Source organism: Dasypus novemcinctus, chromosome 20 (genome assembly GCF_030445035.2).
Source record: "Dasypus novemcinctus isolate mDasNov1 chromosome 20, mDasNov1.1.hap2, whole genome shotgun sequence".
Classification (NCBI taxonomy): domain Eukaryota; kingdom Metazoa; phylum Chordata; class Mammalia; order Cingulata; family Dasypodidae; genus Dasypus; species Dasypus novemcinctus.
The window spans coordinates 38,230,306-38,302,394 of record NC_080692.1 but is presented as its reverse complement, the minus strand read 5'-3'; the positions used below and the strand labels follow the sequence as shown (position 1 = coordinate 38,302,394).

The 72,089-nt window shown below is 39.0% G+C and overlaps 1 protein-coding gene across 3 annotated transcripts; it reads right to left on the bottom strand.

Annotated features, from left to right (window-relative positions):
• Window positions 1–39,411: 39,411 nt before the first annotated feature.
• On the bottom strand, window positions 39,412–58,679 carry MGST1 (microsomal glutathione S-transferase 1). 3 transcript variants are annotated; one of them, XM_058282847.2, is made up of 5 exons: window positions 58,599–58,679; window positions 58,103–58,145; window positions 53,045–53,187; window positions 50,171–50,265; window positions 39,412–40,469 (listed from the first exon to the last, which is right to left on the bottom strand). In XM_058282847.2, the coding sequence occupies exons 3-5, from the start codon at window positions 53,168–53,170 to the stop codon at window positions 40,223–40,225; spliced, it is 468 nt and encodes a 155-aa protein (XP_058138830.1). In that variant the 5' UTR covers window positions 53,171–53,187; window positions 58,103–58,145; window positions 58,599–58,679; the 3' UTR covers window positions 39,412–40,222. The 3 variants fall into 3 exon arrangements, with proteins under 3 accessions (XP_058138830.1, XP_012381310.1, XP_004460357.1); XM_012525856.4 differs by lacking the exon at window positions 58,599–58,679 and adding an exon at window positions 58,295–58,371; XM_004460300.5 differs by lacking the exons at window positions 58,103–58,145; window positions 58,599–58,679 and adding an exon at window positions 58,295–58,380.
• Between the last annotated feature and the right edge of the window lie 13,410 nt (window positions 58,680–72,089).

The window sequence follows — 72,089 nt, the reverse complement described above, 5'->3', positions numbered from 1 at the left end:
TCAGTCATCAAAAATCTTCCAACAAAGAAAAGTCCAGGACCAGATGGCTTTACAGGTGAATTCTACCGAATATTTCATGAAAAATAATACCAATCCTGTTCAAACTCTTCCAAAATATTAAAAGGTAGGGAAAATTACCTAATACATTTTATGAACATCACTCTAATACCAAACCCAATAAAGATACTACAAGAAAAAATTACAGACCACTTTCTCAAGTTAACATAGATTTAAAAATTCTCAAGCAAATAGAAACCAACAGCATATTAAAATAATTATGCAGCACAATCAGGTGGGTTTTATTACAAGTTTGTAAGGGTGGTTCAATATAAGAAAATCAATTAATGTAATATACCACATTAACAAATCAAAGGGAAAAAAACATGATTTTCTCGATTGATGCAGAAAAGGCACTTGACAAACTCCAGCACTCATTCTTGATAAAAACACTTCAAAAGATATAGAAGGAAAGTTTCTCAACATAAAGCCCATGTATGAAAATCTAACAGTCTACATCATACTCAGTGGGGAGATGTTGAAACATTTCCCTCTAAGATTGGAAATAAGACAAAGATGCCCAATGTCACCACTGTTACTTGCCATTGTGCTAGAAGTTCTAGCTAGAGCAATTAGGCAAGAAAAGGAAATAAAACATATCCAAATTGGAAAAGAGGAAGAAAAGCTCTCAATATTCTCAGATGACATGATCCTATATTTGGAAAATCCTGAAATATCTACAACAAAGCTACTTGAACTAATAAATGAGTTCGGCAAAGTGGCAGGATCAACATACAAAAATAAGTAGCATTTCTATACACTAGTAATGAGCAAGCTGCGGAGGAAAATCAAGAAAAAAATTCCATTCACAATAGCAACAAAAAAGACTCAAATATCTAGGAGTTAATTTAACCAGGAATGTGAAGGATCTGTATTCAGAAAACTACAAAGCACAGCTAAAAATAATCAAAGAAGACCTAAACAAATGGAAGGACATTCCATATTAATGGATGGGAACACTAAATAGCATGAGGATGTAAATTCTACCCAAACTGATTCATAGATTCAATACAATAGCAATCAAAATTCCAATAGCCTACTTGACAGAAATAGAAAAGTCAGTTACCAAATTTATTTGGAAGGGAAAGGAGTACCAAATGGTCAAAACATACTAAAAAAAAAAGAGCAAAGTTAGATGATTCACACTTCCTGGACTAGAAGTATATAATAAAGCAACAGTGGTCAAAACAACATGGTATTGACATAAAGATAGACACATTGATCAATGGAATAGTATTGAGAGTTCAGAAATAGACCTTCACCTCTATGGTCAAACCCAGGACCTCATACATGGGAAGCAGTACTCCATCACTGAGCCACATCTACTCTCCCAACTGACTTTTAATAATCCTACTAAATTCTCTTTTCTGGGATAGAACCAGTTTTTCAACAAATGGCACTAGGAGAACTGGATATCCACAACCAAAAGAACGAAAGAGGACCCCTATCTCCCTCTTTAAACAGGAATCAACTCCAAATGGATCAAAGACCTAAACATAAAAGCCAGAACCATAAAATTCCTAGAAGAGAATGTAGGGAAACATCTACAGGATCTTTAAGTAGGTAGGGTTCTCTTAAACCTTACACCCAAAGCATGAGCAACAGAAGAAACAATAGATAATTGAAAACACTTCAAAAGTAAACACTTTTGCACCTCAAAGTCCTTTGTTTAGAGGGTAAAAAGGCAGCTTATTCAATGGGATACAATATTTGGAAATCATACATCTGGTAAGGGTCTAATATCCATGATATATAAAGAGATCCTATAACTCAACAACAAAAAGACAAATGACCCAATTAATAAACAGGCAAAAGACATGACTAGACATTTTTCTAAAGAAATATGAATGGGAAAAAAACACATGAAAAAATGTTCAACATCAATGAATATTAGGGAATGCAAATCAAAGTTAAATGAGATATCATTTCACACCTACTACGATGGCCACTATTTTAAAAAACCCACAAAACTACAAGTGTTGGAGAGGATGTGGAGAGATAGGAATACCTTTTCTCTGCTGGTGGGAATGTAGAATAGTATAGCCACTGTTGATGTCTGTTTGGTGGTTCCTCAGGAAGTTAGATATAGATCTACCATGTGACCCAGAGATACCACTACTAGGTGTATATCTAGAAGGACTGACAGAAGTGACACAAACAGACACCTGCATACTGATGTTCATAGCAACATTATTCATGATTGCCAAAAGATGAAAACAACCCAGGTGTCCATCAACTGATGAACAGAAAAACAAACTGTAGTATATACACATGATAGAATATTATTCAGCTGTAAGAAGAAATGTAGTTGTGAAACATATGACGGTGTAGATGAACCTGGAGGGCATTATGTTGAGTGAAGCAAGTCAGCACAAAAATGGTATGATTTCACAATTATGAACTAAATATAATGAGCAAACTCATGGAGTTAATAAGCTAGAATATAAGTCACCAGAGAAAAGAATGTGGTCAGAGAGTGGAAAGCTGAGGTTTAATCTGTACAGAATTGATTTAAAAAGTTATTTGTAAATGTTTGGAACGGAATAGAAATGGTGAAAGCACATCATAGGGGTTGTAATTAGTAGTGCTAACATATGGGTATGATAATAGAATGGATTGTGGGAAAAATAGTTTTAGTAATACTTTGACAATGCTCTTTCATAATTAGTTACAAATGTTTCACAACACTGCAAGGTATTTGTGCTGGGGTGATGTATGGAGGATCTGTATGATGTTACATGTGCTTGTTTCATAAGTTCACAACTTTTACTATACACTTATTGTTTATGTATATCATGTATGAATGATATATTTCAATAAATTGTTTTTTAAAATGAAAAAAAGTACTTGTGCACAGGCTAGCATACTACAAAAGTGGCATGCTTATTTGCAAAACAGCGGTCTTTCCATACTATCCCACTATTTGTAGAGTTATATAATTGGGAGCAGTTACGTAAGTAGATAATCTGATCTCCCCTACAATATCCATGTCAGCAATAGAGAAAGTAACATCAATAATAAAGGATGTAGGAACCCCATCAGAAGATGCCAGGTATACTGATGGATGGCTTCTGCAGAAGACAATCCCCTCTTCCCCCAATGGTAAGCTTTAGCAGTTCATGTAACTACAGATACCAGGTAAAAGAAAACACCAGAGCAGTCAATGGGCTAGCTATGAGTTTCTAAATGGTTATGGTCCATGAATTTAATGCGTTTCCATATGCATCAACAGCTGGGCCATGTATTGTGACCTGACTCTCTAGCTGGGACAGTGGCAACAGGAGAAATGGACCATAGCTAGGAAGGACATATGGGGTAAAACCCTGTGGGAAGATATCTGGGTTCAAGCACAAAGCCCCAATGCCAAAATAACAATCTGGTATGTTCCAGCCCATATTTCGTGCAGGCTTCTGGGAAATCTAGAAGCCTACATATTAGGTAAAATAGACCGGCTAATAAAAACCATGACCAAGCAGATTGGCTACACCATAATTTGGGACACAAAGGATCTCAAACTTCTGGGAATTATGTCTCCCTTTGAAATATTGTGAAGTGCTTACAGCCTGTGAGCCTCCCCAGCATGTGCTCAACAGAAGTGCCCCCTTCTCCATAATATAGGACAGATACCATGGGGAATTAGGCTGGACAGTGCTTGAAAAGAGACTCTATGGACCCCTTCCTCTGTGAGATGGATAAAAGTATGCACCCATGTAGATGCTGCTTCAGGTGTTCCGCAGACTTTTAGATGTCAATGGGTGAATCAAGTGATATCAACAGTACAAGGACTCAAGAAACTTTCCTATATATATGTGTAGCCACAACACACTGATAGTGACCAAAGCACCCATTTTACATCACTAAACCCAGGACTGGACACAAGAAAAATAAATTGCCTGGTATTTTCATCTGCCGTACAACCTCCAGGATGCTGGCCTGCTGGAAAGGATGGATAGTATTTTTAAACAACGGCTACAACACTAATCTCCTAACCACTCAGTGCACCGTTGGCACCTAGTTTATAGGAAGCAATTAGGCTAATAAATAGTGCACCAGCGACTGGTCAAACATCAGCATTTGAGCATTTCAGAGCCCTGATGTCTACCCCATCAGCAATAAAAATAGAAGTAACATCAGAACAAGATATTTGTCCAATTAGAACAGAGACTTGGACTGAAATTGCCACAGGCCATTGCCAAAGGTACCCACCAAATTTGGTGGGATAATCTTGGAAAATGCCACCCAAGTGGATGGGTATTCTTATTCCTTGGGAGCAGGGAAAGGAATTAGCAACGACTGACTCCTATCATATAGGTAGAGGGTCCCTTCCACTTTAGATTACAGACAACCCCTCTACAGAAGCTGGGGCAGAAGTTGCACCCCTATTACGGCTTAATACACAGGCTCCTTTATATAATGTCCCTACCTGATATCACAGAGCCCTTGGGGGCAAAAGTTTGGTATACCTCCCAGGGGAAGAAACTAATGTTGGGTACTCTTTTGTCAGGATTGGTCCTGTACTTGCACATTATCAAATGGCCACTACCTCCCTATATTAGTTCCTACCAAATATCTTGTAGGCTGTCCTTAGATTAATTTTTCTAATTTTTTATAACTGAAGGAAATGAATTTCTGAAATGGGCAACCAAGTAGCTGCAATCCACAACCAGACCGGCGCTGGGTGTGTGAACAGTTGAGACTTCCACCGGAAATGGAATGGACTTGGGCAGTATTGCCTGTTAACCTAACAAGAGTAGGGTTTGGGGATCTGCTTTACTAATTTTCCTCTTGCCATTAGCAGGCATAGGTATTAATATACATGTCTTATATTGCTGTGGATTCTGCTTCCAGATGTGCCCCTCAATTACGACTTGAAGATATTTGCAGAAAAGGAGCATCTAGAATATAAGAAGTGGGTTTTTTGAGGGTAAAGTGGGAAGTCATAAACCAGAGGAGCCATATGTTTCTATATAAGACACCGCCACCCCTGTAAGTGCATCTTAAAGTGCATGTGCACATTCCTAAACACGATATCGTTATGTGTACTTGAACCACTCCTACTACATACCAGTAACTTAAAGGGACAGGTTTACAATCTTGCAAATCCCAATTTGGGTCTGTGTCTTCCTTGTTCTTGCCCTATATAGCTCCTTGTTCCCCACTGTGCAGCACAACACACTTCTCTCAACATCCTGCAGCCGCCCAGGACCAGCTTCCAGTTTGTAAGTTTCCTGTTAAACGGTTACTCTTTTGCTACATGGAGGCGTTTGCTTCATTTTTTGGTGTTAAGGATCCATTGAACTTTGGCAGAACCTATTCTGTTGGTTTACAGCCAGAGAGTAAATAAATGAACAACGGAGTAATAAGAAATAAGAACGAACTTTGTCTCAATAGTATAGTCCCCTGGCTTTTAAAAACTCAATATTTTTAATTTAAAGAAAAAGAAAAATGATGTGATTTTAAAGGAATACCCAAATGCTTTTAAATACTTTTACTCTCAACAAAGTACTGGGATGAAACTAGGTTAAACTTAAAATTCACTCAAAATTTGTGTTGAAATTTGAAGCTCACAATCCACTTCTGTACCAGCTTCCTCACACCCTGGCTAGTGATTATGACTTTCATGAGTTTGAATCCTGGCATTCTTCAATATTTAAAATGTTGGTACAGTAGAAATTCAGGTGCCGCAAAGGTGGGAATGAAAAGTGTTTGGTAGAAATGAGGTCTCTAGAGACAGAACAAAAGATACACCATATAGGAAATCACTTATATTATTTATATAAGACCATATGGTCATAGCTCTTACCAGGCAAATAACATAACACTTAGCTATTAATCCTACACTTTTCAGGAAACTTAAATACACTCTGGGAAAGTAGATGTAGCTTAATTGATAGAGCTTCCACCTACTATACGGGAGGAGCTGGCTTCAATTCCTGGGGCCTCCTGGTGAAAAAGAAGAGAAAGCATGCCCGCAAAGCAAGCCAGTGCCCATGTGGTAAGCCAGTGCCTGCGCAAGGGCCCACATGGTGAGCCAGTGCCCTGCAGAAGTGAGTCACACAGCAAGATGATGTTGCATCAAAAGAGAGACAAGTGGGGAGTCGAGGTGAAGCACAGAAGAAACCAGGAACTGAGGTGGCACAATTGACAGGGAACCTCTTTCCCCATCAGGGGTCTCCAGGATCGAATTCCAGTGAATCCTGGAGGAGAGAAAATGAGAAGACAACATAGACAGTAAAAATAGCAGGGGAGGAGGAAGGGAAGGGGGGGGATAAATAAATAAATCTTTTAAAAATAAATAAATACACTGTAATTCTTTAAAAAATGCTCCAGAGAGTAAGCCTTACTATTTTGCTTACATGAAGAGAATATACATACATTCAATCATTTGCAATTATTAACATTTATGTACCAGGAATTATATGTTGGAAATGCCAAGGCTAAATAACACTATTAATTGGTAATATACTATGACAAGCTTGCTAGCATACAAGATACACTGGTTTACCTAAAAGGAGGAAGTAATCCACACTTCTGAGAAGGTGTGGAAAGAATTAACAATTGAGAAGACATTTAGGATGTTTCTATAAGGATATGCAAGAATTTACTTACCAGACCTGGGGGGGGGGGGGAATGGAGTTTTCCAGCGTAAAGGGTATTTCACCACTGTCTTTCCCATCCAGATGCTGGTACTAGGAGACTTTTCTTTCTTCAAGCGCCTTGCAACCACTAGACTGCTGTTCTCAGGTTTCTGAGCCACTTAAAAACCAGGTAGTTTGTTTACAATGGGGGTTGCTTGAATGAAAGCAAAATTTTGGGCAATGGACAGGTGTCTTTTCTGCTGAAGAATCCTTGCACCACCTGTAGGCAGTTGTGTATGGAAGGCTCTTCCTTGACAGGTACATGCAGTTAAAATGGCTCCAATATAGGTAATATATAGTGGCTGCCCATGTCACAAGAGCATCTACAGGCATCAGCTTAGCTCCCAACAGCAAATAGGGTTTGGAAAAGAACGGTGATACTTGTTCTCTTGATGCCGCTTTGCTAGCCTCTTCTACTCCTCTCTCCCTTCTTACACAAGTAACATCTAGCTGCCCCACCACTCACCACCAACTTCACCACCACTACCACCACTATCAAGGGGTAGACTGAGGTGCCCCCTATTCTCTTTTGAGCTTATCACCATGGCATACCCTCTCGTGTTCTGCTTCCTTCAGAGTCCCCTTCTTGATTCTGAAGAGCTTTTCTTCTCACCTTGAACACTGGCTCTTCCAAATTGAAAATACTGTTTTCAAAATTACTATTTTTGATGAGGGCTCTAAAAGCCTATTTCAGAAGTCAAAACTGAAGTGTTTGGTTGTTCCTTCCCCTAAATGCTTGCCACCCCCAACTCTAATCCTCCTCAAATCAAAGTATGCCTCTGAACAATTTCCAACTGGGAAGAAAACTAGATAAAAAATAATATTTCAAAACACTACCTCACTTCATTTGGCAGTATATAAAAATGGTGAAAAGGGAATGTAGACAATCTGAGTTGAGCACTTACATTAGTTCCTATATTTGGTAAAAACAATCTTTTAAAGAAGGTGTTATCATTCCCCACATTATGAATGTAGTTGTTAAGATTCAAAGTGATCACATGATCACAGTTAGCAATGTGGATTCAAGCATAAGCCTTCTGACTTCATGTCTACCGGGCTTTAAGTTTGTTCTATAAAGGAAATGAACCAAGAATAGTATCGCTTCCATTTCCACATTGCAATGTTTGATTCTGAGTTTGAAGCTGGACCTGATTTCAAAGTCCATGCTTTTAACGATTATACTGCCTTTACAGTTAATGAGAATTAAACTCCAATATGTGGCATCAGAGACTGTACATCATCAGAGACGTCATTTGCCTTCTCTAGTTCTAACCTCCATCACTTGGATTAGAAAATGACTTCATTATGATGCCATTTATATAAGGTATTGTATGATCTAAAGCACGACTGTTTGTACATCCCTTTATCATGTCAAATTAGCTCTTATTATAATAAATTGCTTACGTTAAATCATCCAAAAATTCATATATTTAAAGAAAACTAACTTTTTGAAAAATATTTTTGGGTTCTTTAACCTGTAATCTCTCACTGTCCCAAGTCTTATAGTTAACACAAAAATAACCTAGGAAATATTCTTTCTATAGTTTAAATCATTCCTTTGGCCAGCTCACAAATGTATTATGTGGTAACTCACTTTGTAGGATTTCACCATATAAGATATGAGGTCATGTAAAAGTCATTCTTTTGTATATTCAGTAAATATTTCTGAATATCTACAATGATCTAGTGTTATTAAATCTTTTTCTTTCTCTTCCCTTCCCCCCCGTTGTCTGTTCTCTGTGTCCATTTGCTGCATGTTCTTGTTTTTGTCCACTTCTATTGTTGTCAGCGGCATGGGAATCTGTGTTTCTTTTTGCTGCATCATCTTGTGTCAGCTCTCCGTGTGTGCGGTGCCATTCCTGGGCAGGCTGCACTTTCTTTCACGCTGGGCGGCTCTCCTTACAGGGTGCACTCCTTGCGCGTGGGGCTCCCCTACGCGGGGGACACCCCTGCGTGGCAGGGCACTCCTTGCGCACATCAGCACTGCACATGGGCCAGCTCCACACGGGTCAAGGAGACCTGGGGTTTGAACCTGGACCTCCCATGTGGTAGATAGGCGCCCTAACCACTGGGCCAAGTCTGCTTCCCTACATTAGATCTTGAGGACTAGATATAATCGTGAGCTAAACAGACATGTTCCTGCTCTTGAAGCAGGCTGGTAAAATAGGGAACAAATAGATGGATCTGGAACCTGTCAAGAAGTCACGTGGACATCGATACCTCCAAGATGTCTGCTGGAAGACTCTCATGAGAAATCCAATTCAGAATGAGATTTCCTCCCAAAGTCAGGAGAAGCCCTGGATATTCCCCAAGGATTTTATTACGGGGGGGGGGGGGGGGGGGGGGGGGGGCCCTCCTGGGGGATTGATGGGTAGGGTAATCAATCTAAACAGCAAACAGATGGGACTCCTCCCGCACCATTAGTAAAGGGGCAGAATAATTAATGGTTCAAAAAGCAAGCACAAAGGCCGAATCTCTCTCTCTTGTGCTCTCTTGCATTTGCCCTGTCCTCGTGACTGTCCCAGTGCTGGTCCATGTGCCTGTTCCTGCCCTCCACCCCCTGCTCTGGCCATTTTCCCCCTGTGATGGTCACCATGCAAGTAAAACCTGGGCATTTATAATCTATAATGGGTAATTGTAGTCTGTAAATCAGCCCACTTTATCACTTTTCAGCCCCTTCATCTCTACCTGGGCCCCCTGATCTGTTACTTTCTCCCATTTCTCTTCACTCCCTAGCTTAATAATTACTGGCCTAACTCACTCAATGCTCTTGAAATTCACTTCTGTAGCTAGTGACAGAACCTAGACAAAATATGTTTACATTCTCAGGAAAGGAGAAGGGCATTAAATAAAAAGAGACAAACATAAAATTACAACTGTGGTAAGTACTCAAAAGAGAAGGTATGCAATGCCTTGAGGGTCTATAACAGAAGATTTGATGAGGGGAGGGGTCTAAGAAAGCCTTCCTGAGGAAGGAACAATTGAACAGAGTAAGAGCTAAGTAGATAGGAGTGAGGCAATAAGAAGACTTGCAGCTCTGGCACATGCAAAGTTCCTCTGTCAGGAAGGAACATGGAATGAGATATACAAGAAACTGAAAATAATCAAGCCTGACTCAGAACAAAAACAAAGAGAGAGAGTGGGTCTAGAGTTACTTGAGAGAAAACAGGGCCAGATCAAATAGGATTACATCCTCTTTATCCTGTGAATAATGAGATGCTCATAAAGTGTTGGGGTGTGTGTCCATATGATCAGATTTTCATTTTAACAATTTTTGCTAGTGTCTATAGAACTGATTGTATTATGTTTACAGATTTAGAAAGCACAGAGAGGGGCCACTACAGAATTCAGGTGAGAGCTGGTGGGACTTAGACTAGAGAGATGGCAGAGAAAACAGAGAGCTAATGGTATCTGAGAAATATTTAGGAGCTATAGCAGCAGGAATGCTGGTAATATGGCAGGCTTGACCCTTCCACTAAAATAATTAAAGTGACAGGCAAAAATAACCTAAATAATCTCAAAATTTCGAAGGGCTGGCAAGACAGACTAATCTCTAAATTATAGGGAAATAGAGGGGTAGTCAGTCACCTTTATCCAGAAGATATTTACGGAATCTGACAAACTTAAACTTCATTACTCAGACTTTTGCAGATTGTGAACAGGGAAGAAAATATCCAGAGTTAAATCTGCCCCATCCAGCACTCACTTGCCACCCAGGTTCTAAGAAAATTTTCAGAGGCATTGAGAAGAGCTGAGGTGGGAGAGGAGCAATCACTGAGACGTTACAAACATCAGTTTGTTTCTCATTCGGATTTGCTATTACATCTTATCTAGGTGGTCCAAAATTCTTCAAGCTCCTGAGTTAATTAAATGAATTTTAAATGGGCCCTAGATTGCTTATGCCTTGAGGCACCTCATGGAAGCAAAGGGACATAAACTCTGGGGGGATCCTCCTGTTAGAGGACAATTTTCCATGAATATTTTTATATTTCTGCACCTTTCAGAGCAAAGGTCATTAGCAAATATGGTTAAAGGATGATTGAAAAGCAAATGTTTTAGAAATGATATAGGGGATTGTTCTGGAAAGATTTAGAGACTTACCTCTCCAGAAGCCATTTGATACCATTTGATACATTTCCAGGAAGGTGAAAACCTAAGGATCTTCCTCTCCCTTCTTCTCCCTAGAGAAGGATTTATTATATTTATATTTCAGAGTAGATCTCTCTCTCTTTCTCTCCTCTCTCTCTCTCTCACTCTCTCAGGGCAGCCGTGTCAGTCATCTTATATACGTTCCAAGTCTCTTATCATTTCAGGGATGCTTTCCTGAAATTAATTCCCATATTATATGATGCCTTGACATCTTATAAAATTGGGAAGGTCTTGGACTGCCTAACTGCAAGTTCCCTTCCACATTCTGTTCCCGTGGGTAAGGTCTTATAGCCAAACAAGCCTCCTTATTGAGGGGACCAGACATTACTCCCTAAATAGCAGTTCCCCACCAGTCAGTAGAATTCTTCAAAGAAACTAATCACAACTATCTACGGGACATCACCTCCAATCTATGCTTCAAATAATTCCCACAAAATAATATAAAATTTTCCACAAACAAATTTCTTGTAAAATACGTAGTTCACATATTTCTTTGTGAACTGCTCAAGGAAACTAGACATCATAAGAAAGAACTGAGAAAGAAAAATCATATCCACATACTTAAGATGCTTACATTACAAACATGGAATATAAAATACTAATGCCTAGTTGATTTTTTAAAATTAAGACAAACTTGGAAATATGTTCAGAGAACAGAAACCCTTTAAAAAAATATCAAAGTACATTTGCAGAAAGAAAATAATTCTAGTTCTAAAAGTGAGAAATACAATAATCACAATATAAAACTGAAGGAGTGTGTTTCAAAACTGGTTAGACAAAATAGCAAAGAGAATTTGTAAATTGGAATAGGCCAAAAGAAATTACCAGAATGCAGCATAGATTTATAAACAATTAGAAAATATGAAAAAGATGTGAAGAGATATGAGAGTAAGGATATTAAATAGACATTAAATTAGAGGTCCATAAATAGTGAAAAGATATAATGCAACAAAAACAATATTTGATAATATAATGACTAATAATTTTTCAGAACTGATAAAAGATACCAAGCCACAAATACAAAAAACTCAACAAATCCCAAGCAGGATAAAAATTCATAGTGAAAGTACAGAATATGAAAATAAAAGAGAAGATTGTAAAACCAGAAGCAAAAATAACTTTAAAGGAGGAACATTTAGAGCGATATATTTCATCCAACAGCATTAAAGAAAGTGTGAAAGTAGTAGAATGATAATTGTAATGTGCTGAAAAACATTGCAGTATAATTATATATTTATCAAAATACCTTTCATGCATAATAAAGATTTTTTTCAAAAGAACAAAACCTGAGTATGACAATAGTGTATCTACACTAAGGGCAATTATCTATCAGCAGTTAAATTAAGTATAAATGAACTAAATGCTCCTGTAAAATGACAAAGATTGTCAGATTGAATTTTAAAAGATAATCTATGCTATTTCCCAAAAAAACATATATAACACATGAGGATTCAGACATGTTGAAAGTAAAAGAATAAAAAAATAAAAGATATCATGTAAACACTAACTAAAAGGAAACTAAGATAGCTATATTAATATACAAAATAGACTTTATGGCCAAAAGAATCACTTTAGAGAGTGTCACACTATAAAGACAAAGGGTACAGTTCAAATATATATATTTGTGTATAAAACTTTGAGATCATGAATTAGAACATGCAGTATATAAAGATGTCAATTATTGCAATAGGTCTTCTACTGACTTGTAGATTCAGTGTAATCCTAATTCAAATCCTAATAGTTGTGTGTGTATGCTTTGAACTTAATAAATTGACACAAAAACATATAAAAGTAAGCCAAGAAAAGACAAGATTATCTTGAAAAGAAGTTCAAGATGGAGGTACCTGCCCTGATACACATAAAAACTTATTTTGAAATTATTTAATTAAAATACTATATTGATGCTAGAACAGAAAAATAGACCAGTGGAAGTAAATATAGAAAGACCAAAAAATGACACATGTACATATATGGCAGAGGTTATATTGTAGAAAAGTGAGAAATGATGGACTTTTCAATAAATGGTGATGAAACAATTGGGCTCCTACCTTATACAAAAAAATAAAAATTTCACCCATGATTTATGGCCTATAAGTAAAAGATAAAACTAAAAATCTTTTAGAAATTAATATGGGGTATATTGTATTAACTTTATCCAGAAAGCACCAACCATAAGAAAAAAGATATTTAGAGTCCATTACATTAAAATTAAGAACTTCTGTCTACCAAAAGACATGCCAAAAAGTGAAAATAAGGTCTGCAAATGAGAGAAACTATTTTTTATAAGTAAAATTGACAGAGGGTAGTATTCAGAATATAAAAAGAACTTCTATGGCTCAATAAGAAAAAGATAGACAGCTATGGTAGTTTGGAACTGTAAGTACCGGAGAGTATCATACTCTTAAAGCTAACCCATTCCTATGGTTGTAAACCTATTGTAAGTAGGAAGTTTTGATGAGTTTACTTTGGTTAGGGTATGGACTAGGGTGGGTCTTAATCCTCTTATTGGAGTCCTTTTTAAATGGGATGAATACAGAGAGAGAGAAAGGGAGAACATCACAGAAGCAAGAAGTTGAAAGCAAGGAAATATGGAAGAGAAGAGAGAGGCCAGCAACCACCACCGTATATCCTGCCATGTGGCAGGGGAAGAAAGCATTGCCCTGATGATTTCTTAAAACTGAGTATAAGCTAGTAAATTCCCATTGTTTAAGCCAAAACTACTTTATGGTATCTTCTTTTGGCAGCCTAGGAAACTAAAACAACAGCTCTATAGAAAAATGGGTAAAAGACCTGAGTGAGAACTCAAAAAAAACAAAATCCCAATGGCCAAAAACATGCAAAAAGATGCTTACCACAAGAGAAAAAAGTGTCCACTGTTGATAAAGCTGTAGAGCAACAGGAACTCTCATATACTGCTGTGGAAGTGTTTGTTAATACCATCACTTTGGAAAATAGTTGGTATGTACTTAGTAAAATGGAAAATGTGCATATTCTATAACTCAGTAGTTTGTCTCCTAGATAGGTTTCCCAAAGAATATATTTTACATTAACACAAGGACAAATGTATCTGTAATTTTGTAGCAGCATTATTTTAATAGCAAAAACTGGAAATAATTCAAATGTTTATAAACTGGATAAATTATAGTATGTTAATATAGTATACTACATTGACAAAAGAACTATACCACACAAAGCAGCATAGATGGCATTTACAAATATTGTTAAGGGAAATGTCACATAAAAATCCATACCACGTTTCAGTTAATATAAAGTTAAAATCAGGAAAAATAATCTATATTTTGTAGTGCTATGAAAATGGGTGACAAAACTATTTAAAAAAGCAAGATAATGATTATTGCTACAACCAATACAGTGATTATTTCTAAGTTGGAAAAGAAGAACACATAATAAGAGGCACAAAGTTTGATTTTAAAAAATCAGCATCAGGAGTTGACAATAGATTATTATAGGCAGTAAGAGAGGAGTCTAAGATGATTCCAAGGATTTTGAGTTGACTAACCAGAAGGATGGCAATGCCATCCTCAGCAAAAGGAAAGTAAAAAAAAAAAAAAAAAGAACCAGATTTGGGAGAAAGATTGTGAGTTTGGATTTGTACACATTAAGTTTTAAGTTATTTGGAAATATCCAAGTAACTGAAGTCATTGACATAGGCAAGATCGTCTAAATAGAGAGTAGATGAGAATAGAAGAGGTCTTGGCACTGAGTCTGAAAAATCTCAACATTTAATGCCCATAATATAGAGTGGTGAATTTCTGAAAATACTACATCCAATGTCTCTGTTACATAGATGCTATATCCATAAATCTGTAGAAGAAGGCATATATTTTTGTCCAGAATTCTTTCCTTTGGTAGACTATAATTCCTCCATTTGATGAGAGCTTGATAAGGTTGTCAAACAGGTACCCTACTCACCACCTCTGAATACACACATGATCTTGAATGTACAATCTTCATACTCTCTCTGTGAACAGAGTGATTAATTCAGAGATCAAATATGACCCAAGAAAAGCCAACTACAGTCTTCTCTGAAATTAAAAATATTAATCGTATTGATAAAAAGGGGGTCTTTTTTTTTTTACCAAATAGGAAGAGACTTCCTGAAAATAAAGTCAATGCACAGAAGAAACAGAACAGAGAGATGGGAAGAAGACATCCTTTACTCTCATATGTGTCCCTGCATTAATCATATCTGTTGTTGGACTTCCCATTTGGTTTGGCTTGGGTCTGAGTTGAGTGTTAACTGATACAATACCCTAGTGGTCTGAATGCACTAGTAGAGTTTAAGTGTAGCACATATTCTCTAGGCAACTAGTCTAGGGAATTAAAATCAAAAGGGTGTGGGTAACATAATAATCACAACAGGCAGAGGCCCAATGAGCATTATATCTGGAATCTCAGTGTCCTTTCTTTCCTCAAACCCATGTCCTTCAATCCTAGGTTCATGTCAAAAGGTTCACAGACTCTTGATTATGACCAATAGCCCTGTTAACTGCTGTTCTTCTAGGCCTTAAGTTTGATTTAATGATGCTCCAAACCTGTTGGTTTCCCTTGCATCTTTGCTGCTATCACCACAATGGCAGCATCCTCAAACCCATTTCTTTTGTGTGGGCAGCCTCAGCTTTCCTTGACCTGAAAGGAAAAGAGATTGACTATTCCTACAGTAACTCTCCCCCAATATTTTTCTCATTTGGGGTTGAGGAAGGAAACTGCATGAAGCTAATGATGCCTCCCTTCTTGGGAGGCATGACAGGGAAGATTTCTCTTTATCGCTAACATTTTTAGCGAAAACATTATTATCTATCTATCTTTGCCTCTCTAGATAGACAGACGATGATAGAAATAGATATAGAAACAGTTACTGTCTTCAGTTACTTATGAGTATGGTTAAGTAATGGCTTTCAGGAATACTGTTACTGGCCACTGTGCTGATGCATCTGATGAGAGCAAATTGCAACATCAGAATTTATGTTATGACTTGAACACATATTATTGCATCATGCACCAAAACTAGACAAATAGTCAAAAAGAAATAAGGTAAGTAATCTATGGAGCCAGAGACTAGTCTGTGGAAAATTCTTCTAAACAGTTCTTATGTGAAGAAATTTGATTAAAAATTTTCTTAAATTTGTCAAAAATTCTAAAGATATCTATATTATTGGTAATGAATTATAAAATTGCAAGTTTGCTGAACTATCAATTTTTTAAAATTTTTGATCAAACATACTAGAGACTAGAGGGAAAAAAAAGAGTCTTGATATAGAGAATCTATACAATGGTCATTTGAAAAAGTAATAAAAATATGCAGTTAAAATACGTAGAAAATTATGGAGCGGTTCAGACAATTAAAAATATTCTGTTGTTTTTTTTTTACATTTATCAGCTTTTCAAAATTTGTGATTTTCTCATCTATTTATTTTCATATCTAATTTTTATATAATTTAATTTTGAATTTTTTTTCTGAGGTACCCACAGATTGCATAAACATCAGGCCCTATAAAACCTGATCTGTCCTACCTCTATGAAATTCCCCAGGAGTCGTCATTTTTGGGAGGACATATTAAGAGGCTCGCCTTTCTAAGTCAAAGCAAACCTATAAAAATGAGTCTGCTCTTCACCTCCCTTCTCACATGACTATTTCTTCTCCCACTTTCACCTGTGCAGCCCCATCCCACTCTTCATAATCTTTCTACTCAACCACCACTGATCCTGTGTTTCTGGCACTCACCATTTTCCTTTTCCTAAGGGACTTTGAACCTCCCTCTCAGTCATCCTTGGAACTACTAAAGCCCCAAGACAGCTCAGACATCAAACTGGTTTGATATTTCAAACACTTCCACATTCCCTTCCTCTGTAATCCTTGCCTCTCTGCTGGACTGCTATGAGGGACTCATGTCATATTGCTGTCCCTACCAGAGCAAAGAAGGGCAGAGAGAGTCCATTTCTCCATCCTGAGAAAGGGAAGGGAAGGAAACCCTCTCACCAAAATTTGGAGTTAAGACTCCAAGAGTTTGGAGGATAAAATATATTCTCTGTAGTCTTGACTTGACAGAGAGTCATAAAAAAGAGAAAAATAAAGCTTAATTATTTTAATTCAATTGCTGTCTGATTTAAATGGTTTTCTGTGAACCAATGGAGAACTTAACCACTGTTCTTAACATTATTCAATGGGTAAATTGCACTCTTGCATTACAAATAACTGAATAAATGATTGTTTGGACATAAACTGTTGGCACATTGAGTAAACAAACCATTTCTTTTCACATTTTGAAGTTAAACCACCCTTCCACTATTTAAGTAATTGGAGCTGGTTGCTGGGGAAGCCACACAGTATCTATCACCTAGGTGTCACTATGGCTAATTGTTAAAATGAATCCACACACACATGATATTTACCACCCCTACACCACCTTTATTTCTCTTCAAACTTGCAAAGTGGCACTTTATAAGTATCAATTGCTCCAAGAATGTTCAGAAGCTGCAAGAACTCTCATTCGTTCCCTACTGCCATTGCTTCCACCCATTGTTCTTTACTGAAAGTAACCTTAACCTGAGACTCGATTCAGTAGCCCAGGGAAGGTCCAGGTTTGGCCTAGAGGAGAACCCAGAAGGATGGAGTGCTGCACAACCCTCTCCATACTGCCTTAGTCTCCATTCCAGTCTCCTAGAGCTATTTTGAGCCTCTCCAGCTCCTCATGGTCCATTATCTTAATTCAAGGATGTATGGGTAAGACTTATGATGGTGCCTAACAAGTGTCCCTCACTGTGTGGTCCACTGACCAGTGTTGGGCTGCAAAGTGTTTGCTGCCAATCTGTATAAAAATAAGTACATGAAAAAAACTAGTCAGCCGACATTGCTGATACATCAGTAGACTTATTAAGTAGCGAATACCCACTTTGGGTATTATCAAACTAATAGAGTTGCATGTGATGTAAACCACATACTGATCATGAACAGTAAGACCATGTATTGATCTGCAAGAGATAGGAAAGTGAAAAAACATATTTTTAAAAAGCCAGTTATTATAGCCGGTTATAGAAGTTCTGGTCTAGGCTCTTTAGATTGGGCTGGGATTCAGGTAAAGTTTAGTGGATTCAACTTGGAATGACCCCAGGGTCCTGTATAGAGATAGTCCTGATTTTCGCACAGTCTCAGAATAATTTTCAGCTTGGCCATGACCTTGGACTTTAAATCAGTGTCCTAGGTCTAAGGTGTGCCATCCTCAGCTTGGATGGCCTTCCCCTGTAAACTGTCTCTTCAGAGCCTGCGGAGCACTTTCCTTCTTTCCAGCAGAACAGAAATCACTTGCCATGTGTCAGGCACCGATGTCCCCAAGAAAAGCCACACAGGGACATCTAGTGGCAATGGGAAATCACCGATCTGCTCCAAAGGAGTCCAAGAATTTCTAAATCATGAGCTGCCTGGGTGCTTCAGATTTATTAATTGAGCTTTAACTCATACCCTAGCAAATTAGTCACTACATTCAGAAGGAAGCAGAGGTCAGAGAGAACTGCAGAGCCTGAATCAGAGCTGGACACCCTGCCCCAAGAACCCTCAGCTAGACAAGATGCTGTGCAGCTACATGCAGCAAAGAGAGAAGGCAGTAAGCAGATTCTTTAGGCAAGTGTGCAGAGGAGAGGGTACAAATACAAGGACACCCTCGTTTTATGGGCAATTACTTCAATACTGTGTTTCAAGTTGGCAGTAAACCAGACCCGGCCCTTGAGAGGTAGAAAAGATGTGACGCTCCAAAATAAACCAAACACATTAAGTACAACCCTCAAAACTTTCTGATCTATAAATTAGCATCAGCAGAATTCTAATAAGAGTTACTTATGAGCCTCTCAGTAAGATGCCAACGCCAAATCAAACCTAGCCAGCCACCCAGATTGATGAAACAAAGCCCATACAAAAGAGACAGGCTTCCTGTGGGCTTTGATGGTAGGACTAGAGCGGAAATAGATAACATTTGCATCAGATTTTCATTGTCTAAAGATGACTCACAGGCAGACAGATGTGCAAATAAATTAAATTAGATCTAAATTAGCTGGTAAAAATCATAGTGGTTTTCATTATGAGAAAAATATCAGAATTCTATAACCACTCGGTTTAGCCATTGCTATGGGTACCAAGGTCAAATTTTCTTCCCTGCAATTTATTCACAAAATGCAGCTTTAAAAATTTTTATCTAACTGTTGCAATCTGCTCTCAAAATCCTCCCTCAGCCCAGCTACCACCCATTCAATGAATGGCAGAGGAAAACTCTTAAACTTACATTTTTGTGCTCACTCAATCTCTTCTTGATAACAATAGTTCAACAGCAGGCCACCTCACTGCAGTTCAAACTATTTATTAGAACTCTTTCTCTCCTCAAGGTTCTCCTCCTTAAACTGAGGAGGTGGGCTCTGCATCTGGGGTGGTATTTCCTCCTGCTTCCTTCTTCCCTGACAGAGCTGTAACTCATTTCTCCTGGTGTCTGGGCTCAGCCTCTGCCCTGTCTAAAGCTATCCTAACAAGTCCACAGCTGGTGAAATGCATGGTCTGTTAAAACCAGGTAGCACCTGGTATTTAACCGCCCCTTCCCACCTGGGGTAGGTGGATTTCTATACCTCAGCAAACACATGTTCTGAATCTTAATCTGCATCCCTGTGGGTGTGAACCCATTTAAGTAAGACTCTTCACAAATGCTATTTTTAGGTAAGGTGTGGCAAGCTGAACCAGAGTAGGCTTTAATCCAGATCCCTGAAGGCCTTATAAAAAGAAAGCCGTATTTTTTTAATGTTACATTAAAAAAATATGAGGTCCCCATAAATAAATAAAGACAAATATATATATAAAGAAATATATGCTACTAATTTTTAAAAAAAAGAATGGAAAGGTAAGACTGAATCTGTGCAAAATTGGTTTAAAAATGTTGTTTGTAATTGTTTAGAATGGATAGCAATGTCAAAAGTGTATCAGAGTGCTTGTAATTATTAGCACTAATATTTGGATAATGATGGTGGTTGAAAGGAAAAGTCTAAATTCATGTATATCACTAGAAAGAAAGCTAAAAAAATCAAACAGGGTGCTGAATAGCATAGCGAATCCTTTTGTGGAAAATAAGTACGGTTAATAGTGTATTTTATATGAGTGTTTTTCTCTAAAACAAAGCAAATGTTTGTTAAAGTTACAAAAATGTTAATAGTAGGCTGATATTTGGGTAAAACTACAACCAAAGCAAACTGGACTGTAAGATATAGTAATATCTTAATATTCTTCCATCAATGGTTAAAAAAAAAGAAGTATGCTAGGTGAAAGAAACTAGACAGAAAGTCCTGCTTACTGTTTGACTTCATCTACATGAAATGTAAATACAACTAAATTTTTAGAGATGGAAATAGATTAGCAGTTATGTATGGCAAGGTAAGGATAGAGGGATTAGGTGGTGACTACTGAAGAGTAGGGGCTTTTCTTTTTGGAGTAATGAAAATGCTGTAATATTGATGACAGTGATAAATGTATAGCTGTGTGATTATACTAAATGCCATTGATTGTAAACTTTAGATGGATTGTATGGTTTATGAATACATTTCAATTTCATTCATAAAAAATAAATAAAATACAAAAAAAAAAAAAAAAAGAAAGCCATAGAGAAGAGCCGGAGGCTGGAAGTCAGCAAAACCAGAAGAGCAGAGAGAAGGGAATGGGCCCTGTCATGTGACAGGAGGCAAAAAGGAAAGCCAAGGAACCCAAGGTTTGCCGGTAACCACCACCAGAACACTACAATATTTAGGGAGAATGGAAACCTTGCTGATATCTTGATCTTGGACTTCTTTTAGCCTTAAAACCATGATCCAATAAACTCCTGTGTCTAAGCCAACCCCTTGTGTAGTACTGGTGAAAACACCTCCCAGGCAAAATAAGGCACCGCCCAACCCCTAGCTCCTTCCTTTGTCCTCTACCTCTGCTGTCCACTTACAGCCTGTTTGAACCATCAGATTTTTGTGTGTGCTGCCTCAGTGTCTATCTTTCTTTAGCTAAGCCACTTGCCTCAACCCTGACCTTTGTCCTTGTTAAGTGACTTTCCAGCCCTGGGGCATAAGCTCCCCCAGAGCCCAAACCTGCATCTGTGGCTACCACTCACACCACCACACAACTCAGCCCAAAACCCACAGGAGGTCCCAAGTGATAAGATCCCATTCCCCACCAAGTTTACCTTGTCACCCGCATTGGCTTTAAACTAACCAGTCCTGGGCTCCTGCGGGACCTCCACTAACCTCTACCCCTGCCACAGTTAAGGGACAAGACTCTCTCTCTGCCTGGGTGCCCCCCACCTGCCAGATGGGCCACCTGAACCAATTGCACATCCTGTCGACCCCTCATCACACCTCTTTTCTGGGACCTGTGAATAACACACTCTTTTTCCTCGTACATTATGGCCTCAGGATCCCATTGTGGATGCCCTGATGCCCACATGGACCCACATATAAAATCCAACTTACTAATTTGTAATGTAGCCCCTGCTACATTCACCTCATCACTACTCAGATTCCTGTGAGAGATCCGTTGGTTCTCAGCTATCAGTTATCTTCTGCATTCCACCAGGAGCAAACAGGAACTTCTGGACACTGTCCATCAAAGTGGGCCAAGAGATACTTAGGGATCCTGTCTCTGGACACCTCCCTTCCAAACCTTATTACACTGACATTCCTGCTCTTCTGACCACCTCCTATTGCACTAGGACAGCCTGTGAGATTGGGCTATTCCCAGAGTTCCCTATGAGAGCAGTGCCATGGCTCATCCTTCACTGGCCTCTATCTTCTCTCAAAGTCCTGGGCCATAGTTCCCTCAGAGCACCCCAGCAGCATCCCAATCCTAGATCCATTCTCCCTGAATCCCCTCCTCTTCCCACCAGGAGGACTCCTACTTCCCATCACTCTTCAGTGAGAAATCGTCCCATGTCACATCTACAATCTTTCCTATTTGTGAGTTTCTGGGTTCTAGAAGGTACCTACTCTTCTCATTACTGGGGGATTAAGTCTCAGAGCATAGTATCAATGGCAGAAGACTACATGGTTTAAGAGACTTATTATACTATTTGCAAACATACTTCAAAAATATTATCTCCAATATGCATGTACAATACACACAGAGTCTAAAATATTAGGATATTGGCTTCATGTGGCAATATCTTAACATGAAATTTAGGGAGAAACACAGACTTGAAAAGTAGTATAAAGTTTTACTATGTGCAAACAGTGCTAATCACTAGCACCAGCTAATAATACCTCAGGCTTGTGTAAAACCTTCTTTAATACAGTACAAAATATTTTAAAAGAATTAGTTCAACAGGCAGCACCTAATCTGTGTAAGTTTTGATAAACTCTGATTTTAGGAGTTGGAAGAATTTGCTCACCTTCTACCCTCTATGGTTTACTGTTTTACTTTAGTATATATCAAACATAAAAGTAAAGAGAACAGTATAATAATTCTCCATGTACCTATTACTCAACTTCAACATTTAATAATTCATAACTACCCTTGCCTCTTTGTAATACCCACTTCTCCGTCTCTATCTCAAGCTTGATTTTTGAGGCTCAGTCAGCACATCATCTGTAAACATTTCAGGGATTTTTGTAGAAGATAGAAGTACCATTTTGGAAACATATCCTAGTACTGCTATCACATCTTAAAATGTTAAAATAATTCTCTAATATAAAATATCCAAGGATTATTCATATTTCCCAATTACTTGCCATTTCTCACTTTGTTTTTTTAATTAGAATCTAAATAATATCCATATATAGTAACTGAATAACAAATATCTTGGGTTTCTTTTCTCTCTCTCCCTATCTCTCTGTCTCTCACACTCTATCTCTACAAGTTTTTTGTTGCTTGTCCTGTAGCGTTTTATTCACTCTGAATTTTCCTGAGTTCATCCCCATGGTGTCCTTTCACCCTTTTTTATTTTGTATTAAAATTTGTATTTAAAAGTAGAGACTTGTGGCAATTCAGTTTGGCTTTTTTGTCCAGACAACTTCATAAGTGGTGGTACGTATTTTCCTCAGGAATAAAGAATTCCTCGTCTTTTTTTTTGGTCATATTAGCAGCCATTGATGATCATGGCTTATATCTATTACTTTTTTAGGTGTTGCAAAAATAAAGGAATTATTCAATTAATACTAGTATGCTTCCACAAAGAGAAGACATCTCCATCTCATCAACAATTTGTCTATGCAGAGGTCCAGTTTGTATAGGAGAAGCAAGATAAATGCTTTCTTCTTTTTCTTCAACAGTTTACAAAAAGAATGGGATCCCAAGTGTAGCATAGCAGTTTGATATTGTTTATGAATTCCAAAAATAGACTTTGGACTATGTTCGTAAATTCATCTCTTCCTCTGGGCATATTAGATTATATTGGATTCAGAGATTTCACTTTTATTGGATTAAATAATGATTAAGACTTTCATTGGGTCACGTCAGTAGGATGTAAACTACACTGCAGAGAGGGGAGATTAGAGATTTTGAACTGGAGCCCAGGAAGTAAACATGGAAGAGAGCAGAGCAGCTGAGCCTGGAGAGAAACAAGCCTCAGAAGAGAGATGAAACTTATCCCAGCCTAGAGCTGATATTAGAATAAACTAGGACCATGAGGCCTTAAAAGGAAGAGGAAGGCTGAACATCAGCGGCCCTATTGCTCCAACATGTGACAGCAGACATTGGTGAGGGAAGTAACATATGCTTTAAGGCCTGATAAATTAAGCTTCTACTCCAAATAAATGCCCTTTATAAAAACCAACCGATTTCTGGTAGTTTGCATCAGCACCCTTTGGCTGACTAGTACACCAAACATCCTTCAAAGAAGGCCAAATACATGTCTGTGTGTGTATGTTTGTATGTGTGTATGTTTTTCATAAACTCATGGATTTAAACATCTTTGATGCCTTACAGTCCATTGCAGCTATTATCGTTATTGAGTCTCAAACCATCCAATCTTTGGCACAGGAGACTGTGTAGGCCCCTGAGTTCTTTTCACATGACACTGGTACTCTTGAAGAGCTTTCTTATTTTCTGATATGACAAGGTATATACCAGGTTCATCTTGCATTTCCTGCAACTGCATACAAGTTATTTTCAGTGGACATACATCAAATATATATTCACTTTGGTTTATTTCAGACAAAACACATTATCAGTTCAAATAATACTTTCAACTTAAATTCAGGAGTGCAGAGTTTTCACTTAACCTAATTGATTTCACATCTATGTTTCCCTTCTGCCACGTCCCAAATCCTGGTTTACGATGACACCAATGTAATTACTCATATGTTTTATTCCACACTTCATATACAGTGGTCTCAGAATAATGGCAACACTACCATCAATATCATTAATGAAAAGAATTTAAGTCCCTTTTCCCACTAGGGATACATAGTCAAATTGTTATGCTTTAAAGTCATGTGGGATAATTCCTCTGTGGAAGGTTATACCACCAGAAAAGACATATTTTGAGGTTTCTTTGTTTTGTTTTACTTTCAATGTTTAGAAATTGCTCTTTTTATTTAATTTTGTTTTATCGTTACATAGAATATTATGACTCCAAAGTTACAGCTTCAAAACAAGGTATATTTTTAAAAATATCTTTTACTCCTGTTTCTTCTACCCCATTATTTTATTAAACTTTATGGCTAGTGTCTTTTCATTAAGTTTTAAAATACACGTGCAAATATGTACATGCATGTTCATGTATATGTATATGTATTCTTATATACTGGTGATCATTCCATAGTTATAATTTTCACATTTTTCATTATAGATACATAATAACCTGTTGTCTGACTATATCATAGTTTATTCAACCATCCTATATTGATGAATATTTGAATTGTTTGCAGTGTTTTGCTTTTGCAAATGAATAGCCTTGTTCAGAAAATGTTCATAATTTTGTCTAAAGTGTCTGAAAGAGATTGCTAAAATTGTCAATCTATGTCATTTTTCTAGTTTGCATTTTGAAATATACTTTAAAATTATAACTCTAAATTCTAAACCTAACAATCATTGTTTTTATTTTTGGTGAAGGTTTTGGGATGATTTTTGAATTAGCATATTTAAAATGTGTTTGTTTGGCATTAGGAAGTTATGATCCTCTTAGTGGAATAATATGCTGTTTTACCATAAAAGAGTTATAAATTTAAATACATCAAAGCAAATAGGAGCAATTTTATAAGCAATAACCTTGACTTTATAATATGTATGCAATGTAAAATCACCACCATGAGCATAAATATCCCAGGAAAAAACAAAGACGGTACACTAGACCTCATCAACTGTTTCTGAGTTCTCCATTCAGTTTCGTTTGGCCATGGCTTTTCTGCTCTCTGTTAGTGTAAACTACTTGGCATTGGAAATGAAGTGATTAAGCACTAATGGTTTTAACTACCGTTTCTGAGAAATGATTTAATGGTGTTACAGAAAATGTCATGACTTCTATGTATTTTCCCGTGGAAGGTTTTTATATTCTTTCACCCCAAGCAAAAAGAGACTTTCCTACCAAAGAGGCCTTAAAAACCTCAATTTCCATCACTGTAACATCAAAAGCACAGATCACAGGAGAAAATTCATCTACCAGGAAGGACACATACAAACTCAAAACATGCTGGTGAAAAGCTACGTTTTCATAGAGATCAGTTAACAATATCTCAGTCCTTTAAAAACTGTACCCTGAGCAAATGCTTAAGCAATTACCAAATATTTCAGCAAATATCATACCATATAAGATATAAGAATTTGGAACAAAAAGAAATAATTTGGATTAAACAAAAGTAGGGAGAAAGTGGTTTTCTTAGTCACACATATTAAAATCTAGCACCAGTTAGTGAAAAGGAACAAGAGAAATTTCAGAATCTATTTATATTCTTTCTATTCAATTTCATAGAACAGGGGTTGACAAGTATTTTTTTCTGAAAAGCACCATATACTAAATATTTTGGACTTTTGGGGGCAAGAGGCAAACTCAAATATATTATATAGGTACTTATAGGAGAAGAGAGAGAACAAGTTTCCATGATTTTTATTAATGAAATTCAAAGTATAGTAATAGCAATTCAGCACAAATTTTTGTAATATGAATCTACTGGTAAGAAGCATGGAATTCGTTTGGAGGCAATAATATTTTGCTTAATTGAGGTTCAAAGGTAGTGTTCCCAAGAACAAAATTGAATGCAAATGTCTATTTGTAAAAACTACTATTAGCTCGTGGGCCAAAAAAAAAACAACGATGGTGGACGCTTTTTGACTCACGAGCAGTAAATTACTGACCTTTGGCATAGGTAGTTTCCATTTTAGTATGCACTCAGTCATTTCAGGAAGTCCTTTTGCTTTCTTTATAAGCCCAGAGTTAAAGAATCCCCATCAGAATGCAAATCCTACAAGGCAGATCTTGGTCTGTCTATTCATTGATGTATATCAAGCACCTAGAAGAGTGCCTGACACATTGGAAGCCCTGAGCAAATTTTTTTTTCTTGAAGAAATGAATTAATTATTTCTAATAGTTTATATGATGATATTTGGACTAGGTGTAACCTACTTAATCAACTCTTAAGATCAAAGAACGCTTTGACTTCCGGGTGTGCAATTTGTGTGATCTACCTGCTATCACTAGTACTAGTGATTGATCTACTAAATTGATAGCTTGTTCAAATGTCTGAAGAAAAATTAATGGGTGGAACACAAAGCAAAGATGACTCAGAGCATTTAACTGCTGCAAATTAAGAAACTATCTTTTGGTTTTGGTGACATCAAATGGGTGATTCATAGAAAATTAATTTAAAGACTACTAAGACATTAATGCTATTTAACTCACACATTTAGCATTGGCTTCATTTTAAGGCTACAAACTTCCCACTATAATTTTATTCAAATATCCTGCTTTTCATATTTTATTACTGGAAAAGGGATAGAACATTCACTTCTAGAACAAATGGAATTTTTAGAGTCAGGGAATATTTCAAAGAATTTTATAATTCAGCGTCCTCATTCTAAACATGAAAAAATGGGATGAGCAAGAGTAGGTGGCTTGTGGCTTGTCCATGTGTCCCATGCAAGTTAGTGGCAAAGCTGTGATTAGAACCCAATTCCACAATCTCACCTTTAACTACATAATCATGAAAGGTGAACAATAAGGAAAAATAAGTTACATTCCATTAATTATCAGGTTTATAGTTGGGATCTCAGACAAGGATTTAGGCACGGCTAATATAACATATAGAAAGAAAACATACAATTATTTCAGCAAATACACAACAATTTTATATTTGGACTAACAATATTCTCTGGTCTACATTCAATACCCAATAGTCATAAATTGATTAGTTCTAAGCAAACACTTGGTTGAGAGCAGAGTGCAGATGATGATTGCAAGATAACAGACTGGGCACAATCTGGGAACCAACTTGATTACAGAGGCGATAAGGCTATCCAAATATTTGTTCCTTGTCCCATCTGTCTTCCTGAGGCAGCACATTGCAGATGAGAGGGAGAAGGCCAAGTTCACATACCCCATATTGCATTTTTGATTTAGTTATGACTATTGCTATTATACAGAGTATATCACAGATTATCCTTAATCTGACAAAATAATGGCACATTAGAATAAATGCTATTTTAATGCCTTAATGCTGTAAAGTTTATGAAGTGCTCTTATATTTGTCCGAATTGAACCTCTTAACAGTATCACAATGTAGAAAGGGAAAGGTATGGTAGATTAACTGCATAAATGGCTTAAATTCTTCACCCCTCTGTAACCCAGGCCCCTGTGACACATGACTCTGCAGTTCCTCTCATTGATGAGATTGAGTATATTTCCCAGCACTTTAATTCTGAGTTCAGCCATGTGATGTGTCTTGGCCAATATACTTCTGTTAGCAGATGTGATATATGCAGTCTTAAAAAGACACTTGCACACTTCCACCTCCTCTCCTTTTCCTTTACCATGCCATAATAATATCTGCAGGCTATCTTACTGGAGCAAGAGTCAGCAAACGTTTTCTGTAAAAGATCAGATGGTAAATACTTTCCGGTTAGTGGGCCATGTGGTCTCTATTGCAACTACTAAACTCTGCCCTTTTAGCAAGAGAGCAGCCACAGAAAATATGTACACAAATGAACAGCTGTGTTCAAATAAAACTTCACTTGTATAAAGAGGACAGGGGAGCTAGTGTAGCTCAGTGGCATGAGATCCTGGGTTCAATCCCCAGCCCCGGTACCTCAAAGAAAATAAAGAGGACATAGGACTTGACCCATGGGCCATAGATTGCAGACCTTGTACTGGAGGATGAGACAAATGGAACAGAGCTCAGTCACCCAGTAATCCCAGTTGAGGTCATTCTGAATCCACCAAGTTTCAGCCAATTCCCAGATGTGTAAGAAAGGCAGACACATGATGCAGAAATGCCTGGTCAACCTGTAGCTTACAGCAGACCTATGAGCCAGCACAGTCAAGATTAGCTAAACCCTGCAGGATCATTTGCTAAATAATTATTTCTTATTTTAAGCCACTTAGTTATGGGGTGGTTCACTAAGCAAAATTAGTTGTGGCAGTTGATAATTATTATTCTTTTAGGAGGTTCTGAGGATTAATGCCAGGACCTCATACATGGGAAGCAGGCTGTATTAGTCAGGGTTCTCTAGGGAAACAGAATCAGCAAGAGATATCTATCAATAGTATGCAATTTTATAAGAGTCCCTCATGTAGCCGTGGGGATACACAATCCAGGTTCTGCAGGCAGGCTGCAACCAGGGGCTCCAATGAAAGTCCAGTGAAGGTTCTTGATGAATTCTGGGAGATGTTGGCTGTCCAAAGATGAGCTGGGAAATTCTCACTCAATGCTGGAAACACTTTTAAGGCATTCAACTGATTGGATAAAGTGTCATTCATTGCTGATGGCAATCTCTCTGATTGATATAATTGCAATCAGCTATCTATGATTTACCACCGCAGTAAAGTCAGTGATGACTAATGTCCATAAATGCCCTTGTATTACAGTTAGCCCAGTGTTTACTTGACCAAACAATTGGGCACACTTACCTGGCTGAGTTGACACAATAGCCTAACCATCACAGTCCACCTCTTGTCAACTCAGCAACCATACACATTACCTTAAACCATACTTAGTCTCTAAGTAAAAACAATAACAGACATGCATATATACATATATTTCCGCCTAAAAATGTTCAACTCTCCTGTGTACAACCAGAAACACATTAATACCATACAGAATAGGGGGCGAGTTCTTGGGTAAGATTCACTCTCAAACTTGACATCCTCAAATATTATGACATGAAACGGATGCAACTTGTTATATGACAAGGGAAAAGTTTGGGGAGGAAGACAAAGAAATTTGTTTTGTGTACATAAACATCATTATCATAATGAAACAAGGAAGAAAGATTCATGACCATTATAGTCCTTGTTTCTGGAACTGGTCACATGGAGGAAAGGCAATCCACGTGGTTGAAGTTCATATTTATCACTACCTTCTTCCACTACCCATTCCATGTTTCCATTACCCTCAGCAAACACTTCATCTGGCCGTGATTCTTTGCCTGGTGAGGTGACCCAAACTTTCATTCCTGAAGATTCTGGGCCATTGTTTGTTCTGCTTGGATTGGGTTGTTGCAATTTTCCATTGACTTTAATCATAGGACATGACAGTACTAGGAGATGCCCTAGAGGATCTCCTGTATTTCAGGCAAACTCTTCTTTACCCCCATTATGTAGATGCAGTCATATTTCCCCTTAATAGGATCAATCATGCCAGTCAGTACAGTAATTCTCTTCTTTGACTGTTGATTCAGAGGTAAGAGGAGCTCAAAGCAGCCAGGTGGCAGCTTTAACTTCCAGTTCAGTGGAATCATTGCTGTGTTCCATGGTGACAGCACTCCTCCTTTTGGGACTAAAACCTATAGACCAGCAGAGCTTGAGGATGCAGGGACAGGAAGCAAAAATTTTCCTACTGGGTCACTAGGGGTAATAGCAAGTGGTGCCACTCCCATTTCCACCCCTTGATTCCTAGACTCATGGATCCTGGTTATGGGAGAAACAGCACCATAGAGTGGTTCTCCAGTCTCCTGGAGAACATTGCCCCAGCCATGCATGGTATTGCCACCTAGTTGGTGCTGTAATTGAGTCTTCAAAAGGCCATTCCACTGTTCTATCAATCCAGCTGCATCGTGGTGATGGGGAACATGGTAAGACCAGTGAATTCCATGTGCCCATTTCCACACATGATTTACTGTGAAACGGGTCCCTTGATCAGAAGCAATGTTGTGTGGAATGCCATGGTGGTAGACAAGACATTCAGTAAGTGCATGGATGGTAGTTTTGGAAGAAGCATTGCATGCAGGAAATGCAAACCCATATCCAGAGTATGTGTCTATTCCAGTTAAAACAAATTGCAATCCCTTCCATGGTGGAAGTGGTCCAATGTAGACAACCTGCCACCAGTAGCAGGCTGGTCACCTCGAGGAATGGTGCATTATCAGGGGCTGAGTGTGAGTGTCTCCTGCTGGTAGATTGGGCACTCAGCAGTGGCTGTAGCCAAGTCGGCTTTGGTAAGGGGAAGTCCACGTTGCTGGGCACATGCATGATCTCCATCCCTACCTCCATGGCCACTTTGTTCATGAGCCCATTGGGCAACGACAGGAGTGGCTGGGGAAAGAGGCTGAAAATTAGCCACAGAGTGGGTCATCATATCTACTTGATTATTAAAATTTTCCTCTGCTGACGTCACCCTCTGGTGAGAATTCACATGGGACACAAATATTTTCTTTTTTTTTTTTTGGCCCACTCAAAAAAATCAACCCACATACCTCTTCCCCAGACCTCTTTGTCACCAATTTTCCAATCATGTTCCTTCTAATTCCATGACCATACAGCCAAACCATTGGCAACAGCCCAGGAATCAGTGTACAAATGCACCTCTGGCCATTTCTCCTTCCAAGCAAAATGAACAACCAGGTGCACTGCTCAAAATTCTGCCCACTGGGAGGATTTGCACTGGCCACTGTCCTTCAGGGATGTCCCAGAAAGGGGCTGCAGTGCTGCAGCTGTCCACTTTCAGGTAATACCTGCATATCATGTAGAACCATCTGTAAACCAGGTCTGAGTTTTCGCTTCATCAGTCAACTGATTGTAAGGGACTCCCCAAGAGGCCAAAGCTGTGGGCTGGGAAAGAGAAGGTAACATGGCAGGGGTGGTGACCATGGACATTTGGGCTACTTTCTCATGTAACTTACTTGTGCCTTCAGGACCTGCTCGAGCCTGATCTCGTATATACCACTTCCACTTTATTATGGAGTGCTGCTGTGCATACCCAACTTTATGGTTTGGTGGGTCAGACAATACCCAGTTCATGATAGGCAACTCAGGTCTCATGATAACTTGATGGCGATGGTTAAGCACTCAGTCTCTACTAAGGCCCAGTAGCAGGCCAAATGCTGTTTCTCAAAAGGGGAGTAGTTATCTACAGAGGATGGGAGGGCTTTGCCTCAAAATCCTAAGGGTCTGCATTGTGATTCTCCTGTAGGGGCCTGTCAAAAGCTCCAGAGAGCATCTCTATTTGCCACTGAAATTCCAGCACCATTGGATCTGCTGAATCATAAGGCCCGAGTGGAAGTGCAGTGTAGGAGTTTGATACGGTCATGAATTCCAAAAATAGATATTGGATTATGTTTGTAATTTGGTCTGTACCTGTGCATGATTAAGGTATGATTAGGGCTTTGATTAGGCCACATTATTAGAGTATTGAGTCCCCACCCCTTGGTAGGTAGGGACTCACAGAAAAAAGGCAGGCACGGCAGAGGACAGAGTTGAGGGTTTTTAATGTTGGAGTTTTGATGTTGGAGTTTGATGTTGGTCTTAAGCTGGAGCCCTGGGGAGAGAGACAGAGTCATTCACCTAATAATCTACAGCTAACCTTGTGGAGAGAGGCAAAGCTTAGAAATCCTCATAGTCTACAGCTTACCTTGTAGAGAAAACTGAGGAGCTGAGCCCAGAGGAACCCAGAAAGCCTGAATCCCTGCAAATGTCAGCAGACATCTTGCTCCAACATCGGAAAATAGACCTAGGTGAGGGAAGTAATTTATGCTTTATGGCCTGGTATCTGTAAGCTCCTACCTCAAATAAATACTCTTTACAAAAACCAGCCAATTTCTGGTATTTTGCATCAGCACCCCTTTGGCTGACTAGTACAGAATTTGGTATCAAGGAGTGGGGAAGTGCTTTTGCAATCACCGAAATGCTGGAATGGTTTTATAAATGGGTAAGGAGTATTTTTGAAGGAATTATGAGATACTTCATGGAAAAGGCTTAGATCACTTTGAAGAAACTGTTGATAGCAATATGGATGCTAAAGAAACTTTTTATGCTGCCTTAGAAGTAAATGATGACACTATTATTGGAAACTGGAGGAAAGGCAATCCATGATCTAAAGTTGCAGAGAACTTAGCAAGATTAACTCCTGGTGTTTCATGGAAGGCTGAGTTTGAAAATGGTGAACCTGGGCATTTAGCTGAAGAAATTACAAAGTAAACCTGGAAAATGCAGCTTGGCTTCTGCATGCAGCTTATAGCAAAATGCTAGATGAGAGAGATATGCTGAATGAATATCTCTCTGGCACAAAGAACTGTTGGGCTCAAAGAAAACAGAAACTGATTCTGGAAATTCCAAGCCTCTGGAAATCAAGTTCCCAGATGAAAGAGTCTCATTGGAGGACTTAACTAAACTTGGAACTGGTAAATCAAGATTGAAGATGCAGTTATTTAGGAAAGACTTGTGGAAAGTCTTACTGTCTGATGGCTTGGATCCCTGCTTCCACAAAGTTTTTGAGAGAACTGTATAAACAAAACCATTGTCAGCCAGGACTAAAAGAGACATGGAAAGGAGAAATTGAAGGAGAAACAGCTTTAAGAGGAAAACCATGGAAGCTGAGATCTGGAATTAAGACATCATCTTTGGCCAAGAGAGGAACCCCATTCATGTGTACAGAGAGGGTGAGTTTGTGCCAGCAGCTGAAAAGCATAGATGTTCCCACCTGATGTTCTGGGAGAATTTTGCTGCCCCAGGGTACAGAGAGGGTGGAGCACATTCCCCAAGGATTATGGCTGTTAAGATCAGCACCCCACAAGTCTGAGAGGGGTGGACCTGTCCCCAATGGATTAGGGAAGGCCAGGTGGTCAACTCATTGCTCTGAGAGGGGTGAGCCTATATGCCAAAGGTTAGGGGAAATATTCTCTTCACATCACTATGTTAGGGGGTTAAGACTCTAACCCAAAGATTGGGTAAGGTATGGCAATCACCCCAACACTCTTGGAGGGTGAGGTCTGGAGCTCAGTTGACAACAACTTGATGAGGTGGAACCAAGAAAATGGTCTTTGGGTAAGCCTGTGGAAAGGGTGGGTTCCGATAAGGCACAAAGGAGAAGAAACCATCATCTTAAGAATGACTCTCAGACTGAAATCAAATGGAGGATGCCCTGCAGGTTTACTGAACTGTAGAGGACCCATGACTCATGTTTCCCTCCCAGTTTCTCCTTATTGTAATAAAAATGCTTATCCTTTTCCCATCCATTTGTGTACTGGAAACAGATAAATTGTTTCATAAGTTTCAGAGGTCTATAGCAGACAGGACTTTGCCCCAAGACAAACTGTATTTCTTTAAATTGATTGTGATATGATTTAGTACTTGCATTGTAACTGATTTAAGATTCTTTTCAAATATTGTAATTCTTTTTGGAATTCAGAGGGTGCAGTGTAGCAGTGTGATATGGTTATGAATTCCAAAAATAAATATCAGATTATGTTTGTAATCTGGTCTGTACTTGGGCATGATTAAGTTATGATTAGGGCTTTGATTGGGCCTTGTCATTAGGGTGTTGAGTCCCCACCCATTGGTGAATTCATTAGGGTGTTGAGTTCCCACTCATTGGTGGGTGGAGGCTCACAGATAAAAGCCACGGCAAGGAACAGAGCTGAGGGTTTTTAATGTTGGCATTTTGATGTTGGAATTTGATGCTGGTTTTAAGTTGGAGCCCCAGGGAGATAGACAGAGCTGTTTGCCTGATAGTCTACAGCTGACCTTGCAGAGAGAGGCAAAGCTTAGAAAGCCTCATAGTCCCCAGCTTACCTTGTGGAGAAAACTGAGGAGCTGAGGCCAGAGGAACCCAGGAAGCCTGAACCCTCGTAGACATTGACAGCCATCTTGCTCCAACGTGTGAAAACAGACTTCAGTGAAGGAAGTAACTTATGCTTTATGGCCTGGTATCTGTAAGCTCCTACCTCAAATAAATACCCTTTACAAAAATCAACCAATTTCTGGTATTTTGCATCAGCACCCCCTTGGATGGCTAATATGTGCAGCTTGCACAGCAGCCTAGACTTGACACAGAACCTCTTCTTGTTCCCATCCCCAATCAAAACTAGCAGCTTTTCTGATCACCCAGTAAATGGGCCAGAGTAGCACATCCAAATGAGGACTTTGTTGTCTCCAAAATCCAAAGGGACAACTAAGCATTGTGCCTCTTTTTTCGTTGTAGGAAGGGCCAGATGCAATAGTTTATCCTTCACTTTAGCAGGGATATCTCAACATGCCCCACACCACTGGACATCTAGAAATTTCACTGAGGTGGAAGGACCTTGTATTTTAGTTGGATTTATCTCCCATCCTCTCTCACACAAATGCCCTACTAATAAGTCTAGAGTCTTTGCTACTTCTTGCTCACTAGGTCCTATCAACATGATATCATCAATATAATGGACCAGTGTGATGTCTTGTGGGAGGGAGAGATGATCAGGATTTCTGCAGACAATATTATGACATAGGGCTGGAGAGTTGATATACCCCTGAGGCAGGATAGTGAAGGTATACTGCTGGCCTTGCCAGCTGAAAGCAAACTGTTTCTGGTGGTCCTTACTAATAGCAATTGAATCAACAGCTGCATACCAGGTACCAGGTGATGTGTTGATTTGCTCAAACAATGATACCACATCTGGGACAGCAGCTGCAGTTGGAGTCACCACCTGGTTAAGTTTACAATAATCTGCTGTCATCCTCCAAGATCCATCTGTTTTCTGTACAGGCCAAATAGGAGAGTTGAATGGGGATGTGGTGGGAATCACCACCCCTGCATCCTTCAAATCCTTGATCATGGCACTAATTTCTGCAATCCCTCCGGGAATCCGGTATTGCTTTTGGTTTACTATTTTGCTAGGTAGGGACAGTTCTAGTGCCTTCCACTAGGCCTTTCCAACCATAGTAGCCCTCACTCCATGAGTCAGGGATCCAGTGTGGGGATTCTGCCAGTTACTGAGTATGTCTATTCCAATTATGCATTCTGGAACTGGGTAATAACCACAGAATGGGTCCAGGTACCCACTGAACCAACTGTGAGATGGACCTGAGCTAAAATTTCATTAATCACCTGACCTCCATAAGCCCCTACTCTGACTGGTGGACTATATTGATGGTTTGGGTCCCTTGGGATTATTGTCACTTCTGAGCCAGTGTCTAATAATCCCTGAAATGTCTGATCATTTCCAATCTCCCTAAACCTTTCAAATCCCTCTTGTATTGTATACCAGGGCAAATCCATCATCTCAGTCTCAGACATGCAAGGCCATCTTTTGGTCCATGTTTCAGTCAGCCATCCAAAGAAACTGTTAGCCCCCTTTCTTAACCCCTCGAGCTACAGTGTTGAATCCAGAATTTCTGCTTAGTGGGCCCATATCAATAAATTCAACCTGATCCAACTTTATATTCCTTCCACCATTATCCCAGACCCTTAATGTCCATTCCCACACATATTCCCCTGATTTCTGTCTATATAAGTTGGAAAACTCATGCAGTTCTTTCTGAGTATACCTTACTTCCTCATGGGTCGCACTTTGTATTTCACCTTTGGGGGCTTGTTGTGATTTTAGTCTAGTAATAGGTCTTGTAGACAAGAGAGGTGGTGGGGTGGGTAAGGAAAAGGATTAGAAATGCCTTGCAAGCTACTGACCTCAAGGCATCCCTTGCATTTTCTTCTGTTGACAGGATTAATCTCTTCAGTCAGGGGTTGGAAGGCAGTTTCCTCAGGGCAGACTGGAGGCTCAGCATACTGGAGTTTGGCTGGTACATGCCTTAGGGCTGGGAAGAGGTCCAGACTCCCTGTGGCAGGCCTGAAGCTGGACAGGGCAGGCTTCGGTTTGGTTGGTACCGACCTCAGGGCTGGAAGTTGTTTCAGACTCCCTGGGGCAGGCTGGAGGCTGGATGATACAAGGTTGACAAGGTGTGGTCTCCACAGGGAAGGCCATGGCAAACGTATCTGGTAAAGTCCCAGCAGAATTCAGGATTCCATTGTCTCTGTCAATATCATCATCATCCCATATGTCTCCATCCCAGTTCTCTGGATTCCACTCTTTTCCAATCAATGCCTTCACTTTAACAGCAGAAACCCTGCAGGGTTGAGATTTTAGCTCCCTTTGTAACTCCGCTACTCGTACAATGAGAGCCTGAGTTTGGTTCTCAGATATTTCGAGCCTTTGGTTACAGGAGACAAGGTTTTCTTTCAGAGCACACATAGAAACTTTCACATCATTCATGTGGTGTGTAAGTTTCAAATCTGAAGCCTTTAACTCATCTCTTTCTTTTGCAACAGTATCCAGAGTATCTAAGAGGAGCCAGCCAACATCATTATACCTTTAACTCCACAAAACTCTGTTAAGGTGTTGAAAACACTCTCACCCAGATCCTTGCTTCTTCTAACTGGAAGTAGGGGAATCCAGTGAGGACAGTTTGTGTACCTTGATTGGCAACTCACACCATGAACTGTTAGCAGCCTCTTCATTATTGGAAAGGGAGTCATCAGTACCCTTGAGTCCAATTAGAGTAGAGAGCCAATTGAAAAACTCCCAGAACCACCTCAGACACCCCATGTTTAAGATTCTATTCCTCAAGAACCACCCCACTCTCAGTACCAAGCTGTATTAGTCAGGGTTCTCTAGGGAAACTGAATCAACAAGAAATATCTGTCAATAGTATGCAATTTTATAAGAGCCTCTCATGTAGCCATGGGGATGCACAAGTCCAGGTTCCACAGGCAGGCTGCAACCAGGGGCTCCAATGAAAGTCCAGTGAAGGTTCTTAAGAGTTCTGGGAAACATTGGTTGTCCAAAGATGAACTGGGAAATTCTCACTCAATGCCAGAAACACTTCCCCTTTTAAGGCAGTCAACTGATTGGATAAAGCATCGCTCATTGCTGATGGCAATCTCCCGGACTGGTGTAATTGTAATCAGCTACCTAGGATTTACCACTGCAGTAAAGTCAATGATGACTAAAGTCCATAAATGCCCTTGTATTACAGTTAGCCCAGTGCTTGCTTGACCAAACAATTGGGCACAATTACCTGGCCAAGTTGACACAACTGTCTAACCATCACACAGGTGCTCAACAACTGAGCTACATCTGCTGCCTAATGAGAGTTGGCTTTTTCATGTTTGTTTTTTTAGGAGGTACCAGGGACCAAACCCAGGACCTCATACATGGGAAGCAGGTGCTCAACCACTTGAGCTACATCCACTCCCCTAGATAACTGATATCGTAGGTAAAGTATTGATTTTTCCATTTTAGAAATAAAGATGAATCTTAAAGAAGTTAAATACTTGGGACATTATCTCAGGCAGAAAGTTCCAGATCCAAGTCTCAGATATCCAGTGTTCTATTCATTATCCCAAATGGCTTCAATCCTTTGTTTTTCTTATTTTGGGTGGTTTTATTTACATAGGGATACAGAGATGTACAATTTAGACTAAAAGATGAAGAATTGCAGGTAGCTTCTAACTCTCTACTGTTTCTCTGCTTAGTGTTTAGCTACTAAAAAAATATCTTTCTGACCCAAAGTCAAGATTATTTCCTTTATGTTATTAATGCAGATATTTTTGTAGTATATCACAAACTATATTGGCCAGGTTCATGTTTTTCAAAACTCCAGGAAAAGGAAATAACTTCAGTGGCCTACTCTTGCACACAGCTCCTCGCTCTCCATTTCACTGCTCACACTTTCTACAGGGGTGTCAGGAGTTTGTGAATTAAATGTGACTTCAGGCTTGCATGTGCTGACTGAGGAAGCTTATAGGTCCTATAGCTCATCCACAATTTGGTACTTGAACTGTCACGTATAAGAGATTGGTGCCAAATTCAACCCTACATAGCCCCTTCCCAATAGTCTGCCTTCGACAACTCCTCCTTGTCAAATCGAACAGTTTACATAGAATATATAGCGAATAAAGCACCCTAAAAGATACGAATGTAGGTGTTGCTTCCGCGGATAGCAGGAATACCTATCAGCTTCCCACAGGGCTGACATTTCAGGCTGGCAGGGGGGAGATGATCATAGGATTTTGTGCTGCTGTTTCTAAATGGATTGTAGAGACTCCCAAGGCAAATCGTCTGAATTCCCGCCATCTCCCTCCATGAAGAGTCAGTGTGATGCAACTACTCTACTCAAAAAAGCTTTTATTTTTTATTTTTTGTACTTACAAACCTGAGCCCTCAAGTAAGGGTCTCTCTGTACTTAAGTTTAATCCTTTGGGCACCAGGAAACTCCATGCCTTACTTCTCACTTCCTGGAGACACTTCTGGCCCTAGAAGCACTGAATGTTAGAGTTGGATGGTAGCTGTTAGCAGGCTTTGGTGTTTTGTGAGGTCCCCTCTAATAACTAGGAACCAGAGAATGTGCATTAGCCTTTGATAGCTAACCTTCTTATTAAACACATCATAGATATGCCAAGTTGCTAGCTCCTTAATTAGCTAAGACCCAAGAGGTTTTTATATGGAGAAAGGAAGAAAATTACAGCTAGAAGAGATACTGGATAGTCAAGGAAACAGAGAAAAATAACACAAAGATAAACATTGACTATTCCTGTTTAAGAACCCAGGGTGGAGAAGGACTTGTAGTTATGAAACTTGACCTTGCCGATCCCAATGGCAAGGCTGTTCCAAGTGTGTAGATGAATGTGTGGTGGTGGAAACAATGGACTCATGATTTTAAATATAAATATATATAATATAAATATATTAAAGGAAATAAATATTTAATATATCCATATTTAAAGGAGGGATGACAGAATTAGAAAATCACCATCTTGCATCTACCAATGCAATGATGGATCCATAAAGAATCATCACAATATGCTAAAACCATTGGACAAACATTTGTAGGGAACAGGATATACAATCTCAACTTTATCAACTCCCATAAACCCCCATATGATTACAAAGTAAAAAGATATCTTTACAATGGGCAAATTGGGGTGATACTACCTTCTTAAACTGACCAATAGTGAACTGACATTAGATACTTTTGGTGTGTTGTCATGTGACAGACACACATCACCAAAAATATTTAGCCTGAATCTAAGAATGAGATAAAAATTGACAACACAAATCCAGATTAAGAGTAATTCTAATAAACAGCTGGCCTGTACTCTTTCAGAAAATGTCAGTGGCATAAAAAGGCAAGAACAAAAAGAGGAGGAACAGTTCCATTTTAATGAACACTAAATAGAAATGATAACAGAAGGCGATCTTCATTTGATTCCTGAATCAAAAATAAAGCATATATTAAGAACATTATTGGGAAAATTGAAGAGGTTTGAAAATGGACTATATATTAAATAATATTGTATTAATGTTCAATTTGGGAGATATAATGGTATTGTGGCTATGCGGAGGTTATCTTGTTCATAGGAGAGATACGGTGAAGTATGTAGGACTGAAATATCATGATAGCCACAACTTACTTTCAAATGACTCTGGAAAAAAAAGTTTGAGAGATAAAGCAACTGTAGCAAACTGTTAACATTTGGTGAATCTAGATGAAAGGTACAGAGAGGTTTAGAGTAATGTTTTTAAACTTTTCTGTAGTTTTGAAATTTTAAAAGTAAAAAGGTAGGAAAAAGAACACCCAACAAAACTAAGTTCTTTATTTCATACATTCATTTCAGCAATATTGAAATGTAGATTTATCATACATGCAATCCCCCTTTTTAGATTTAAAGTATGAAATGAGTGAAAGTTACAAATTATCATATAATCAAAGTTAATAACAAAAGTACTTTACAAATAAGGCAAAAGACAAGAATTATTATGCTAAATGTCTAGTGCAGATATAAAACAAGAATGAAGGATACTGTTTGATGCTAATATTCAAAATACCTTGTCCCAAATTTTTAATTTCTCTGCTCCTCTCCTTTCTAAAACCTAAGGGAGTATTTATTATAAATTGGAAGCGCAGAATTCTTAACAGAAACCAGTTAGATACTGAGTTGTACGGTTCTCCTTACAGGTACAATTTATTCTTCAGCAAGCTGTAGGCCATTGAAAAAGTAACCCCATAGCCAACAAAAAAGCCCAAAGCGCGATTTGGCTGAGGAAGTGGTGTCAAATACGCAATTGTGTGGTAGATGCGTGCTCCAACAAAGAGTCTGAAGTGCAGGAGAGCTGTAGAGAGATCTGGTTCACTCAAGGAATACAGAAGGCCAATACCAAGAAATGGCACGATATTTTCAAGGTCATTCAGGTGGGCTCTGTGGAAAAAAATTCCAAATCTGTAAATGTATAACTCCTTTTCCCCTCTTCCCCAAAACTAAATATGTGTTACTCGATCTTTAAATTGCAGAGTAAGATTGATTTTATTTCTCTTAAATTGCCTTGCTTCCTTATCCACTTGACTTTTATTGAAAATGTCTCATTATTTTGTTTTCATTTTTAGTATATCTCGGTATATAACAGAGAGGCATTTTACAGTTTCTAGAATATCAAAAACACATCTATATAATAAAACTCACTTCATTTTTTACTTCTGAGGTTCATACAGTAGAAGTTAAGATTTGTCTTATAAAACTTCTCATAGTCTCTTCAACAAATGGTGCTGGGAGAACTGGATATCCATATGCAAAAGAATGAAGAAGAACCTCTATCTCACACCACACACAAAATTAACTCAAAATGGATCAAAGACTTAAATACAAGAACCAGGACTATAAAACCCCTAGAAAAAAAATATAGGGAAGCATCTTCAGGATCTTGTGTTAACCAATTGTTTTAGACTTTACCCTAAAGCATAAGCAACAAAAGAAAAATTGATAAATGGTACCTTCTCAAAACTAAAAACTTTTGTGCATCAAAGGACTTTATCATGAAAATGAAAAGACAACCTACTCAATGGAGAAAATATTTGGAAACCACATGTCCAAGAAGTATTTAATATCCCTAACATATGAAGAAATCCTACAACTCAACAATCTGAAAAATGGACAAAAGTCTTGAATAGACATTTCTCCAAAGAGGATACACAAATGGCTAAAATAGCACATGAAAAGAAGCTCAACGTCATTATCTATTAGGGAAATGCAAATCAAAACCACAATGAAGTACCATTTCACATCCACTAGAATGGCCACTATTACAAAAACAGAAAACTACAAGTGTTAGGGAGGATGTGGAGAAATAGTAACACTCATTCATTGCTGGTGGGAAATAAATTGTTCAGCCACTGTGGAATATAGTTTGGCAGTTCCTCAGAAAGCTAAGTATAGAATTACCATATGACCTGGCAATCCCACTACTAGGTTTATACAAAAAGAATTGAAAGCAGGTACTTGAATAGATATTTGCCTACGGATGTTCACAGTGACATTATTCACATTTTCCATCAACTGATGAAGGAACAAATAAAATGTGGTACTTATATACAATGGAATATTATTATTCAGCCTAAAACAAAATGAAGTACTGATATATGCAACAACATAGATGAACCTTGAAGCTATCATGTTGAATGAAATAAGCCAAACACAAAAGGAAAATATTATATGATCTCACTGATATAATTGGAATAAGCGAACTCAGAGTCCGAATCTAAAATAGAGGTTACCAGAGGCTGGACTGGAGATAAGGAATGGGAGTTAATGCTTAAATTTCTATTATAGTATTTCTTTTTGGGTTGATTGTAAAGTGTTGGTAACAGATAGTGGTGATGGTAGTATAACATTGTGAATATATTATATAAGTGGTTAAAAGGGAAAGCTCTAGGTCATATATATACCTCTAGAATTTAAAAAAAAACTGACCTGTTGACAAAATATGCAATTTAGGCAACTATAAAAAAAATTATTCTTCCCAAAGGAAGAAAATCCTTTTAGTATTGATCTTTTCTAAGACTTTTTCCTCACTCCTTCTGGCCTACAAAATGGTTATTAAGAGAGAATCATTGCTAATTTACCCAAACAATTATTAGGTTGCCAAGAATTCATTTACTAATTTCATTCAAGAATTTCATGCTTTCACCATTTAAGGAACAGAACTGCCTTTTAAATATGGGTAAAATTTTAGCCAGCCTGTCTTCAAATCACAAAATGAATTATTTCATTGTTTTAGACTCAAAGTACAAAATACAAAATGGAGGAATAGAGTATGGATTAGAGTGGACTTACTGATATTCTATTCATGAACTATTGTGATTAGTAATCAAAGAAAATGTGGCATTGGTGTGGAGAAAGTGGCCATGCTGGCTGCTGGGGATAGGGAGTGGGAGGAAGAGATGTGATGTGGGGGCATTTTCAGGACTTGGAGTTGTCCTGGGTGGTGCTACAGGGACAGTTACCGGACATTGTATGTCCTCCCATGGCCCACTGGGAGGACTGTGGGAGAGTGTGGGCTATGGTGTGGACCACTGACCATGAGGTGCAGTGGTGCTCAGAGATGTATTCACCAAATGCAATGAATGTCTCATGATGATGGAGGAGGTTGTTTTTATGGGGGGAGGAGTGGGGTGAGGGGGGTGGGGAATATATGAGGACCTCATATTTTTTGAATGTAACATTAAAAAAATAAAGACAAAAGAAAAAGAGAGAGAGAGCGCCAATGTTTCCTACATTTTATCTTTACACCGCAGCCAGAAGAAATTAGAAAGCACGGCCTAAACACAAATTTTCCTCCAATTCATGGCATCTATTAATGACTTGAAGATTTTACAAGTGCTTAATTTTAAAATCTGTACCTGTTTAAGCTTACAGTATATAAGTTTATAGTATTAAAAATTGCTTTAGAATCTAGACTAGAGATGGAGATTTTAATAGTTTATCATTTATTGATATGTTTCAAATGAAAAATATTTATGTTTTAAGTTGCCCACCTCTTTTAGCATGAAATAAAACTATTACAAACTGCTGGATTAAGGATCACCATTATCCTCCCTTCTTGTCTTTCTCCTGTTTTCTTTAGATTACCTCTCAGGCTGCCTGGCAAAGATGAGGACAACATAAAGATACATACTGTAGGTGGTGGTAGGGACAAGTAACTGTTTTAAAAGTATTTAAATAAAGCACTACTTGCTCCTGAATAAAAGCAAAGAGAAAAGTGGAAGTGTTCTTGTCTCTTCTCTTTCATGGAACAATCCCAAGAGCGACTGAGGGTATGGTGGGAAGGAAAGGATAGGAATGTTCTTTTTCTACTAAAAAAGGGCCTACTCCATAATTTACACCAGGGGTATTTGCTTTGGTCCCCTGAATTCTGCTAGACCGCAGAGATATCTTCACCTCCAATCTTAGGCATGTCAGCACTCCCCTATCCAACATTCTAGAAGGACAGAAAAACTTAAAGGTGGAGAATGAACCATAAAGGGGAGACATGGAAAACAACGCCCATTTCGACAATGAATGGGAAATACAATGCAATGATAAAAGAGGGAAGAAATTCAAGGAAAATAGAGGTCAGAGGACCCGGTGATGGTGGAGAGAAGGAAGTTCAGGACAGAGTGTCCTTTAACCTTGCTGGCATCCCCCTGTTGGTTCTGATCTTCCAGTCTCTTTATCTTAGTTCTGCTTCTCGATATGTTTTCCCTTTCCTCCGCCCTCAAACTGTTCTCAAAGGTAAAACTCTTCATGTTCCTAATAAGGTCTGCTTTCAACAAACCTTCATCCCTGTGCTAACTGATGCTTATGTTTTTTTTTAATTTTTAAAGAAATTTCGGATTACATAAATGATACAAAAAAAATATAAGGGTTCCCATATGCCCCACTCCCTCCCCCTCCCACACCTTCCCTCATTAACAACATCCTTCTCTGTTCTCTTCAGTCCCTGCCCCAGGCTTACACACACCCACCTCTCTCAGTAAGCACCTGCACAAAGTCCAATGGCACCCTTCTGCTGTTAACCCTTTCTTCTGCTCAAATGAGCGCTCATCCTACAGTGGCAGCTCTCCTCATTTTATTTTTTTTTTATTTTTTTTTAATATTTATTTATTATTATTTTTTTAAATTACATTAAAAAAAATATATGAGGTCCCATTCAACCCCACCGCCCCCGCCCCCCACTCCCCCCACAGCAACACTCTCTCCCATCATCGTGATACATCCATTGCACCTGGTAAGTTCATCTCTGAGCATCACTGCACCCCATAGTCAATGGTCCACATCATAGCCCAGACTCTCTCACGTTCCATCCAGTGGGCCCTGGGGGGATCTACAGTGTCCCGTAATTGTCCGTGAAGCACTATCCAGGACAACTCCACGTCCCGAAAACGCCTCCACATCTCATCTCTTCCTCCCGTTCCCCACACCCAGCAGCCCCCATGGCTACCGTTCCCACACCCATTCCACATTTTCTCTGTGGACATTGGATTGGTTGTGTCCATTGCACACCTATGTCAAGTGAGGGCTTAGATTGCACATGGGTACTGGATGCACTCTTCCCGCTTCTAGTTGTAGACACTCTAGGCTCCATGTTGTGGTGGTTGACCTTCTTCAACTCCATGTTATCTGAGTGGAGTAAGTCCAATAAGTCAAAGTGTAGGAGCTGAAGTCTGTTGAGGCTCTGGGCCTGGGTGTCATATTATCAGTCCAGAGATTCAAATCCCCTACATATATCTTAAACCCAGCACCAACTACAATTCCAATAAAGTAGCATGCAAGTCTTGTGAAAAGAGATCCCCTCTGAGTCCATTTCCATCACGCAGAAACACCAGCTCCAAAGAAGGGCCATCTGTCATGGCAGTGAACCCCTTCTGCCATGACCATAGAACCCGTGGGTCTCTTTATCCCTCAAAAGAACCAATACCTGGGGTTGTATCTACCTTATCTGTCTCTTAGACTCTGTTCAGTTGTACATAGGGGTATTCCTTCTGACAACCTCCAGACTCTTTTTTAGAGACTCACAGCCTTATAATCTCATTTCTCCTTTCCATTTCCCCCTTACATTAGGACAAACCGCTTCCCGAAGTCATGTTATTATATGTAGACAGGTATATTCTGCTGTTCCGCATTGAATCTTTAATTCAAGGTCATTTTCTAGTTGCTTCTTCAGCTGGTATGTGGTAGTGATCCCTCGGTGCCAGGGAGGCTCATCCCCGGGTGTCGTGTCCCACGCTGGGGGGAATGCATCACATCTACACGCTGAGTTTGGCTGTGAGAGTGGCCACATTTGAGTAACATGAAGGCTGTCAGGAGGAAACCCCCAGGCATAATGCTACTCTAGGCCTTGTTCTTATTGCAGGTGCATAGGCTCAAAAGGGTAGCCATTAGTATCAAGAGCCCACTGTTGGGCCCTCCTTCCTTCCTGGTTCTTGCCGTTGCACCTGGAAGACTGCCGCTGCTCTCCCAGGGCCCACAACAGTGACCCCCCGGCCAGGAGCCCAGTACCCCCCCAGCTGTTGTTTTTAATTGTTTCCACTATGAGTATATATAGACATTACCATATACCCTGGGCATATGCCCTGTATAACTCCCTGTCAACCATATATATCCTGTCAATAACATCCCATATCAGTATTCCTCCGCTGCCATTGTTGAACCACTCTGTGATCCAAAACTTCCCGTAAAGTGAATCCCAACATAATGTCAGCTTCAGAAGAGTCTTAGATCACCAAAAGTCATATATACAATATACAGTATTTCCCCAGATCCACCATAAAACCTTTTCCCTTCCACAGCAATAATCTTTTAACTTATTCATATCATATTTCCTGAAACTGATGTACAGATTCCGAAACTATAGTTTTCAAACAAGGTAACATTTGTGCTTACTATGTGGTCCATACTTTAGGTTGTACAGTTTTCTAAATTTTTTAGTTATCCTATGTTTTGTCTTATGGTTTTCATTATTAGTCTGTCGTCCCCTATATGTTTTTGGTGTAATATTAGCTGTTTTATATTCATCCTCGTGTACTCTCACATAACTCCTCTTTTGCCCCCTTATTTACCTTTGTTCCATCCATTGCACGTCCATTTTCCCCTCCCCTTAGGGCCCACAATGCCTGCCAATCTAATGCCCTAGCTCTCCTCATTTTAAAGCCACTTCTAGGCTGTTACCAAAATCTATACCCAGGTGGGAAGACTTTGTGGGTGACCACATTCTAGCCCGTGCCCCTCTCCCAACATCCATTCCTAGGATTCTGTGTCCCAATTCTTTTTCCTCCTTTGGGACAGATGGCCCTTGGTCCAAACTTGCTCTGTGCCTGACCGTTCCAGTAGCTCTGTGCTGTCCTCATGACGTGGATGCGTACCTTGCTCCCTCAGATCAGACTCACTTGGATTTCAGCAACTGACCCAGACTAGAGGTGGTACATGCCTTTGAGAACTTCATTTGCTGGCCAACTACAGCAGGAGTGTCGCAGCAACTTCTCCTCAACTCCCTTATCTCAGCCTCAGCTCCCCCACTCCCTTGCTCTTAGCACCAGGCAGTGTGTCCAAATTCCCACCCAGGAATTTTCCCAAACAGACATGATCTTTCCCCTCTACTTCCTCCTTCCAAATCCTAATATGCTCCAAGTGCTTCCTTCATGAAATATTCCTAAATGCCCTAAGACACTGAGACCCTGTACCCTACAAGCAAATATCTACTGGGATGCTGCTTAGAGCATTCTCTAATTACCACATGAATTTTTATCTTATTTTCAGGGCAGGGACCCAGTTTTCTGGGGTTTAAAGATTGATTGATTGATTGATTGATTGATTGATTGATTTTCCCCCTTCTCCTCCTCCCACCCTGCTGTTTTCGCTGTCAGTGTTGTCTTCTCTTCTCATTTTCTCTCCTTTAGGACTCACCGGAATTCCATCCTAGAGACCTCTGATGGGTGAGAGGTTCCCTGTCAACTGAGCCGGCTCAGTTCCTGGTCTCTGCTGCACTTCACCCTCACTCTCCCCTTGTCTCTCTTTTGACATGTCCTCATCTTGCTGCGTGACTCACTTGTGCGGGGCACGGGCTCACCACGCGGGCACTCACGTGGGCACTGGCTTGCTGTGCGGGCATGCTTTCTCTTCATCTCTTTCACCAGGAGGCCCCACAGATCGAACCCAGGTCCTCCCATATGGTAGGAAGAAGGTCTATCAGTTGAGCAACATCCACTTCCCCTTAAAGTTCTTTTATAAAAGAAGGGATAGTAATACACGCAGAATAATTTCTCAATAAATACTTTGTTCATTCATTGGGGCCAGAAGTCATCTAGAGCAATCTTTAGCCTGCTTCAGTCCCTTGACAGAATCACCAGCAAATGTCACCTAGGCTCCATGAAGCACTCTCAGCAAAGGGGTATTCTCTATAGTTCAGGGAAGTATATTAAGTGTCTCCTGTCCCTAACATCAAATTCAAGCCTTACTTCTGTGCTTCATTTCTCCAGCTGCTCAGATTGCCTTACTATCTTCTTTTCATCTTGTTATAATTGAACGCATGTGGTCTTGAATTCTTTTTAGAATAAGGTGAGACAGGGTTAAGTAAATAAATATGTAAAGTCCTTTCCAAATATCATTGATTTCTGTCTTCCCAGAATTCAAATGAAGTACTTTAAACTACTAATTTTGACATTTAAATATAAAGTACTTTATATTTTTAATTAATTTTTACATGTTTGTATGTATTAATTTATCCAATACTGCCTACCTTTCACTTCATCTGTGGCCCCTCAATCCCTACCATTGGAATATGCCAATAATTACGATTGGCTTTACAAGTTCATATTCAAGTAATGAGAAGGAAAAAAAAACATTTAAAAATGGAAAGGGGAGATTCTAGAAACTCTTTTTCTGAAAAGCATTTCCAAAAGTGGCTATTAGAAAGTTTTCGGTGGGGCCAATAAGATCTCAAAAAATACAAGAGAAAACTAGACACTTGGTCTTTTTTGACCCCGCAGAAAAGCCAGGGTGTAATCACCAGGGGGCGCTGTGCACACAGTAGCTGCCCCTCCTCTAGGACACTGACCCCTTTCCAGAAAGAGTGATCAGTGGTTCTAACTAAATTAATTTGTTGCTCTCAACCTGACTAGAGGATTGCCTTCGCCTCTAAAAATACAATTCCATGGTTGAAGTAAGGAAGGGTAGAATCTAAAATCCTAAAATAAAACATTTTTAGCTAAGCTTTCACAAATGAGCCTGATATGGATCTCCTTCCAATCTTACCAGTCCTGCTGAGGGCATTACTACAATCCGGACTACCCAGGACCAGTCGTGACTGGCCTCATGCCTAAGTGCCTACTCTACAAGAGAAGCACAGAAAGGACAAGACAAAGCTTTTAAACTGCTTAAGGTCTCTTCAGCAGTGCTGGTAACTTCACAATGCTTCACTTATCTTTTCTAATTTTTATTCTCTCGTTACAAGATTTGCAATTTTCCCTTGATACAATTTGAAATTTTCACACTGATTCTTTGTCTTGAAGCTATTTTAGATTCTTATTCTTTACACAACCTGTTTTCAAAACGGGCTGATTTACTTAGGACAACTGAGAGATGAACAAATATATAACTAAGTGGAACACAAGTTCAATTTTTTTTCCCCAAATATCTAGCAGAATTCCTCTTACAAGAAAAACATTCTTGCTAGATAAATAAGTTGGGGTAGAACTGTTTTTGCATGAGCTAAAGCTGAATTTCATTTTGGCCCTGGAAGGGCAGGAGAGTACCTGGGGTGATAGAGGAGCCAGCAAAATGGCATAAGGCGGGGCACTGCTTGAAGGAGGAAGGCACAGCACCACTTCCCCCGAGTGAGGATGCTGAAGGGCACTGAGAGCGACAGAGCGACAGAGGTCCAACGTACAACTTGAAACGCTTGTGTGTAATTTCCTCTTCACCCATTCCCACCTCAGTTTAGTCAAGTCTATTTCATCCACATCTTCTTCTAGTTGATTTGTGATGGGAACTGAGGAAAAGGTTGAGCTGACATCCAGGATAACAAAATGCAAAATGTGGTAAACATCCAGATCTGGACTTAGTTTGAGGCAAGAAACCACCAGGGTATCGGTAGAAATTTGCGGAAGGGCTTCAGACTTTCACAGGGAATTGCGAAAGGGACAATGGAAATGCCACCTAGATGTTAAAGGGACTGGAGATCCCAGCTAGTATCTGAATTGCAGAAGTAAACTCTTTTTCCCTTGGTCTTCATGTGACTATTCATACTTACCAAACTGAGGAAGTGTATTCCAATATATTCATTATATTTCATTACAAAACCAACTAGCTTTATATTTTTATGTTTATATAAAAAACCCTTCACTGATTCTTTGATTTTACATAGTTACTTATTTCTTAGAATATGCCTAGAACACAGTTTGGATAAGCCTTAGGAAAAACTAAAGGAGAAGACAGTATAGAGTTTTGATATTTTATATGTTAGGAAAAGGTAACTAATGTGTTGGCAATGCAATCTCAACATAAAAACATTTGCAATTTACATGCCTTTCTATGACAAGGATTAAGAAATATACCTTCAGAACTAGAATTCAATGTGCTTTTAAAATAGCATATTTATTGTATTATTAGGAGACTATAGAGATGGTATCTTGGCTAACTGCTTTTCACTGTTTATTGAATCCCCGACAGAATAACCATAATATCTACAAAGGAGATAAAGAGAGAGAGAGAGAGAGAGAGATTTCCCTACTGCTCCAAAGACTGTCAACTTTCAAATTTTGAGTCCTCGGCAAAACGGCCTCTGGAAAAACCTAACAAAATTGCAAGAAGCTACCTTCCCTGTTTTACTCCCTGCCTGCCATTATTTTTGATATATCCCTATATAGAGGAATGTCATTAACTCCAACAAAGTGGATAAAAAAATATAGCAAAATTGGCAGTACATGCCATTATTGTGATATTTGAAGACTTCTGGAACCCTAATTTATCTACAATTATTATGGAGTAAAAACTGACATTTTTTCCTTCATCTTCAAGACCCCCACATCCTCACTGAAATCCCTGACCAAAATTTTTGCAAAAGCAAGTGATTTCAGGAGATAGTAGTTTACCTTCGAACACGTTCCACTCTGTCATCTGTCCTTAGATACTGCTTGAGACTTTCCCCTTTGCCAAAGGATGCGCAGTCTTCTGGGTTGGCAAAAACCTATTCCAAATACCAAGAAAAATCACTAACAAGGGAGTATGAGTTATTTGCTTTCCCCCACACACACACATTTTAAAGCAATTTTATTGATATATATTCACATGCCATATAATCCATCCAAAGTGTACAGTCAATGGCTGTTAGTATAATCACAGAATTGTACATTCATAACTGCAATCAAGTTTAGAGTTATCTGCATTTTAACAGAAGAAATACAGGCATCCAGGTTGGTCCTTATAGAAAGAAAATGTGAAGCAACAGACCAAACATAGGGATATAGAATTTTTATTAACAATGCAAAATAAAAGAATCAAAGAAAAGCACAAATAAGAACTTAAAACTAATATAAAAATAATGTAAAAGAAGCAAAAATGGAAAAAAAGGTATAATTCTAAGATTTCATTGATTATCATTATGGTGAACTGGCACATTTTTCATAGCACTGTTGACATACCTTCCCTCAAGGGCATTATCATTTCCAACTGATTGACTCATTTGAAAGTAATGCATTTATTTGCCAAGGAATGTAGAAAACAGGGGAGACGCATAAAAGAAGGAGCAGGAAAGGTATTTCACACTTTGTTAGGATATGTGTGAGGGTTAAGTTCATGTGTCAGCTTGACTAGGTCAGAGTCCAGTTGTGTGGTCAAGCAAGCACTGGCCAGATTGATATTGTTAAGGTTATTTTGTGAATTTAATTAGTCAAATGATTGCATCTATGCTGATTACATACACAATCAATCAAGGAGATTGCCTTCAGCAATGAGAAAAGCTTCATCCAATCAGATGAAGGCCTTAAAGAAAACTGATCATTTCAGCAGTCAGAAAGAAGATTCTTTCTCTACTTCAGCCAGCCAGCTTCTCCTGGGGAATTCATCAAAACCATCACCAGAGATCCCAACTGGTGGCCTGCCCATATGGAATTCAGACTTGCCAATCCCCAGTCACATGTGCCAATTCCTATAATAAATCTCACAATATTATATCTATCCACTGCCCAATGAATCAATCTATTAATCTACCTATCTCTCCTATCAGTTTTGATTCCCTGGAGAATGGTGACCAATACATCATGTGCATCCATTTTTCTTTTCCCATACCGGATAAAACCTTAAGTTAATAAGTGAAATTTAAGGAGTTATTTGCATTCCTATGAATAATAAGTGCATATCCTAGGGGATATATTCATGTATTTCTTCCTGAGATGATTATGTCACTAGAAATGATTTCACCTTTCTTTGAAATTTGAAATGTGCATTTAAAAAAATATTTAAGTATGTTCTGCCATTTAGTAATTTATAATAAGGAAAAACACAAACTATAAAATTAGCTTTGATTTAAACTTGAGAATCTTATAAATATTCTTTTTCTTAATGTAATATGAGCATTTAATAGATGTTGAGGAGAACTGATGGGAAGGGACATGGTACAGCATGAGCTCTTGAGATCAGGTCTGTCTTAGTCATCACAGTGTCCCTAGCATCTAAATAAATGCCTGACACACACTATATATTTTGAATGAATAAATCTATTTACAATGTAAAGTACATGAGAGTTGGTTTCAAACCAATCTGAATTTGAATCTCGCCCTCCCCCTTTACTGAAGTGCAACCTTGGGTAAGTTACTTAGCCTCTCTGGGTTTCAGTTTCCTCATCGGTAAAATGAGGAAAATAACCCTCATTTCACTTGATGGCAGTGAAGATTATATAAAACGATTCGTGACCTAGCACATACAAAAAGTACCAGAGTCCGTGGCACGCTTCACTGACACGCCACAGAGGCAAATTCCCTTCTTTTCTAGACAGAGTACCTTCTGCTATCCTTGGTGCCATTACTCTCCTAGAGGACAGTGTGGCAGTCACTTTGTAGCTAGTTGTTCCAACTTATTACCCTACTAGGAGATGATTCAGTTAGAGATAAACACGTGGATAAGTGCCCCATTAAAATGCAAATATTCTTGGGAAGGAATTACACCTGAGGCAGTAACTAGGCACTACCTCAGGGAGCACTGTGACCTTTAGATGAAAGTCAGACTCTAAAGGAAACACTTGTTCAGGCATTAAGAGAGAAATACAAATAGTGGAATAGGTGCAGGGACTGCATCAAGGGAAATCTTTTAGCTTTGTCAAGGCAGCCTTGATCTACTACTCTTCACTATGTCATAAACTATGCTTGAATATAGGATATGTTCTTCAAAATCTTTCTAGCACATTTCCCTTACCTCTAATTAAAAAAAAAAATTATACTGTTGCATAGAAATATCATCCACTTAAGAAGCAGAAAGTACACAAAATTCAAAATGGCTTGTCCCCATCATAAGACGTTCTTCTGTGGGAAAAAGAACCTTAATTCTTAGCCCTTTTTTTTTTTTTTTTTGGTTCCCCAAATCCTACCTTTGGTCTGTAATAGAACTGAAAACACCAGTTAATTGTCTGGAAAATGACGATTTTCTAAACTAATAGGTTAAATTGACTCCAAAATCACAGAACGTTTCATTGAAAACTTTGATACTCCATATCTCTAATATGCTAACCAGCATGACAAACAGAGAAAGTCAACACGTGGGGAAAAAAACATTTGCTGGTTTCTAGGGGAGAATAACTGTCATAAATATATTGGATCTAGCTGCACCAAATGATTGCATACTTCACTTGCAGCATTAAATAATGTGCTACTGGGCTTTACAAAACAAAAAACAAAAAAAAAGTAAATCAAGAAAATTCCTTTCCAGAATTCCAACTTGTGAAAATAAGGAAACGTTATCTCCCAGTTTCTTACCTTTCTTGTCATTCTATAGAATGCAGTTACAGTGCTCATTAACATCATTTTTGAAAGAATAATGGTTGTATAGGAAGCAAAGGCCATGAATACTTCATTCTCCATTAGGTGGGTGAGGTCAACCATTTTTTTTCAATTTTGGTCTGGAATCGTTAAAAAAAAAATTAGACAAAGTGGGTAAAAACAGACATGCATACTCAAATAACTTTCACTTTTCACCTGATGTACTTATATTGCAACATTCACTATCTATACTGTTCTTCAAATCTCTTGGGCTATTTGCAGAAGAAATGGTGTCAATTTTGAAAATTTCTGAAATAACCAACATTATGTCTTCTCTAGTTCTATGTCATTAAGCCTGAAGACATCTAAACAAGCACTGAATGAAACTGTAGGGGGCATTACAAGCAAAAATAAATAGACACAATGTTCTAAGACAGACTGCAATCAAATTTTTGCATCAAGATGAACCACAGGTCAGACACAAAAGACCAGAAGTCATAGACTGATTGCTATAGAAACATCAAACTATACACAGTAGTTCAGTATCTTTGATATTATTTTAGAAACATCTAAGATCTAAGACAGTCCTGGTTTAGAAACCCATCTTAGAACTTTTTGCCATTTCAGTAGTGTCCAAGATCACAGGCTCCAGGATCTAAATTTCAGAACCACACTGGATTACTAACTTTGGTAGAGGGATTTAGCCTCTGTAAAACAAATTTATAAAATGGGACTAGTAACAGCTCCTAACATATTGACTTGCTGTCAGAATTTAATTGAGACGTGGACTGTGCTTAGCACAGTGCCTGCCCATGGAAAACCCTCAATACAGTTACTATATCTTTATCAGGATCATCATTAATACCAACATAGGTGAGGAAAGAGCAGGGTAAAGGAAACATCAAAATAATAGGCTTGCCAATTCAAGGTAAGCAATTAGCAGTTTGGGTAATTTCATAGAGGGAATAAGGGAAGGAAGATTTGCCTTATATAACTCTTCAGGTTACTTCACATTCCATATTTACGTCCATCTCAAAACTGTCAAGAGTAAACTGAATGTGACTATTTTGAGTCATGAGTTGAGAGTAAGTGGGAATGTGCTCAGAAGGCAGGCTGAGGCCACACTGCCACACTGGTGCTAATGAAGTCAATGTGGGTAGGAATTTAGGGTAGGGGTTAAAATTAAAACTGTCCAGACTACCCCGTAGTCATTCTTTGCAACCTCTTCTTTTATTATCAGCCCTATCTGCTTCCTCTGTCTTTTCTGACATAGCATTTTTCACACCCAAGTTTAGAGGCTATTTAATCTGCTTAGCATGGACTGCTTTCTCTTCTAGACAATGTCTATTCCTGCCTTGACAACTCACCTGACATCAAATTCTGATCACTGTATCCATCTACTGATAACTTATCAATCTTGACTTTCTGTGCTCTGCTACTTGCTATATACCTAGTTGTCTGTATGTTTCTGTTGAATATGATATAAACCATAAACATGTGTATGTGTATATGTAATTTTATAAGTTTTCCATGCATCCAACTATGCTATAAACTTTGTGTGCATTACCTTACATAGTCCAATGTATATATAATATGTATATCCATTTTGCAGATGATATATAATAACTATATCCATTTTGCAGATGAAAAAAATGGAAATCAGAGATGTAAAAAGGCCAGGCTGGGACACAAAAAGCCCAGGAAATGATCACATTTACACTACTTCCTTCAAGAGACTGTAAACTCCTTAATTCTGATTCAACTAACTTTGAATTCTCAATGGCTGGCACTGAGCTGCGTGCCTCTTCCATCCATCACCCTCTTTCATCTTCCAATTTTGCCATGGGGTAGGTATTATTATTCCCATTTTTCAGATAAAGAAACCAAGGCTTCTTTAACCCTCTAGTTTTATTTGCTTAGGCTAAAAATGTGCTCCTTGGACTTAAGCAGATATTCTAGTTACAAAAATAAATATATGATAGCAAATTAATCCACCTCCACCATCAGTAATGTTGAAAGCATGGCATGTTAGATATTTTCTCTGTGCAAAATAATACTTTTAGCAACACTGAATGCATTCAGCTGTTGCTCTCCAATTATTGAGGGTAGAGGGTGGGATCATGAATAAGCTGCACTGTCCCTCTGAGCTCACATAAAGGAATTAGTTTATAAAGGAAGCCAAGCCCTATGCTTGTGGACCGAGAGCTGAAAAAAATACAGCAGGGATAATAACTTTTTTCCTCTAAATCAATAAAAGGTTACCAAGTAGGAAGTGGTGCTATTTAATAATGATTAAAAACTAAAACAGTATTTTCAGGTCTCTACTAAGGTTCCCAGACTGATACTTATTTAGCGATGGAACAAATAATGTCGCAAGAATGTCTTCTTCCAATGAAATGAACTATCGAAAGGGTAGCAAAAAAGTAGAAGCCTTCTAGAAGTGATGGGGGGAAAAGAGCACAAAGTTGTCAGCAACTGGGGGGGGGGGGAGGGCAGTGGAAGGCATACAAAGTGTGCCCTACACAAAGAAAGTCTCTAGATCACCAAGAATGAGGCTTAACTCCTTGAGGGGAGTTGGGAAAGGGGCTGACACTGAATCTCTGATACAGGCCTAAAGGCCCACGAACCACCCCTTCCGGACCTACATCTGCCACTTCCGCCATCCCAAGGGCTGGGTGATAGGAAGTAAAAGTGAAAGCATTAAAAAGCAGGGGTCACGTATAGCACAGATTAAGGCAACACTGGTTCAGGCGATTTTTTCCCAAGCTGGTTTGTCAATAAGTGTCATGAGCCTGCAGCACACAACTCGAGCCATTATCATGATGGGGCACCGCAGCCACAAAAAGAAGAAGAAAAAAATACTGGAAGCTTTTTAACCAGGAACTGTGGCCAGAAGGGAGGAGAGCAGTAAAGCAGCAATGATAATTAAGAGGGTAAAATATTAGGTGGTTTGAGTATTCTAGGGAGGAGGGAGAAATAATCTAAGAAAAGTAAGCAGAGAAAAATATGAAACCTCGGAACGAATTATAGAAAATAAACTATTACAGTGATACATTCTGTTCATTTTATTATCTATTCCTTGGTGGAAAGAGAAGTGAGCATCTCCACGTGCCTCACCAGGGACCAGGGCTCAGCTCCCTAACGCAGAGGTCAAACCCTGGCTGAACACACAGGGACAGGGGCACCGGCCTCGCTGGGGGAGCCCAACTCGGCCCATTGCCAGCTGATACTTCACTTCTCTGGGACCCAGTTACCCTACTGGGAAATCAGGTTAATAATAACTCTTACCCACAGGACTCTTGTGAGGATTAAATGAGTCAGCCTATACACAGAGCTAGGGACAGCACTGGGGCATTTTAAGTGGCAAACAAATAAATATGCTTTAAGCTCTTCCTTTAGCATTGTTCCAGGTGCTGAGAATACAACTTGAGAGTTTTTATAAGGCTTCCACCTACTTGGTCTGAAAACTCTAAGGGAGTCAGAGCCCATCATCTTTTTCTCCACCTTTTACCTCTAAGGAGACTGAGGCCCCGAAGGAACATGTATGCCTTGACCCACATTCACGGTGGAGGGAGCAAGACCAGAATCCAGGCTTCTCAGAGATTCAGTGTGTGAGCAGCTGCCCACCGAGGCTAAGAACGCTGGACTGCTCGGATGTTCGAGGCCGTTTCCTGTGGAATCCCACTTCTGTCTTGCCCCCGTGCCCCCACTAGAATCTTTCATGGCAGGCTTCATCTGCGATTGAGAAACCCTCCCTTCCCTGAGCGTGCTGTGGCGACAGGTCTCTCCACATCCGTGTTGTGAAACGCAGGGAAAATCTGGGCACATGGCCCCAAGGCCATGACTCTGCAACTTCGTACCGCCTGAAGCCAACAGAACACTCCAAATCAGATAAGGAGGACAGAGAATTCAGTGGCCATGTTGAGGAGTTCTAGAATGTCCTGACCCGCACATTCAGCCTCCTGTGCTGCCTGGTTCAAAGACCCCAGGGTCTGGGAGGAAAACGGTGGTAGTTCCGGGGCCTGCGGCGGCCTGACACTGTTTGCTGGGGACTGGGGACTCTGTTGATCTGCCCGGCCTGAGGGACCGGTGCCCTCCACTCGAACACAAACCCTTAGAAAATATTTACTTCTCCACACAGACAGCTGTGTTCAAATTTGGATTGCAAATGATTTGCCATCTTAACAGTATCCAGGGTGGTCTCCAGGCATAGTCCTTATGTGGGAAGCACCAAAGCCCACCACCACCCTCACTGGCCGGGTTCCTGGGTGGTAAGTCCAGGGTGCGCTCACAGAGGGCTAGAGCTCTAAGAACTTGAGGCTCGACTGGCTGCAACACTGTTGGCTGGGGGTCCCCAGCAGTTTCCATCTGATCAGGCAATGAGGCTGGATTGCAGTCCAGTGGGCACTACTTGAAGAGAAAGCAGGGAGAAGAAAGTGCTGCTCCCACAACCAAGAGGCCTCAGACCTCTCCAAAGGGAGCAGGAGACCCGAAGAGCTGCCACCAGTCTCACCAGTGACAGGTGGCTCTCGCCACTGCCCCAGGCCATCAAGGACAAACACTTCTGAGGCCTCAACTCCCCAAGAAGAGACTCCTGCCCTGCTCCCACACAGGGCCTCCTTCTCCAGGAGGGGAGGCTGGAAGAGGCCCAGAAGCCTCCATGGAGATCCATCCTTAGCCCTCCAGGCACCCGGTAAAACAGTACTACAGGGACTTTATCCACCATCACCATTATTATTGCTCTTATTGTTTTTTAAATGGCTAAAGTTTCTCCTGCCTATCAAAATGAACCGACAGGAGCAAGCCCTGCCTTTCAAGAGGGACAAAGGCTCACAGGTCTAGGAAAGTGAAAGCTGCTGCAGGATTTTACACCCTTGAGTGAAAACAACAGCGACTTCACAGACATACAACTTGCCAGCACTTTTTCCTCCCCCAAAGACCACTCTTTCAAATGGGATGCTCCCCTTTGGCTTGAAAATGCAAAGTTATTCAATCACGATGTGTTCCTGAAACACACATTCTCTCAGGTTCCATTCTGGGCGTTTGAGAACTTACCCAGGCGGGTACAGGAACACAGTCCCCTTGGAGAAGTGACAGGCTGGAAAGCAGAAGTTCAGCAGCTCGACGGAGCAAAGGACCTCCTGGCCGGCAGGGCCCTCTCCAGGCTGACACCCCCACCAACTCTCCTCCCTCCCTCCCGCCGCCGCTCCACCCCTTTCCCGCCGCAGCCCGCGCCCGAGCACCTACTTGGGTCTGGAAGGAGGACAGGAAACCAGCGCGCGGGGCGCGGGGCGCGGGGCGCGGGGCGCGGGGCGCGGGGCGCGGGGCGCGGGGCGCGGGGCGCGGGGCGCGGGGCGCGGGGCGCGGGGCGCGGGGCGCGGGGCGCGGGGCGCGGGCTACGGGCTGAGCTTCCTGGCGCTGGCCGCACGCAGGCACGCCCGGGTCGCGTGGATTTCCCTCTAACCCGCTCTCCAGAGCTTAAAGCCCGACTCTCGCCAAGCCCCTCCCTCGAATCGCCTGATTTCTCTGTCCCCGAGTAGCCACCGCCTACCTGTTTCCTCCCTGAGCCCTGCTCCTGGCACTTGGAGAAACTCGCTCCCAAAGGCCACCGGCCCTGGTGAGCGGGGAGGGGACCCTAGCGATTGCGCGGGAGCTCTGCATCCCCCAGGATTTCAGGACCCGGGCGGTGGGGGGAGGAAGGGGAAGGAAGCTCATTTTATTCTAGCTGGAAAGCAAGTTCATTTTATTCTAGCTGGGAATACTTTAAGAGATCCTAATAGTAAGTTGAATGTTGAGATATTTTTTAAATTGCCTGCATAGAAAATTAAAATTTTCTGGGGAGAAAAAATATTAGGAGTGATTGGTAAGATTACCAGCCATCCGTTGAACTTCACTTTCCGCGCTGATGGAATGTAACCTTTAGTAAAGGCCACCCATGGTATTCCCAACCCGTGACGCTAGACCACTGGCTTTGTAACTCTGTCCCCTCAAGGTCAGGACCCAAAATAGAACTGGGGTGAGAGGCGGGGATATTGGATCAGTTCCTTACCTAATTAACTTGGAGTGTTTTTTCACAGAGTCACTTAGGGGCACGTTTTAGAAAGGCATACTTATTCTAGCATCAACATCTGGTTAGGGGTATCTCCTGGTACCTGCAATAACATTTGTGGATCTGTCTTCCATGCGTTTATCCAAAAATTTTTAGCGATTTAGGTTTCAGTCTATTACTCCTCTCATGCCAATACTTCTCACACAGCTACCACTGGCTATGTAAAATATTTGTTCTTCCCTCTCTTCTGTCCTAATTTTACATTCTTTTGGCTTTAAGGGATGCACCAGGACTGTCTAGAAACCAGTTTGCGCTAAGAAGCAGAAAGTTATCACAGGCCTGAGAGCAATGTCTACAGAAGCATACCAGTAGGAATAATTTAAAAACCTAGCATTGGAAGATATTAGTACTTCATTTTGAAGTCTGTAGCTTTTGAAAACTATATTTATTCACCTCTCTTTAAAGTACACTGGAACCTGGCTGTAACACTAACCAGAAAATGGTAGAATTTGAGATGAAATAAGTCTATCTTGAAATCTAAGGAGTTCAGTTCTACAAGTATTTAAAGAACTTTTTTTCATTTATTAGGAGGTGATACAACCCAAATCTTGAGGTTAACATTACAGAAAAGGTATGAGAGAGCTGTTATTAATTATTTGATCTAGAGCATGTCAATTCAGCAGTTCTAACTTGAAAAAAGAAAAAAAGGAAAACAGCACCCAATTCATCTAATGCTCTAATTATAAAATGTGTCCAAACCACTAACTGATTAATGAAAAAAATTTCCTGAGTACTTGTTATAAAAAAAATAATGAATAATCGTTGCCTGTCTGCCATATATAGGGCACAGTGTTAGGTACAATATCAGTATTTGGCTGTAATAAATTTAAGCCAATAAACATTTATTAAGTGAGGCACGTGATTTAATAAGAAACCTGAAACTAAGATAAATAACATCAATTAATTGTCCTCAAGGACTTTACAATCTAGTAAAAAACAGAGGCAAAAAAAAAAAAGGAAAAGTCACAGTTAGTAGAAGACAATATTTCAGTTTTTCAGTTTAGAAATGAGAACAATAATTGGGATCTGGGATGGAGCAAGAACAGGAAAACGGTTGTAAAAGAATATCCACTCTCTCTTCACCCTAATTATATACTCTTAAGTGAATCAGTTATTACTCAGCTTGTTTCAGTTGGGTAAAAGGACTTTCAACCCTTACCACCTTTTTAAGCCTGTAATGAAATCTCAGGAAAACTCAGTCCAATCTCCTGGGCAAGTAATTTCCTATTAAATATTAAAAGAATTTAAAAGGTCATTAACTTAGGGTTGGGAAGAACAAAGGTCATTCAGCAAAGAGAAAAATCTGGAAGAATAAAGTGTTAAACACCTAGCAGCTCCTGCCTTTTGAAATAAACAAAAAGAAATATCAGAAAGGATTGCTACCACCACTAATCTATACTTTCTTTAAGTGGGAGAAAAACCAGATGCCTCTGACTCATTTAAATTGTCTTGGATCTCTCTGTTTTTTTGTGTGTTTGTTTGCTTTGTTTTGTTTTGTTTTTCCCTAAATCCACCAAATAGGTATCCCTACAGTCTAAAAGAATACAGACCCTTCTTGAGATTTGAGTGACCATACATGAAAACGTCTTAATGGTGAGGGGAGCAAAAACTGAAATAAAAATAAACATTTTAAACACACAAACATTGTTTTGGATTTATAATATATGTTTCAATGCATACTACAGCATTTGCCTTCTCCCTATTATGGAATTCTTATTTTTCCTGTTTTATATATGCACACACAGATCCAGAGCAGCCTGGAAGTTGTGCTAGCTTCTGAAATAAACTCTGAACCTAATACCCACAAGAGGCTAAAGTAACCACACTTTGAAGGATAGGACTAAAAAATGATAAAATTCATGAAGCTAATCAGAGTATGATAAAGGTATAAGGAGGGACAAATAAATCGAAATTAAGAATAGAATCCAGAAATAGAACCACATTTAATTGGCCAATTGATTTTCAACAAAAGGCACCAAGCAATTCAAGGGGAAAGGAAAGTTTTCAACAAGTGAGGCTGGAAACACTGGAGAGTTGTATGGGAAAACATGAACTTTGACCCCTAGCTCACACCATACACAAAAATTAATTCAAGATGGATCAGAGAACAATATAACTAACTTACAGAAGAAAACATTAGGGAAACATCTTTATAACTGGGGTAGGGCACAAAAAGCATTTTCTATAAAAGAAAAAAATTGATAATTGGACTTTAAAATTAAAATCTGCTTATCAAAAGTCATTATTAAGAAAATGAACAGGTAAGCCACAGACTGGGAGAAAATATCCTCAATACATTTATCTGACAAAGAACTTGTATGCCAATATATGAAAAAGAACACTTATGACAATAGTAAAGAATAAAAAATACACAATTAAAAATAGGAAAAAATGCAAAAGATTTTAACAGAAGATTTATGACTGGCTTCACAAAAGAAGATATATAAATGTTCAGAAGCACATGAAAAAGTGCTCAATGTCATTAGTCCTCAGAGACAGACAAATTAAAACCATATGAAACTTCTTAACAAACACTAGAAAGTCAAGAATTTAAAAGACAAATATTGGCAAGAATGTGAAGCAAATAGAACTCTCAAATATTGTCAGGGAAAGTTATGAAATGGAACAACAACTACAAAAACTGTTTGGTAGTTTCTTATAGAGATAAAACCATGGACCTATTGCTATGACCTAACATTTCCACTCCTAGGTATTCATCCAAGAGAAATGAGGACATATATGACACAAAGTTCATTGGTCTCACCCAGGAAAACTGACATGAAGGTGATGATGGATACCTACCATACCAAGGATGAGAGAGTCTACAACTACAAGCAAGAGAGTCCCATACATCAGCGCTATAGGACCGCAGCCCCCTCTTAACTAGAGGTGGAATGGACATCACCATTGCAGAATCCTCAGGATTGGGAAATGAACTATAAACTAAAGTAGACTTACTGGTATTCTATATATAGACTTATCATGATTCTAGCAATGGAAGAAATTATATCATTGATGTGGAGACAGTGGCCACTAGAGGTTCTGAGGACAGGGAGAGGGAAAAATAGGTATAGTATGGGAGCATTTTCAGGACTTGGGAATTGTCCTGAATGACATTGCAAAAACAGATACAGGCCATTATAAATCTTGCCATAACCTACAGAATTGGGTAGGAGAGAGTATAAACTACAATGTAAACTTTAATCCATGCTTAGTGGCAATGTTCCAAAATATGTTCATCAATTGCAATGAAAGTACCTCACTAATGAAGAATGTTGTTAATGTGGGAGATGTGGGGAGTGAGGCATATGGGAATGCCCTATATTTTTTGTGTGACGTTTGTATGACCTAAGTATTTATTTTTTATTTTTTTAAGTTTTGCTCAAGAAATGTTCCTAGCAGTTTTCTAAATAATTGCCCCAAACTAGCAAAACTTAAATGTCCATCAACAGAAGATTGGTAAAACAAATTATGGTATAGTCAGGGAAGGAAATAACTATAGCACTATTAAAAATAATTAACTACTGATATACTCAATATCATGACAGAATCTCAATAACATGTTAAGCCAAAGAAACCATACACAAGAGTACATACTGTACAATTTCATTTATATGGAGTTCAAAAATAGCAAAACGAATCTACGATAACAGAAATCAGAAGAATGGTTGTTTCTAGTGGGATGAGGGTGGTGATTGACTGGAAGGAAGTATGAGAACTCTCTGGAGTGATGAAAATGTTCAGGCTATGGGTTACAAACTCTGTCCATTGCACTCTATATAAAGTATACCTCAATAACAAGTTCATTTAAAGAATTTAAATTTTACCAAAGGTGGCAACAAACTAAGACTAAAATAATCACGTTTACTGCTATCAGTTCCACCTTAATATTGGATTGAAATGGTAAAGTGAAGAAAAGGTAAATATGTCACAGAGGATTCGGAAATCCTCCTTTATTTCTGTGTTTCTACCTCATCTACAGAAATGATAGCTATTGTCTGTTTGTTTGTTTGTGTTTGTTTTTCCCAGCAGAGGGACAATCTTGTGTGCAACTGGGGTAAGGTAGACATTATCCTTTTTAGTCAAACAGTCAAGCAGCAGCACCAAATCTTGCCAGGATTCCTTGGGCAGCACTTTGGGCAACATGGAAACATAATTCATCTGGGGGATTACTGTCGACTTTTCCAGGAACTTCCTGATACTCATCAACACTGACTCACAGCCCCTGCTAAAGGGCCAGGGAAAACACCTTGACAATCCAGTCCCAATAATTTAGTTACCCTAAATAAATTTAGGGTAATTTAATCAATTTCTTTAATGTAGGAGATGTATTGGAGGATTTTTAACACTGAATTCACAGAGAGAAACCTGAAAATATTATTTCAAGTTCAGTAAACAAGGAATGTGCGCCATTTGTGTATTATCACCATAATTGCTTTTGCGTCTTTGACATCAAAGAAGCTTACTGACAACAATTACCAGAACATACTTTAAAAATTACCATTAGTTCCATCATGTAGCCTCTCTTAGAAATATTAAAGCCTCCCATGGGATGAGAGAAACCATTTGGTAAATCTTGTAAAACCTATTTTTTTTCCTGCCAAACCTGTTTAAAAGTCTCCTTATTCTCAGTTTTGATTTAGTAACGTTAGATCTCTGCATTATGCTGTGTTTTGCACAGAGCTATTGACTTCGGCTAAGGAACCGTGAACAATAATTATTTTGCATGACTAAGCTCTGGTACACCATTGTCAGACAGGCACTTTACAGTACCACTAGTTTAAAAATTCAGAACAGAACTGTCAAACAAGCAAATGTCTACACCAAAGACTTCTATTTTCAAGCTACCGGCATGAGTTTTATGATGAGCAATAATAGAGTGAATCTTTGTGTTTTTATGAAAGCTCCTGATTTGACAGTCCTGGAACGAAAGTCTGTTTCTTTCTAGAACAGTACAAAAACAGCAGCAATGGTATAATTTTTTCAAGCAAGGCTGAGCTAAGACATTAATGCTGGAAAAGGAAGACTCAGGTACTGGGACCACTATGTTATTAAGAAGGATTGCTTTTATGGTGACAAAAAACATTTTAACCCAAACTAAGACTGTTAGATTTGGCACATCTCAGCTGGATGTCTTTCCAACCATTCAAGAAAATTTCTGTGGTGCTATCAACTTAAATTCAATTACATTTTTTAATGTAGAATACCATAGTTGAATACTAGTATTTCCCAACATTTTGCAAAGTCAAAGAGTAGAGTACATTTTAGCAAATAGCATTGATAGCCAGGGATATACATTTCATATAAATTAAATACCATTTATTCCTTCAGTACTGCCAGATATGACCTACCTAAGAATGTAGGACTAAACAATTTCTGTTTATAAAGTTGGCCTTTTATTCCTTTATATATTTATAACACTTTGATTTTTTTTTCCAAATGCTTTGTCTTCTACTGAGAATTCTGCCTTTCCATTAATCAGTCTACTCATGTCCAGTTTACAAGGTATTCCCTTCCTAGTGGAAAAACCAGGAGAGAAATACCAGGTGGTCCAGAGCAAAGGGAATGCTTCATCCAAATGGTAATAGAACTTGAATTATCTCAGGTCCCTTCAGAAAACACCTTTCTAGTGACCTTAGAATATTATTACAAATTTCTAACTGGATACTCCAATTTTATCCTCTGTCCCTACCAATATAGCCTACCCAGCATTCCCTGTTGGACTTTTCCAAGCACAGCTCTGATCAAGGCACTCTTTGGAAACCCTTAATCTGGATTTCTTTGTCTAGATTATAAGGAATTTAATTATTTCAATCCTGTCTGCCTTTCCAATTTTATCTCGGGTGTGTCATATTGCAGGAAAAGTAAAGTATTTGGTTAATGGAATAGATCTACTTACCTCATTTGGTCTACTTCCAGGATATCAAACCTTGACCCTAATAGTGAGATAAGATCTACCTACATTCTGTTATAACAGTACCTGAGGGAGTTATCTAACTCAAGCTTCATTCTATGAAGAGTATGAAGAATTTGTTGAGCATCATTAAGCCAACATTTTGAAAATAAATTATAAATCTTAGTGTACACACGTAAAATTGTAAATTTGTATGAGGGAAAATTTTTAATTGCAATTTCCTGGTACCCTCAAAAGAAGATAGCTGCTAAAAAAGAGGGAGAAGTTAGAAAAGCACTAGAGAAGATAGAATGTAGACAGAGAGAGGGGAGGGTTAGTGGAGCCATCACAGAGCCTTAGGAGCCAGAGTGAGAAGGGCTGCAAGAGAAGCTACAGAAAGAGTTGAGAAAGTGATGAGGTGAGTGATAAATACGAGAAACTTCAGAGCGAGAACAGATGTGGCTAGTGGGTTTTTCATTAAGTTTTTCCATTGCAGTGTATAATGTAACCTTCCTCTCCTTTTCCCATACAGTCTTCAGTAAAGTATCCAATTCTCTCTAAAGTCTTGGGGAGTTCATTTCCCTTCCAGGAAACAAGAGAGGTATTGAGCAAGGAGCCAGTGTACAGGTTAGCCCCTTGAGGACAGCTATGGACACTGTGTCTTGGTTAAACAACAAATAAACACAGAGCAGGCTCTGATCACAGTGCCAGTTCCTCCTTGGGAAGAACCTGGCAATAACTCAATTCAATAACTTGATAACTGGTAATGATTTGATTCAGAATGGACTTGTCCACATATATCTTACTCTATATTTGTCCAACAAAATCTATACTGCCTCTTGCTTTAGAATCCTTAGTGTGAAGTCTCAGTCTTTACTTCAACACGTGCAAATAGCAGTCTATGTATAGAAGTCTATATATTACTTCCATGGCAAAGTTTTTCTATTCAGCATGACCTTCAACTGCTGACTGGCTGCCGGCAATGACACTCTGCGTGTCTGCCACCTTTTGGTAAGATCAACATCCTTCTGTACTCTTACTCACAGAGGATGGGAAAGATAGGGATGAGGTTAATTTCCCCCATTCTGATAGGAAGAGTTACTTCCTGAGTCAGGTGAGATCTGAAAATAGATTGTGCCATATTAACAGTGACAACACTACCTGTTAACACCATTAGTCCTCTTTCCCCCACAATCTCTGTCAGCCAAGGCTTAGCAATGCCAAAATATTTTAATAGCTTATGGTGCCAGGAGGTAAATTATTCATACCTCTGCCAGGCAAGGCAGAGAAAGCAGAAGAATAGGGTAAGAGTCTAAATGTGTTGCTCAGTATGGGGTGTTTAATCTACACATAGTCCACCTGCTTCCACTGCTATGCCTCTAATCTGATTGTCTTTTCTGAGGATATCTTCTCTCACAGCAGTCTATCTAAAATCCACATAGCCTAGCCTAGGTCCTATTTCTCCTAATTCTAAAGCTTTTACCCAGTAAAAATGGATTGTGTTTTCTGTTGAACTTTCATAACAGATTATATTAGCTCCTTCCTTGTGTGTTTACATTATCTTGTTATTTGGTTACTTTTATAATATTTTTACTCTTACACTACACTATCCTAACTCACCCTTAAATATGTGACATGGTCCTAGTTTGTTGTAAAACAATATATGGGTGTGTGTGTGTATGTGTAGGCACACACACGCACATATAGAAAAAAGACTATAGGGAATATATTAAATGGTGATAATGGTTATCTCTGGCTTAGAGGCATCTACATGCTTTCCATTTTCCTCATATTTATCTCTATTTTTTAAAAATTGTCCATCATAATGCATATCCTTTATAATGTAAAATATACAAATAAATATATTTGTTCAAAAGTCCAAATATTTGACTACTTCCCACACCAAATATATTGTAGACCTCGTTGTGCTCACAAGATACACTTAAGTGATATCAAGAAAACACTCACAAATCATTTTTCATCTAGGGTTATTTATTAGAAGGATAGGTAATCTCAGTTCTCATGTTCATATCACAGAAATAGACCCTAGTAGTATCAGTTCAAGTGGCTTCTAAGCTATTTTTTTCAGGTGAATTACTCTTTCAAATGAAATCTTACACCAAATCTTAATATTTAACATAATTTAAAGCAATATGCAAGTTTCTCAGATGATCCACAATCGCTAGTGATTTGGAGCAAATATGCACTTACTTGGTTAGAAAATGCCTGAATCACCCCCATGGAATCCTGGAATTCATCTAACTCAATTCCCTTATTTTACAGGAGAAGAAACTGAGACACAAAAAGTTTTGAAAACCTGTCCAAAATCACTCAACTAGTAACTAGAACCAACAATTTCGGCTATTGTATCATAACATCTTGATTCTTACTTGTGATATTTTAGAGTATTACCTTCTTCTGTCCTAATTCCAGATTCAGAAGAACACCAATCTAAATTCCAGAGCTCCTACACTCTATTACACTCTAGTCTTCAATGTCCAGAGCTCTGCTTTCATTCCAGATACCAGGGAAGGATTCCCTGCTAAGAATCTCCATCAACCAATGGCTGTTCATCCGTCAACCAATAGCTCCATCACTCCTCTTTTGATAAACGATTGAAGATTTATTTAAACCTGAAGATACTTTGATCTTTTCTATTTCACACTTGGCTTGATTTTGCAGTTGAAAATGGCACCTACCTGTCTCTAAATTGACCACCTCCAAGCTGAAAAACATATCTAGATTTTTCCCCTATTCTGTTTCATCTGCCTGACTCAACTTATAGGTACTAATCCTTAAGTACGCTTTCATCTTAGTTGTGTAAGAATTGAGGTGATGCATATCTCTCCCTCTTTCTCTTTCAGGCACATAAGTTTAGGAGGTAGTCATGTAAGACAATGAATGACTAAGCGGCCTAATAAATACAGCACGCAATATCAGCTTCAATGATTTAGGAAAAGGAAAAATCAATACGGGTGAAATAAACGCGGGTGTGCTTTTGAAGAACACAAGTCTTATCAGTAGAATTAGATAGACAAGAGGAGGATAATATTCAGAAATACAATGAGATTGACCCAGATTGAAAGAAAGTGAAACGTTTATATAGGGGATTTTTATTTAATGTATTTTTTTGGAGAAGTTGTAGGATTACAGAAAAATCATGAAGGAACGACAGAGTTTCCATATACTCCCGTTCACATACAGTTTTCCCTATTTTTAACATTTTGCATTAGTGTTCTGCCTTTGTTACAATTGATGGAACAATAATATCATAATTATAGTATTAACTATATACGAGAGTTTACATAAGGGTTCACTCTTTGTGCTTTACAGTCCAACCTTTTTTAAAAAATTTATTATGGTACCATATACACAACAAAAATTTCCCATTTTAACTACACTGTAATGTATAATTGAGTGAAATTAAATACATTCACAGTGTTATGCTACTATCATCACCCATAACCAAAACTTTTCCGTTACTTCAAATAAAAACTCTGCACCAAATAAGCATTAATTTCACATTTCCTACCCCTTCCTAGGCCCTGGTAACCTGTATTCTACAAAATTTGTCTTTTTTTTGTGTCTGGCTTATTTCATTAAATATAATGCTTTCGTGGTTTGAAGCTGTCTGTACCCCAAAAGGCATGTTCTTAAAGTTAATCCATCCCTGTGGGCGAGAACCCATTGTAAGAAGGATCTTGTGGTAAGGCTACTTTAGTTAAGGTGTGATCCACCTCATTCAGGACGGAATTCTTTATAAATGGAATAGATCCAGAGAGAGAAACGTCTCAGAAGGAAGAAGCTGAAAGCAACGAAACCTGGAAAAGAAGGAAAAGGCAGCAGATGCTGCCATGTGCCTTGCCACGGGGTGGAGGAGTCAAGGATAATGGGCAGCCGGTCTTTGGGAGGAAAGCATTGCCTTGATGATGGCCTTGATTTGGACAATTTTCTCAGCCTCAGAACCGCAAGATAACAAAATCTTATTGTTAAGCCAACTTTTTTCTTGGTATCTTCTTTTAGCCACCTAGCAAACTAAAAGGGATGCCTTCAAAGTCCATCCATGTTGTCACATGCCTTAGAACTTCATTCCTTTTTATGGTTTAATAATATTCCATCGCCATGTACGTACCACATTCTGTTTAGCCACTCATCTCCTGATGGACATGGGTTGCTTCTGTCTTTCAGCAAATGTGAATAATGCCACAGTGAACATGAGTATGAAAATATCTGTTTGAGTCCCTGCTTTCTGTTCTTTTGGGTATATGCATAGAAGTGGGTTTGCCCGGTCATATAGTAATTCTATACTTCACTTTCTGAGGAACTGCCAAATTATTTTGCGCAGTGGCTGCACCATTTTACATTCTTACCAACAATGTATGAGGGTTACTATTTCTTCAGATACTCTCCAACATGTCTTATTTTCCATTTAAAAAAAATACATATATATATATTAGCTATTCTAGTGGGTGTACAATGATATCTTATTGTGGTTTTGATTTGTACTTCCTTAATGTCTAATGACCTTGAGCATCTTTTCATGTGTTTATTGGTTATTTGCATATCTTTAGAGAAATGTTTATTCAAGTCTTTTGACCATTTTTCAATTGAATTGTTTGTCTTTTTATCCCTGAGTTGTAGTATTTCTTAATGTATTCTGGATATTAGAAACTTATCAGATATGTGGTTTTCAAATATTTTCTCCCATTCTGCAGATTATATTTTTACTTTCACAATGAAGTACATTGATGAACAAAAATTTTAAATTTTTATCAGGTCCCATTTATCTAATTTTTCTTTTGATGTTTGTACTTTTGTTGTAAAGTCTAAGGAACCATTGCCTAACACAAGGTCCTGAGATAGTTCACTATGTTTTCTTCTGGGAGTTTCATAACTTTGATTCTTATAATTAGGTCTTTGATCCACTTTGAGTTCAATTTTATGTGTGGTGTGAGATAGGGAACTGCCTTCATTCCTTTGCGTTTGGATATCCAGTTTTCCCAGCAGCATTTACTGAAAAGACTATTTTTTCTCAATTTAGTGGAATTCATGCCCTCATCAAAAGCCAATTGGTCATAGATGTGAAGGTTTATTTCTGAACCCCTGACTAGATTTCATTGGTCTGTATGTCTGTTCTTGTGACAGTTCTGTGTCGTTTTGATTACAGTTGCTTTACAATAAGTTTTAAAATTGGGAAGTGTGACTTTTCCAGCTTCATTCCTCTTTCTCAAGTTGATTTTGTCTATTCAGAGCCCCCTACCTTTCCATTTATGGCTTTTCTGTTTCTGCAAAGAGGAGTGTTGGAATTTTCATTATGATTGTATTGCATCTATAAATCACTTTGGGTAAACTGACATCTTAATATTTAGTGTACCAATTCATAAACAGACTGTCCTCCCATTTATTTAGGTCTCCTTTGATTTCTTTCAGCAATGTTTTGTAGTTTTCTGTGTACAAATTTTTTAAATCCTTGGTTAAATTTATTCCTAGGTAATTGATTCTTTCAGTTGCTATTGTAAATGGAATTTTTTTGATTTCCTCTTCAGATTTTTCATTACCAGTATATAGAAACATTACTGGGTTTTGGCATGATGTTCTTGAACACTGCCACACTGATGAACTCATTTATTTCCTCTGGTAGCTTTGTTGTGGGTTTTTCAGGATTTTCTTTATAAGATAATATCATGTGAAAATATGGAATGTTTTACTCTTCCCTTCCAAGTTGCATGTCTATCTTTTTCTTGCCTAGTTGTTCTAGTTCAAAACTTCCAGGACAATGTTGAATGACAGTGGGAGCAGTGGGCATCTTTATTTTGTTCTCCAAAGAGGGAATTCCTTCAGTCTTTCACCATTAAGTATGATGTTGATGGTGGGTGTTTCATTTTTTTTTTTCATGGTAAGGAAGTTTCCTTCTATTCCTATTTTTCTGTTTATTTAGAAGTGGTATTGGATTTTGTTGTATGTTTTTTCTATGTCAATTAAGATGACCATGTGGTTTAATCTCCTTTGTTCTAGTAATATGGTGCTGTATTACACTAATTAATTTTCTTATGTTGAACTACCCTTACATACATGGGATAAATCCCACATGATTGTGGCATATAATTTTCTTAATGTGCTGTTGGAATCTGTTTACTAGTATTTTTTGAGGATTGAGGATTTTTGCATATATAGGAATATTGGTCTGTAATTTTCTTTTCTTGTGGTATCTTTACCTGGTGTTGCTATAAGGGTGATGTGATGTTGGTCTCATAGAATGAATTAGGAAGTATTCCTTCTTCTCCTTTTTTTGTTTTTTAAGAGTTCATGCAGGATTGGTGTAAATGGTTCTTGGAATGTTTGGTAAAATTCGCCAGTGATGCTATTTGGTCCTGGGCTTTTTTTGTCAGCAGGGTTTTTTTTAAAGATTTATTTATTTATTTCTCTCCCCTACCCCTGCCCCCCGCCCCGGTTGTCTGTTCTCTGTGTCTATTTGCTGCATGTTCTTCTTTGTCCGCTTCTGTTGTTGTCAGTGGCACAGGAATCTGTGTTCCTTTTTGTTGCGTCGTCTTGTTGTGTCAGCTCTCCCTTGCTGTTTGCTTGGTGTCTGCTCTCTGTCTACTCACTGTGCATTCTTCTGTGTCTGCCTGTCTCCCTTTGTTGCATCACCTTGTTGCACTAGTTCTCCTTGGGTGCAGACTGTCAGCTCTCTATGGGCGCAGGCTGTCAGCTCTCCATGGGTACGGGCCAGCTTGCCTGCACAAGGAGGCCCTGGGATGCAAACGCAGGACCTCCCACATGTTAGATGGGAGACCAATCAATTGAGCCCCAGCCACTTCCCAAGATTTCTTATTTTTGAATGTAAGTATTTAAAGCTTTAAATTTCCCTCCAGCATTGCCTTTGCTGCATCCCATATTTTTGTTATGTTCTCTTTTCATTTTCACTTGCCTCAAGGTATTTCTTAATTTCTATTGTGATTTATTCTCCGACTCATTGGTTGGTTGAGTATGTGTTGCTTACTTTGCACTTTTGTGATTTTTCCAGTTCTCCTTCTGTTGCT

Bases quoted from the DNA above. Each gene is read 5' to 3' on its own strand.
- MGST1 (XM_058282847.2), bottom strand. From the start codon at position 53,170: ATGGTTGACCTCACCCACCTAATGGAGAATGAAGTATTCATGGCCTTT. The intron at 50,266-53,044 runs GTAAGAAACTGG...TATTTGGAATAG, and splicing joins TCTATAGAATGACAAGAAAG to GTTTTTGCCAACCCAGAAGA. The intron at 40,470-50,170 runs GTAAACTACTAT...TTTTTTCCACAG, and splicing joins AGAGTGGAACGTGTTCGAAG to AGCCCACCTGAATGACCTTG.